Here is a 71,479-nt window from a genome sequence, read left to right on the forward strand (position 1 = left end):
TTACATCAAGAGTGTATTATAGTCTAGAGCTGTATTCATAATTCTGCAGCCTTTTGAATTGGTGAATTTACAGTAGACAAGAATCGGTAGACAGCGGGAGTCAGATGCCGAGATTTCTAGTTTGTATGAACCAGAAATCCGGCAGGTTCGCTCATCTCTAATAACTATGCAGCTACCTTACAGCTGATATGGATAGCTGATCATAGTGTGGATCAGCTGATCATGCTGCGTAGCTCAGGGCTCTTTGGGAATAGAAGTTTCTGCCAATTAGTCTCACTTTCGCTATCCCTGACTATTCCCGTGTGGAGTGTAGAGATGATTGCAACTCGGGCATTTCAACATTTGAATACCGGTGGCTAAAGAAGTTAAATGCAGCCATAGGGAGCCTATGGCTGTCTCTATGTTTTTCCAGGGCTGCATTCAACTTCTTCAGCCACTGGTATTTAAATGCTGAATAATCGGACTCGAGCATGCTTGGGCTGCGCTAGTGATGTGGATTATAGTGTATACAGACAAGGATAAAAAGGAGCTGCTGCACCTCACACCTATGGCTGACACTAATGCCACTCAGCTACATTTAAAAACCAACGCCAGGATGTTGGTATATAATTTGCTCAATTTTATAATTTGAGTCAGTTTCACTTTATACCATGTTTGATAATTCTCCCCCTTTATAACTCTATTACACATATTGTCCTCCTACTTTTGGACCACCCTTTATATAAAAATTTATTTGAATGAATACTATTTATTACACACACCAATTAGCCAACAACATACATGGAATGAAAGCAATTTATTTTATTTAGTAAAACCATCAAAAATTCCATAAAAAAAAAAAAAAAAAATCACAAAGACTGGGGAAAAAACAGAACAAAACAAAAAACGCTTAGCAGAAAACTTGACAACAAAAAGCAGATACAAGTTGGGGTAAAATGATGTATTGTTCTCAATATGAAGATGAAAGGTCACACACAGAGAACAGAATGCAGACCTATCATCATATAAACAGGTCAGGTATGGTTCCCTATAAACCAATCATCACTCAACCAGTATGCACTACCTGACATGTCAATTCTTTAAGCGGAGTCCACTAGAGGTTCCGCTCGGAATTTCCACCTGTTTTTACTCAGTGTGAACATACCCTAAGGAGGCATTACTTCATGTCCTAGACACCCCAAGCTTGCATACCAAGCCCACACTTGGGGCACAAACCAAGGGAAAAGCAGCAGCAAATAATGCAGCTACATTCCCTAGTTTATCGCAGTCAGATGCAGCTTCATTTTATTTGGTTATTAATCCTGTCTTTGATAATTTTATAAGCACTGCTACTAGCAACATGTAAATACTCAGCACTACATGCGGATTTACACTTTTATTTTGTAATCTTGAGAACCTTAAATGGTGCAAAGTTTTATAAGAGTTATAAAAGTTTTATAAGTGCCACCGAGGCTGTCAGACCATTTTTGCTATCCTATGAAGGTATCCAGGAATGGAACACAGACCACGTGTTGACTAACGTCACAACAGCGATATCATATTCTTAGTAGGTGGAGGAAACCAGTGACTTGGTGCTTTAGCTCCTGCTGTATTTCACTCTATACAACATTTTCTGCTTTCTACTATCTATAAGGTGCAATCAGGCATCAGATCAAATAACTACTGCATTACTACAGTCTGAGTGGTAAAGTCAGTGACTTCTTTCAGTATCTGGTTAATAGTAGATGCATCTAACCCTGTGAAAAGGAACTCCCTTTATTGCATCCCGATAATCCCGGGCATAATCCCACAGAAAGTGATCAATTAAGACAGGATTAATTTCTGTGCTCATTTTCTCTCCTTTCTTCTCAAACAACTCTCGCAGGTGGTCACAGACCAGTTCGACAGCCCAAATTGAACATCCACGGATCTCCATCTCTTCACGATCACCATTTTGGAAAAGCCAATCTAGAAATAAATTAGAACATAGGTGTAACTAAGTACAACTACTTGTCCAAGTTATAGTCACCTGCTAGATATAAATACTACAGTTTATTTGCCTATATAGAATATATTGTTACTGGAAGTTGGCAGCCTATGTTAGGGTGCCTTTACACAGAGAGATTCATCTGACAGATTTTCAATGCCAAAGCCAGGAAAGGATTTAAAATCTCAATCTTTCCTTTATGATCTGTTCCCTGTTTATAATCTGTCCCTGGCTTTGGCTTCAAAAATCTGTCAGATAAATTTCTATGTGTAAAGAAACCCTTAGAATCGTTGACACGGAGGAGCATGTGACCTTGCCCCACTTCCAGTGTCCACCATCAGTTGCGGATTATAATGTGGGCGGTTTGGGCGGCCGCCCAGGGCCCATGCCACGCCACCCACATTATAATCCGCCATATGTCCCCCGGCTGATGCACGGCTGCCGGGGTTGTCCCGTCCTATCCCCGGTAGCGCACGCATCAGAGAGCTCCCCGTGGCGCCTGTGGCTGTGACTTCCAGCGCACGGGGAGCTCTATGATGCGCGTGCTGCTGGGGATAGGACAAGACACCCCTGGCAGCCGCGCATCAGCCGGGGACAGACCAGGAGGCGAGAGGCTCGATGGGGGAACGGATGGCAGGTGAGTTGTGTTGTGTTTTTTGTGTTATCTGCTGACTGCTGTGCACAAAGGGGGAAGAGGGGGGGAGAGGGGGGACCATCTACTATAGGATTAGCACCCTCCTCCCCTGACATCCTCTGTGCTGCTGTGACCACCCCTATAGATTAGCCCCCTTCTCTCCTGACATCCTCTGTGCTGCTCGGACCTCTCCTATAGATCAGCACCCTCCTCTCCTGACATGCTCTGTGCTGCTGTGACCTCCCCTATAAGATCAGCACCCTCCTCTCCTGACAACCTCTGTGCTGCTGGGACGCTGTGACCTCCCCTATAAGATCAGCCCCCTCCTCTCCTGACATCCTCTGTGCAGCAAGGGATCAAACTTTATGTTTATTTGGGCCAGCAGGGAGGGGAGGCAGGCAGTGTTAATTAGGGACAGAATGGGGGGGGGGCGGCAGTAGTGGATTATAATAGAAGCGGATTGGCTGGGGGGGACAGGTTGGGTGGACACCCCGGGGCCCAGGGTACATTTAATCTGCCACTGTCCACCATAGGCATATACAGGCTCAGTGGTGGACACGGGGGGGCGGGACATGCTTCTCCATGTTGGCCATCTTATGCATAGACTTACTACAAAGCAGGACAGCACAGCCTGAAGGAGGGAAGTCTAATTTTAACTCTATGAGGTACACAGGGAGCTACTGTCAGTATATACAATGAGGAGACAGAAAGAATATATAATTATTATTATTATATATATATATATATATATATATATATATATATACACACACATATACACATTAAACAGGTGGAGGTCACAGATCATAGGCAGCACTCCTACTGGCATCCAGAAGCTCTGAAACATCTGGTCTCCCATTCAGACCAGAACCCTGACATGTTATGCTTAGTGTCATTTGTCCTCACATATATTTATTTCTATTTGTACTATAGTAACAGGACAGCATTTTCCTGTGACGTGAGTAGGAGTGCTTTACGCATTGCAACCTCTGTAGAGCGAGCAGTGATTACTAAAGACATACAAACCTTCCTTCAGCTTTTTCAGTAGGCCTTCTGAATATCTCATAGCACCAAAATGAACGAGGGCTTGGGGAATCCTGTAGTCAGCAAACATGGTTATTTTATCAATATCATGGAAGCAGCCATCATTTTGTCCTTCTAGTACTCCCCAGGTGTCTCCTACAAGAATCTGGGCACGCTTGTAGAAGGCCACCTTCTGGCCCTAGAATCGGAGAGGGAAAAAAAAAAAATAAACCTTGTTAATGTGATTTATATGCAGCTCCGTATAGAATAGTATAAAAAGTATAGATTAACTTTTATAGACATACCTATACTTCCTAAAGCCTATATACCTAAAGTCACCTTTGTAAGCTTTTAGATCAAGAAGAAAAAAAAAAAATCATCAGAACATGCAAAATTGCCAATGCCGATAAGGTTTTCAGCAACAGTACAATATTTGTAGTTCGTATTGAAGTGTGGCACCTAACCGGTAAGATAAAGCCATACAAATAGCTTCAATTAACAAAGTAACAGGATAATTAGAGATTATTGATTTATACCAGAGGCCAATTACACTAGTGTAGCAATACCTTTAACCCATTGATGAGATAAATATTTCACAACTTAGAAGACAGAGACATTTTGATCCGCAGCAGATTTCATTTAAAGGGGTTGTCCGGTGATAAAAAATTATTCACAGAATAACACACATTACAAAGTTATACAACTTTGTAATGTATTTTATGTCTGTGAATGGCCCCCTTCCCCGTGTTTCCCCCCACCCACGCTAGACCCGGAAGTGTGGTGCATTATACTCACCGCATCTCGTGTCGTCCACGGTCTCCGATCGTCAGCAGTGACGTCTTCTTCGGGAGGCCGGCGGATCTTCCCGAGTGCCGGCCACCCTCTGCAGCGTCATCCGAAGCTCAGCCGCGATTGGCTGAGCATAACTGTGCTCAGCCAATCGCGGCTGAGCTTCGGATGACGCTGCAGAGGGCGGCCGGCACTCGGGAAGATCCGCCGGCCTCCCGAAGAAGACGTCACTGCTGAGGATCGGAGACCGTGGTCGGCACGTGACAGGTAATGTATAGCGCACCACACTTCCGGGTACACGGGTGGGGGTGGTGGGACACGGGGAAGGGGGCCATTCACAGACATAACATACATTACAAAGTTGTATAACTTTGTAATGTGTGTTATTCTGTGAATAATTTTTTATCGCCGGACAACCCCTTTAAATAACTGAACACAGCATCAAATCTGCACCATCAAATCTGCTGCGGATCCTGTAGGTGTGAACGTACCCTAAGGGTGCCTTCACACACGCCGGATCCGCAGCAGATATGATGGTGCAGATTTAATACTGTGTTGTTATTTAGATAAAATCCGCTGCGATATGGTGTGTGTGTGTGTGTGTAGCTACCCTAAGGGTATGTTCACACTGAGCAAATGTGGCGGAATTCCCGCGCAATCCCGCCTGTGACATTTCAATTCTTTGAGCGGAGAGCAGCAGGAGTGGAGGCACGCAAGCCCTCCCATAGAGAAACAGTGCCATACTGAGGCAGGAATTCTGCCACATTTGCTCAGTGTGACTGATGCTGTGGGCGCGCTCACCAGAGATGAGTCTGAGGCCCATAGAGAATGACTGCTCTTGTCGGGTCAGGGTCCGTGACTTCGAGAGCGGGCTCCACCGGGGGTGGGGGCGGCGGTCGGGCGGGCTTCACACCTGGTGGGGAGGACTGCTTATGTAAGGGTTTCAGAGGCATTCCGCAGAGCACTATACCGCTTCATTTATGATCAGCTTTCTTTAGAAACAAGTGTTCAGTGCATGGACTGAAATCTCAGACTGACTACAGGGTATGCTTTTCCATAGTACATCTTCTGTGCACAGACAGTAATCACGGAACACGTTAATGCCCCAAACACTTTAGACTTCCTACAATGAGGTTATCTATATCTGCTGTGATGTCTCTAAAATAATCTACAGTGGCCTAGCCATGGCACAGAAAATGTGTGATGGACCTAAAGGATCACAAAGCCTAGAAAAGTAGAATAAAGGCAAACAGAAATAGATTATAAGCCCTCCATTTAGCAGTCAGCCATTTGCCTTCATGTAATGTGTTTTGATCTTGTATTGTTCCTGTTTGTACTCCCATCGCTTGTATAGCACTCTGGAATTAAGGGCGCTTTTATAAATAATAATAATAATAATAATCAACAGAAAGTATGCAGACTACATTGCTTTTACTTCATTTTCACTTTTTGGCTTAAAAGCAGGGTTTTAATACAGGGGTGGGGTTTAAAGGGGCTGCCCAATGATGAAACATTTTACATTGTCTAATAAATAAACAAACTTTGTATATAAAATTAATTTACTTTGGTCTGTTTTTTTATATGCTTTCCTTCTGCTTTTCATCCAAACTGTCTGCTCTGTTGTCTTCATTAACCCAGTCCAGTCTTGACATCCTGTAGCAGAAGTCACAATACTGCTGTACCCCCCCCCCCCCCCCCTCTCATAATCAAGAAGGTGTAGTTGGAAGGAGTTGGCTTAACTCTTGGTTACAATGTAAACAGGAACAGATTTTTTTTTTTTTTACAGGATATATAGGCACTAGAGATGAGCGCAACTTGATTCTATGGCTGTATCCATGTTTTACCAGACTCTCTAGGGCCGCATCCAACTACCAGTATTCAAATGCCAACCGACTGGCATAATGGAGTTGCGCTCCTCTCTAATGGTCTCCGTTGATCTTCACCTCCTGGTCCTATTTTGACACACAGAAAATTACTGCTCAGCCAATCAATGGCCTAGGTGGGTCACTGCTGTGGCCAGTGATTGGCTGAGCAGGTACTTCCTCTGTGTTAAGACAGGATCAGGAATTGAAGATCAGCTGTTAACTGGGAAACCTGAGAATGGCAGCATCGGGCAATGTGTGATCAGTATGCTTTGTTTATTTGGGCCACACAGTCTATTAAAACAATTTTTATCCCAATGGTGGACCCTTGTAAATGGAGCTACATATTATTATTATAGACTGTTTTATAACCTGGAAGACTCCTTCATCCTTATAAGATGGGAAATTCTCCACCACCAGCTGCATCAGTTTCACTGCACTTCTCTCGCTCTTTTTCACACAGTTTAGAAAAGATCCGCCAAATTTCTCCAAGAGAATCTTTCCAGTCTGGTGAAGAATCTCCAGACGTTCCTCAGCCATTGGGATAGGAAAGTCAGAGTCACTACGCAGCACATGCTTCAGCTGCTCCATGGTTATGTGGGAATAGTAAGAGGCAGAGGTGAGCGGTATTCCTGAAAAGGAACAGAACAGTAAAAAAATAAATTATGTGTTATGTCAGTCTGGACATCTACAAGATGGCCATCTATAGCCAAAACTGATAATAAGACTGTTCTAACCAAGTTATGAGATAAAGTAGTGAACATGTGTATATCTGTTCTGTAAAACTACTAGAGACCTTATTACATGGACCAATCTGGAGGAGCAAGAAAGTGCCGACCTGTCACATTAGTGCTCACTTGCTCCTCATTCCCCGCTCGCTGCTAGCGTTATTGCATGCGCCAACAGCAAGCGAGTAAGAGCAGGGGGGCCGAAGGGAGCTGTCTGGACGATCTTTAGATTGTCCAGGGAGCCCATAGGAGAGAGCGGCAGTCTGTCGACGCTGCTGCTATTGCACAGAGCGATGGCCAGCAGACCGGCCAACTACAGCCAATAATGGCTTGGTGTAATAGGGCCTGGGGATTTGGATTCACTATAGCTTTGCTAAGGTAGGTTTTGCATTTCGTTACGAGTTTGAAGCTCGGAAACACCCCAAAAATATACAGCAGAAAACACTGTACACGTGAATGCATCCTAAAAACATGATGAAAACCCAGCAGGTCTCAGGACACAACCGCTTGGCACACGGTCACTAACATTTCTCTTGCACCTGGTGAAGACAAATAGTTGTTACAATATAATTGCCCACAATTACTCCTCTTATCACACCAACCTCCGCCCCAATCACATCATTACTGAAGATGAAAGCCTCCGGGTCGGTGCCCGTACAGTACACGTAACAGACATTTTTTATTACAGCTCAATCCCTTTCATTAGAATTGGGCTGAGCTGTAAAACCAGATATGGCCCATAGAAAGGAGTGGTGCAATTTTTTGTTACAAGCAAAATGTGGAAAGCCCCAACACAAATGTAAATGTAACCATGCACATAAAACAGCAGCTAAAGTAATTTCTCCTGATCCCCCATACATATGAATGCTTGACCAAGTATACAGCTATTATACAGGGACGTCTCTGACAAGAGGTTCTCAGAAAACAACCAGATCGGCCATTGAAAATCCAACATGTCTGATCCTTTTCTCCCTGACACCTGCTGGCGGGGGACACTCACAAGGCTTCCATACACTATATTAGATGATCATACAAAAATTAACGGGGTGTAACTCAATAAGTCAACCCCTCACTAGCGCTGCACAAAAATTGCTGCTAAGAACGTCCACAGTTCAGGTTCACTTGAATGGAATGATAAAAGATAAAAAAGGTAACGTTCAGCGCAAAAGAGATTCCCCTATATTTCTACTAGCAATAATATTATGTTACTGTGAGTGTGCCGTACGTCGTTGAATAATGCTATAAATGACTGTTCCTTTTACATGGCATATATGTAGTGCATGTGAAGAATAATGAACAACCAGTGATAAATAAATTCCTATTACCTGTTAGTAGCCGCTGATTTCCTATTAGTCGTCGCTGGTTATTTTTTGTAGTACTGTCCGTGATGCCGCTGTTGCTCCAGGATTCACTTCTTTCAAAATTTTTTTTTTTTTCTGCAATGTGGATTCTGAATACAGGTGAAATGCGGGTGATATGCAGATCCCACTAGAGGCGCCCTGGCCGGTGGCGCTACTCCGCAGTGATCTGTGCTATCAGTTCAAATTTCAAGGGAGTTTCAGTGACGTCACTATTGCTATGGGTGCTTGGTGAAGACAAAAAGATTATCAACGCATTTCAGCAACAATTCCGGTTGCCCTCGTCAGGATTATGGCGCAGCCCCGTATTCCTCCCTTATTTATGGGTTGTCTGAACCGATGGCTTGTCAGGTGCAGGTTGATCGATAAATTTCTTATGACTCATATAAATTGCATTACACAATTAGGACTATTCTTATTCCATATAGGTCCTGTTAGTGCCGAATAATTCTACTAAATTTAAAACCATCATAATGGATTCATCCAAGTACGGTAGTACTCATTGACATATTAGTCATGATTTACTATTCATGTTTAAGTGCAACAGCGGAGTGTTCGGAGCAATGTATCAGTACAGCAGCAGGGTGTATGGAACAGTGTGTCCATTGCAAAGAATAGCAACAATGTGTTTAGTACAATGTTCGGAGCAGTGAATTCCAGTGCAACAGTACAACAATTCCAGAACAATGTGTCAGTGAGTTCCACCTATTCATATACTGAGCATCTCTATAGCTATAGCGGAAAAAACTGATTGACAAGTAATGTTAAAACTGATTGACAAGTACATTATCTGCTTTAGTATGTTTTGCTTTTGATTTTTTACTTAATAGTTTTAGTGGTTTTAATTGTTTGGTAGTGTTGTATGTATTTGTTTCATATGTATATTGTTTTGTGTTTTTGTTTCTTTATATACATTAATCTGTCTGCTGACCTGATTTTATTACTTTGATTTAGGTTGTTAATGTTTTATGTTCTTATGCAAAATAATTTCATACATGATTCACAGGAAGGCAAACAATTCCAAGTCAGCATTTAAGCCGTTCGGGATCAGTGTATTTAGGTGAAAAATCCATTTTGTTTCTGCCCTTGATAATAGTTCAATATAGTCCCCCCCTCTCCAGTGGGGTCTGATGTTTTCAATACCAGCGAATTTGGATCCTTCAAATTTACCTTGATGCCTCTCTATGTAATGTCTTGACAATGGGTGTCCGTCATATTTCCTATTAACGTTATATATATGTTCTTGTATTCGCGTGGTAAGTTGTCTTTTTGTTCTTCCTACATATAATTTATTGCAGGGACATTTGATATAATATATGACTCCAGTAGTTTTACATGTAATGTGTGTTTTTATGATATACTTTTCTTTTTCTCCACTTTCTATTTCAAGGATTTTTTGCGGGTTTTGCACTTTACTGCAGCTTCAGCAATGCATGTAGGGGTGAAAGCCTTTTTCCAAAGGAGTTAGTACAGTTTGACTATTTTCTGTCTTTTGATGTTGTTTGATGGTGGGGGCCACTAGTAAGCCTAAATTACTTGCCTTTTTAAAGATGAAATGTGGTTGAGGGGGTAATAATTCCCCGATTATTTTGTCCTGTCTTAGTATTTCCCAGTGTTTCCTTATTATACTCTTAAGGCGTTTGCGGTTTTTATTGTAGGTGGTAACAATAGGGATGTTAAGATCCACCTCATCCGGGTTGGCAGTATCCCCATCTTTATTTTTATTTTGCAGTAATGTCTCTCTTGGGATATGTTTCACCTTCAGACAGGTGTCCATCATTTGTGTTGCATTATATCCCTTTGCACCAAACTGTTTTTGTAATTGTTGTGCTTCTCTTTCATATTCCTCTATTTCTGTACAATTTCTTCTGAGTCGAATGAATTGGCTTTTAGGTACATTGGTCAGCCAGGTAGGTAAATGACAGCTATTTATGTTTATATAGCTGTTACTGTCTGTTTCTTTTTGATATGTTTTAGTGTAATTTGTTGATTTTTAATATATACAGTTAGGTCCAGAAAATGTATTTCAGTCGTACTATATGTAGGGGTAAAATTTAAATAAAATTCATTTTTATTGATATATTCTAAAAACTCCTTTAGGCTTTCTGGACCCCCTTTCCAAATAAAAATAATATCATCGATAAAACGGTGCCATACTAGTATACCCAGTGATATGAAATGAGCAGGGTTATGGCACCCTCCTCCCTGCCAGCCAGCTAATCGCAGAGGCCACGGCACTTGCGCAAGCCTCTTAAATGTTTACTGCTGCTTATTCTGCAAGTGGTGTACTTTTAGTAAAAGTGGTGCAAGGAACAATACAGCAGTTCCTTGCACTACTGCCACAAAAACACAACAGCCTCCTAACACTATTTTGCTTAGTTTCTCTTCTACAGTTTTCTATCTATACTTTCACACAGCCTATGGGAGGCCCCTCTGCAATCTGCCTTGTAGCTACTTTCCTCTCTATTTACAGCCTGTGTGAACTGCCTTCCAGGGATTTTATCCCTCTGTCCACAATCTGAGGTGGTGTGTAACCTTCTGCAGCTATCTCTGTCACACAATGTTGTTTGATCCAGGTTTCCTATGGATTAGAGATGAGCGAGCATTCTCCAGTCAGATTGTTCGGCATTTGAGTACTGGTGGATGAACAAGTTGTATGCAGCCATAGACTGTATCCATGTTTTCCAGGACTCCAGGTTCAAACAAACTCAAGCATGCTCCAGTTGCGCTCATCTCTACTATGGACACAAGTGTTGGGGAACAGCCAGGTGTCAAATACATAAAATTGGGGAGAATACTCCAAAAATCTGAATGAACCACCAATCAAGTAGCATGTAAATCATTAATGGTGAAAGGAGGATGAAATATTAATTGGAAAAAACAGCCACATACATTCAGTGTGTACTAACCTTCATCCAAGGCTCTATTCAAGGCGGCACAGAGGGACCAGTAACCACTGTACTCCTTCCCTTTATAGTTCACCACAAACTTTTTATCTTCATGTTCAGACCAGAAGGAGAAATTTAATGTATCTACGAAAAACACCCAATTGACATCATCTTCCCCTGAGCCCTGAGGATTCAGTTCATGAAGAGATTTCCATCCTTTCAGGGTGATCTCCTTCCGCCCAATCTTCTCAAATAGTTTTCCAGCGAGGGAGCGCACACCGTCCATGTCCACAAACACATCGGTGCTGTTCTCTGTAATGAACTTGCCGGCATCTCTGGGTGGAAGAGGAGCTGCCATCCTGCACCACGACTGGTTATAAAGAGAAAGTAATAGTGTTTCTTTATAGGTTTTTTTACTACACAATCAAGATGGGAAAAGAATACACAAACCTATATAACAAGGGAGGAAGAAACCAGTAGGCTATAGATCTGTATTAATATTTAGACTATGAAATATTTAGACTATGAGATATGGTCTCCTACATGGAAACAGTCACCGCTGTACGGGTGAGCTCACCGTGCTGCTGCTCTATGTAAACAAAACCATGGCTACATGGCAGGGCAAAAGACTGCAACATTCAACACTTTGCAGACATATTGGAAACATTGTGGGACGTTTCTGAAGCATTCTTCCTGCAAGACCCTTTCAAATGAGTGGAGTAGTTGCAGAAATTTCCGCAACAACTCTGCTGCATGTGAACAGATCCTTAAAGGGGTTGTCCAGCGAAAATCTTTTTCTTTCAGATCAACTGGTGTCAGAAATTTATATAGATTTGTATTTTACTTCTATTAAAAAATCTCAAGTCTTCCAGTACTTATCAGCTTCTATATGTCCTGTGGGAAATGTTTTATTTTCAGTCTGACACAGTGCTCTCTGTTGACATCTCTGGCCAAGACAGGAACTGTCCAGAACAAGAGGGGTTTTCTATGGGGATCAGACTGGAAAGAAAACATTATTTCCTGCAGGACATACAGCAGCTGACAAGTATGGGGAAGACTTGAGTTTTTTTAAATAGAAGTAAATTACAAATATATATAACTTTCTGACACGAGTTGATCTGAAAGAAAAAGATTTTCACTGGACAACCCCTTTAAGGATCTGTTCACATGCACTGGGATAACCCCTTTAAGATGCTGGGGTAAATCAGGGAGAGTCTGGATTTGTTGCACTGCAGGGGGTCTTTTGACTTTTATATACTCTGCTAATCACTACCTTCAGGCCACTTTCTGCATACATACACAGATTTAGTGGTAATAAATAGCAGATCATATTATTGATGAGATGTCAGTACAAAACCCAGCCTTACATTAACACGTTTACTAGTGTGACTATTATACAGCATAGAAACATGTCTTTCAATGTCAAAGATCACCCGGATCCCTTACATATCACTGCGCATGTGCAGCGTCAGATCAGTACCATAATCACACACGCTGCCTCCTTTCACGTTCGAAACCAAATATCTTAAAATCCCATTTCTACTAAAGTGTCAAGAACCGCACGACACCATAACAAACACCACAGCAGCGCTCACCTACGTAACTTCACAATATGGCGCCGCCCACAAGCTACACGTGTCTCCAAGCCACGCCCTCTTGCGTGAGCACGCATCGTCCTTGGATAACGTATTCCCTGATTGGTTCTTACGGTTTGATGAAGGGTTCTTTTTTATTGGCTTAAATGTTTTGACTGTTTGATGATTGGCTTCTGTAATGTCATCTGTTATCTGATTGGTCCAAAGTGTGTGCCTGTGACAGCTAGCTGGCGGGAAATTGGGGACAGCGCGACCGGTAACGGAGGTTAGATTCATACGCGTCACTTTTATACTGTACTGACTGTTTCATGTTCTAATGCTTAGTAAAGAGGAGCGCTGCAGCTGCTAATCTATGGATACAATGCTTGTGCCTACACAGATGTAGCAGAGCTGTATGGGTCAGAGTAGAGCTAGTTACTCTATTTCCTGGGCGGGCTATGGAAACCACTGATAAATACATTATTACAAGCGGTGTGCCATGATACAACTCAGCTCTGCTATATGACTGTACTGCAGAGCCCACACTAGAGGTCATAGGTCATTTTCTTATACACTAGTCACCCTGCCCACAGTACACACCTCTCTGATGCTGACAGGGAGAGTTGCACATGCTCACTATAGTAAACGGCAAGATAATTCTTCTCTATCTTATGATGCATCCACGGTGACGTCACATCCCAAAATCTGACAGAAACGAACGCCACGTTGTGCGTCAGATACTGGACATCGCCATCATGTGACTTTGTTACGGATGAAATGTCGCCATTGTGACGTGAAACAGCAGGAGAACAAAGGGAGTGTTATTATAAAGGGAAAGTAGAAAAGTCAGGTTTGACTTAAAGAGAATGTATCGCCCAGATAATATTTTACTGATTGGAGCAAGATACTGGAACATGTTTTTTTTTTTCAACAAACTTTTCGGGGTACTACTGATAGGATCAAGTCAGATGATTCTAATATCGTGAGCCATTCATGTCTTTTCATGGACACGACAAGAAGTCTCTCGACTCCTTATCAGATTTGAAGGACATTCTCAGAACAAAGCTGACTGTCTGTTACATTGGGTTCTGGGAATCATGTGAAAGTATCATTGCAAAGAATGTTCTGACTGCCCAGAACAGGATGCAGCTGACCATTTATGGATTTGACCTATCAGAGGGTGACATGTATGTGTCTTGTGATTTAAGACCCCTCCTGCGTTGAGAGTTTACGTATTTTAATTGAATATACTGCGCATGGGAAGTACCGCCCCATATTCTGTCTATAAAAGTTAACACAAGTTAATAAAGGGGGCGCTTCCCAAACTTGCATTACTGATGCGGACATCAGATGTCTGTGATTTTAAGGTGTAAGCAGAACTGCAGCTGCTAACTTCAATCTGAAACCATCCTATACCTGGGTAGTGACTTGTCTCCATAGAGTCAGGTCAACATCAAAATTTAACCTTATCATTTACAGAGGTAAGCTCCCGGGGTCCCGATCGGTAAGAGACACGAGCTGCTCCTGTCACTTACACTTAAACGCGCAAACAGTGTTTAAGGGGTTAATGGCGGGCTGCCTCACAATCGCATCATTGACAGTGAGGACTCGACTGCTCATAGCAGTCAGTCTTCACCCGCTATACAGCGAGCTTAGCTCGCTAGCTTCATAGTGCAGTAGTTGTTTACATCAGCTGTCTGGAAGGGAGGGGGGAGGAGGGGTTGAGAGCAGTGTCAGACTGAATAGGTCAGGGAGATATTTCTATGTCTTTAGCAGAAATTAGAAGATGGATAAGGTAATGACATGTATGGAATGAATTATTAGTCTCCAGGAGGGGGGGATGATTCAGCATATATTTTACCTAACGAGATAACCCCTTTAACAACACCAGCATGACCAAAGATCTGACTGCACAGAGGAAGGTAAGAGACCCTCGGCAGTCAGGCCATGCGATCGGGACCCCCGCAGACATGTCACTTACACTTGAACGTCGTGGCGTTTAAGGGGTTAATGGCGAGCGATCGTGGCGGCCCGCCACTGATAGCAGCTGGTCTTTACCCGATCCGAAGTGAGCTCAGCGCCTGAGCTCGCTCCAGAGCGCGCCGCCCCCCCCCCCCCGGCAGGGCGTACATGTAAGCCCTGATGGGCAAGTCCCAGGCGGCGCGGACGTACTTGTACGCTGTTCTTAAGGGGTTATCCAGAGTAAAAAAATATTGTAAATTAACTGGTTTCAGAAAGCTAAATAGATTTGTAATTTACTTCTATTTAAAAATCTGAAGTCTTCTCATATTTATGATCTGCTGTATGTCCTGCAGGAAATGTTTTCTTTTCAGTCTAACACAGTGCTCTCTGCTGACATCTTTGTCTGAGACAGGAACTCTCCAGAGTAGCAGCAAATCCCCATAGAAAACCTCAAACCTCTCCTGCTCTGTAGAGTTCCTGTCTTGGACAGAGGTGGCAGCAGAGAGCACTGTGTCTGACTGAAAAGAAAACATTTCCTGCAGGACATATAGCAGATCATAAATATGGGAAGACTTTAGATTTCTAATTTACTTCTATTTAAAAATCTGTATAACTTTGTGAAACCAGTGGATTTGAAATAAAAATGATTTTCGCTGGATAACCCCATTAAGGTAGGGCCACAGTGTAAGGCAGATTACCTGATCATGACAACCACCTTACTACACAATGGGGCAGAGCCTTATAAATGTCTGATGTTGCTTAATCTGGATGCAATAAATAGTAATTTATCTGCTTGTATATCCTATATCTGCTTGTATATCTTATTTTGTCTTTTTAGCTGTTATTGTTTTTAATTCTATCTTTTCTGTAAATGTTATGATTGAGTTCAATCTGTCTCTGTTACAGAGCCAGCAATGAGCTATGACAAAGAAAAGGGGAGCAAGAACCTTCAGGTGCAGTTTGTGCCGGATGAAGATGTCCTGCAACATATCATTGATAAGGAAGAAGGTGGGTGACTTATTCCTGGCAGAGTCTGAGGATAGAACAATGTGCGGCCAGGCAGGTAGCCCCGAGGTGGAGGAAAGTCTTAAGATGCTGTATGTCACTATCTATAATATAAACACAAATATCAGGTTATTACATGTCTTCTGATAACTACCGATAACTATTGGATTGGTGGGGATTCAGCAGATGGAAGGACAAGAATTTTGGTTCTGCTCTTCAGAATTGGGGTCCTTGCTCAGATGAAATACATTCTTCTCTCTCCTTACCATCCCCCCTATTCCTGCTCAGTTGGCGGGGATTCCGGCTGACTGGCAATAAAACAAGGTCGATGATTGGAAGTGAGGCAGTATTCCAGCTTGCAGCAGATCAGGGGCTCAATAAAGCCTCTGTCACTGCTCTAGAGCAGTGTTTCTCAATGTGCGGTACGTGTACCACAGGGGGGTACTCAGCACAGGTTGAGGAGGTACGTACAGAGCTGTATCTGCCACAGGTGTCGGGCACACTTGTTCAGTTATACTCACAGCAGACAGACTGACAGCCGTGCGTATACCATATCTAGCCTAAGGGTGCCTTTACACAGGCAGATTATCTGACAGATTTTTGAAGCCAAAGTTGGAAACAAACTTAGCAGAGAACAGGTCATAAAAGAAAGACTGAGATAGCTCCTCTTTTCAAATCCATTCCTGGCTTTGGCTTCAAAAATCTGTATTTAAATCTGTCTGTGTAAAGGCACCCTTATTGCTCCGGCCTCCACTCTGCTAGGGGACAGCAAATTAGTCATGTCTTCCTGTTTAGGAACCTGTTCTGTGTGTGAGGCCTCTAATCCCTGTGCTGCCAAAACGGGACTTCAGCAGTCTGCAAATACAACAAATCTACAGACTGCCGAACTCCTTGTATGACAGTGTGGTGAGAAGGAGAACACAGGCTGCTCAGGTACACAACGTCCTCCAGCATCCTCACCAACACCTCCCATCCCCCCTCCTGTCCTGCTCTGTTCTGTCAGATACTCTGGATTGTTGGCTGTAGATAAGATGGAGGTCGGGGCAGAGAGAAGGGGGAAGGGGGTCTGCAGAGCTGGGAGGGGAGGGCTGACTGCAGGACACATACAGGGGGCTTTCATTGTTGCTGTGTCCCCCCACCTGTTGCTGTGACTGCTGTACTGCCTCTCCCTCCACACACCCTTCCAGCAGCTGTGTTCCCTCACCACATCTAGCTGCTATGTACCCCCCAAACCTGCTGTGCTTTTCTCCTCAGGCAGTTGTGGGGACCGGGCTGCTGTGTCCCTAGAGATTTAGTGTTCATCTTTGTACTGGAACAAATCCAGCTGTACTGTGAGAATGTGACTGTATATATGACTGTAATATGTATGTGTCTGTAACATATGTATGTGTACATGTATTGTATGTTTAATATATATGTGTGTCGTTGTAATGTAGCATATACGTGCGTCTGTGTGTAATGTTTCTGTGTAATGTATGCATATACTGTATGTAGGTATATAAGTAATTTTATATGTGTAATGCATGTGCATAGATGTGAAGTGTTTATATGTATAAGGCTTGGTTCAAATTTGTGTTGGTTTTTTGTATGTTTGCTCCAGATCATTGGAGCAGAAGAATGGTAAAATGAAGATGCTGTTAACCATACAAACCATAGACGGTAACAATATGGTGATAAAACGGTTTTGCCTCAGGCAGCACAAATGCCAGAATCAGCCCTGGGTATGCGTTAAAAAAAATAAATCTGGGTACAAGGGGCATACATGAGCACAGGAAGCATATCTGGCTGCAGGGGCAATATGGCTCATATCTGGCTACAAGGGGAGTTTCTAGTTACAAGGGGCATACTTGATCACGGGGGGTTATATCCGGCTGCTAGGGGAGCATACCTGACTACAAGGGACGTATCTGGCTGCATGGGCACACCTGGTTGTATGGGTCATACCTAGCTACAGGGAACATACCTAACTACAAAGGGTATGCCTTTTTCTATGGGACATACTAGGCTACAGGGGCTTATATTGCTACACGGTGCATACCTGACTATATAGGGCATTTCTGTCTTAAGGCTACCGGGAGCATTGCATCTAGCTGCGGGGGCATCGTATCTGACTATGTGGGTATTATTACTGGCCACAGGCGACATTATTATTGGGGGAAAGGGGCATTATTAATGGTTATAAGGGCAATTTTCAGGCTGCAGGGAGAATTATTAATTTCTATGGGTCATTATTTTTTCAGATTACTACTGGGACATACAGGTCAGTCACATTGTTATGAGGGGATTTATTTAGTTATTTTTTATAACCAATCACCTCCTTGGGGGTACTCGGCTGGAGCATCTAGTCACATGGGGGTACTTGGCTTGAAAAGGTTGAGAAATACTGCTCCAGAGAATAAAAGTGTTTTTCTTTTATGGAAGCACGGATTGATATAAGAAAGGCATGGTGTGTATCCTTGACCTAACAGCTATATAACATTGTCAGCAGGTTGGGATGTAAATTGCAGCTGACAGATATAGAGAAAATATTTTGCTTGTATGTATCACCAAAGAAAAAACTTTTAGGACTGGTCCTATTGAACCCAAGAATGAATCAGTATGTTCTAAGCTACGCCTAGTTATAAAATTCAATCTATATGCAAAAAAGAAATTGTGTCACTCACCCCAAAAAAAGCAGTTTAAAAAGCCTTTATTGCAGAGCGGCTCTGTGAAGACGCTGACAAGTGACTGGGCTACAACTGTTTCACGCGCATGCGCAGCGCGCTTCCTCAAGGCCCTGAGGAAGCTCGCTGCGCATGCGCTTGAAACTTCAGGGTTTGGAGTAATTAAACAGGGAAATATATGCAATGGGCTGGCACAGAATTCTGGATTTAGTGCTAAAATAACTGAATAAATGAAATCTTAATATGCATCTTTTAGGGGGTGGGGAATAAGGAGGAGTAAAGTGCTGGCAAATCCAGTTACCTCTGGAGAAAGGACCCGGAATCTGCCTCCAGTGCCAACAGCTAATGTCTATGGCTAGTATGATTCATTCAAAGCAGAAATGTTGTGGCCCCAGGGCTGGTCTAGTGAAGTAGTGGATGGATAGATTGCTTACATCAGTAAGAAATCATATTCTTCTATTAAAGGAGAGAAATCTCCAGTCATCTAGATGCCCTGTAGTACAGATCATCAGTCTGTCTAACACACATCATCTCAATGATCATCCCATGCAATACACTTGTCACAGTGCCACATAGAGTGATATGGCTGGAGAACCATTCATACATTACCGTAAATATGTCAGAACAGTCTCTTAATTTGTGGCCGTCATTTTAGGTGTCAGGCTTAGGAACAGCACCACTGCCCAGCGTATATATAATGTGAAGAACCTGGCTAAGAATCTTAATGGACACTGTGCAGATGATGAAATGTTGGAGGTCTGGAAGGAAAAGGATTATGTGGATGTATTGGGAACAGATTCTGGAGGTACGTTGTATATCTGTAAATCTTTCACCGTTCATGCCCAATGTTATTGAGATATATGATATTGTTCTTACTTTTTTCTTATTTCTGACTACAGACGTTTTGCAGGATGGACCTGGAACAGGAGGCGGTGATGTGTATTCGTTCCAGACAATAAAGCGCTCCAACAAGATGGCAATGCTTGGTAACTTTACATTAAATGTCTTTTCCTATAGAAAGTGATAAAGCCTCTGGGTTGAACACCTTGGAGATTTATTAAACCTAGAGAAATGGAAAATTTGGATCACTTGTGTCCTTTGTTTAGAATTGGTTGGCTTGTGCACCACTACTCTCTTTATTCTCTATGAGAGCTGTCAAAGGTAGCTGAGCACTTTACTTTACTATCACATCTAGCAATGTGCAGCAAGTGGGTAATAATTTTAAAATTTTTAAATGATGTTTAAAAGAGAACGATCAGCTGATGATCGACTGTTCGGGTGATTGTTCCCTTTAAAACACTCAGTGGTAATCTGCCAAATCTGCCTAATTCAGCAGATTATCACTCTATAATAATGCTCAAAGAGAGTTTTTACACAGGCTGTGTGTGGCTGCAAACAAGTGCTGATTAGTGAGATTGGCGCTCATTTGCAGTGCCTTTACACTGCACAATCAACTAGGCTGCATGAACGATCGCTGCATTATCATCTGCACATCTCCATATAACATAATCAATGATCGTTCCTAGCAATGCTCATCAATGATAATGGGCCTGAGACTGATAAAAATCTGAGACTCTTTTTTTTTTTTTTAATGTATTCATTTTATAACTATTCAAGAAGCAAGAGTCTAATACTCAGTGAAGCTGTAGAATGGAGTTCTTAATACCTTAATACTCTCCTTCATGAAATAGTTTAGTAATTCTAAACGTAATAATAATTATTCTTTCACATTCTTTCAGCTTCTGAAATGGCCCGAACACCTGGTAAGACTGTGACGTTTTCCACTAGTGATGGACCGGAGGAAGCCATTAGTCCGCCTGCAAGCATAAAGAGTATGTTTCTGTAATAAATTGTTGTATGAGAGAAAATGGCTTGTAGACCTGTCCGCACAGCTCATGTTTCTGTTTGATTTCACAGAACAATCCGCCAATAAAACCCCCTCTAAGGTAAGAGATATGCTGCCATATCCAAAGTATGAAACACCAGCGGTTATCTACTTTTTAGAGTGCAGCTTCACTTACACCACACTTTCCTGCTTAGGTATCAGAAATTCAGTTTCTCCTTAGTAAAATACTACAACAGTAAACGCATAATGTTTAATATTGAAAGTGATTGGAGCGTCCAACATCTTTACTGATCCTCATAATGTGTGTGTTGTAGAAATATATTCCATAGAGACACTGATCTTGACTACTTCTGTGTATTGTATATGCTGACCGTTGCTCCTATAAGTATAAGCAATATATGGACTGATGCAAAGATTCTTTATGCTTTTTATAAAATGTCAACTATTTGCACATCTTATATGAGGACAGATGATTTATATAGCTCAGCTCTTGCGAACTGCCTATGAGCAATGTTTAGTGCCTAATGGTGCGTTTACACAGAGAGATTTATCTGACAGATCTTTGAAGCCAAAGTCAGGAACAGACTATAAACATGGAACAGGTCATAAAGGAAAGACTGGGATGTATCTTTTATTCAAATCCATTCCTGGCTTTGGCTTAAAAAATCTGTCAGATAAATCTGTCTGTGTGACTGCACCATAAGTGTGCTGTCCTTGTCCATTGGCATTTTTTTTTGTATATACAGACTGCCTTGATGATGTCCAGTGAGTAGGGTCAGGGGCATACATAAATCGTGTATATTGCTGTACATCTACACCTGGAAGATGTGCTACCTTGTGCTATTTGCAAGATTTAAAGGGGTACTCCAGGCGCAAAATGTATTTTTAATTGTTATTACATAATGAAAGTTAGACAAGTTCCTAATGTACACTAATTATGGGAATTGCACACATACTGCTATTTTCCTCAATTTAGTAGATCAGGCAGGCTCCCAAGCAACTTCCTGTCGCAGCTGCTTGGGGGAAGGTGCAGGAGTGCTCAATTTGCCGGGACAGGGCCGCAGGTGAGCGCTGAGGCGCAGGGGGAAGACTGTCTGAAAGGATGAGCGGCTAGTTGGGGGGAGGTGCAAGAGGGCTCACCCCGCCAGGACTGGGTGGGGGGAAGACAGGCTGAGAAAACGGGCAGCTAGTTAGGGGAGAGGCCTCCACAGCGGTGTGCGCATCAGATAAGGAGCGCTCACCCCACTGCCTGGAACCGGGCAGCTGGTGTAATAGGACCAGGGAGGGAGACAGGCAGTGGGATGGGACAGAGGGAGGGGGGGACATTACAAGCACAGGGAGGGAGGGAGAATAGACGTCTATTCTAATTCTATACTTATATATGCGCCCCCTGCTGGAACATACACGTTTTTTTTTGTTTGTTTTTTTTTGAGGAATTGAGCCTGCCTGATCTACTAAATTGAGAAAAATAGCAGTATATGTGCATTTCCCACAATTAGTGTAATTTTGTCTAACTTTCAACATGTAATAACATATTTAAAAATACATTTTGCCCGGAGTACCCCTTTTAAAGTATCCCTGTCATAAAATACAAAACCTTTTGATATGTCACAGAGAGATGTCAAAAGTTTTTATTGGTCAGGGTCTCGGGTCTGGGACTCTCACTGATAAGTAGAACCAGAAGGGAGAAGCGAACACTTAAAGGGGTTATTCTGGATCAGAAAATCATAGCTGATTTGTTCCAGAAACAGCACCACTCTTTTCCTTAGTTTGTGTGTGGTATTCCAGCTCTGTTCCATTGAAGTAATTGGAGCTGAGTTGTATATCACAACCTGAGGAGAGTGTTTTTTTTTTTTTAATCCTGAGTGCTTTTGCAGTGGTAGCACAGGACACATCTTTACACCTGATATCAGAGAGAAGCTATGGCAGGATTTTGGTAATAAGCCATGTGTCATGTTGGCATTTTTTTTCTTTAGGGAAAGAAACCCCAATTTATTTCCACTACTCCCCATAGACTGAGAAAGAGACTGTCAGGTAAAGTTTGTTAGTTTTTTCCTATTATTATTTTCTTCCTCTTTTAAATTCTCATTAAAGTTTTTCAAATATAACAAAAACAAACACCAGATAAGGAGCGGGCAAGGTGATAGCCATCAAGCTGACATGTGATAGACAGAGAAACAACCCATAATGGGTACAACAGGTAACATCATAAGGTGCAGTACCCAGAAAGGGCCAAGGCCCACACATAAGAGGAAAAAAAACAGAGAACAGAAGAGATATAAGCAAAAAAAAAGAGTGAGGAGGGAGGGGAAGAACAACCACGTCTGGAAGAAGCTGGCCATAGAGCTGTGCCATGAGATCCTCCAAATATTTTACCTTACACAACCACATAGAAATATAGGGTGGTCTGGGCAGCGCCTTATTGTCTTTTTCTTTGTAAAATTCAATTTGTTCCTAACCATTGAAGTTGCAACTAAAGTGCAGATGGCTAGCTGAAGTCATCCTCTACTTTTATGCAAAAGAACACTGCAGAGACACCATCACATGTCTCACCGTCAGTGAACTAGACAAACCTTCCGCCGGGAAGGAACAGCCAAGCCAAGGAATGTCTCCAATCAAGGAAACCATCCAAGCAAGGTATTTGCCCCTCATCAATGTGGAGTAGGATTCTGGCTAGTGGGAACAATGCCTAGTAAGTGCATGCAAAAAGACGCTGGTTGACTTCAGGGAGATCAACCAAAACACCGCAGAGACACCATCTACTTTTAGGCAGCTTTTGTCTAAAATCTGGATAAATATAAAATTTGGTTACAGTAATATTAGACTATGAAGCTGAGAGCACAGAATTTAAAGTGTTACTGTGACTTTTGATTGGTTGCGTGTGATTCCCTACTTTATTCGACTCATTGCAGGAGGTGGGTTTTATAGTAAATCTATGGAACCTGTCTTCTGCAGTCGGGGAGGGAAGCACTCAGCTATGCACTTCTCTCTGCTTTATCTAGCAATCAAGGGGAGTCCAACTGATCAAAACTATTAGCATGTCCGTCTGATATGTTAAAAGTTAACAAAATGAGAGTTATACTTTGAGGTACGTTTTTACAATGAACAGAGAGGAATGTTGTATTAGCTTTTCAGGGACAGGATGCAGTGGGACTTAGTTTAGGATCAGGGAGATACAGTAAGTCTATCTGAACATGGTATTTCCTGCTGTTGCATACATTTATACGCACCCAAAGCTTTATTGTGTTTGTCGTGTGCCCACAAATATATGTACATGGAAATGTCAAACTTTTGACAATGCATCTAGTAAAAGTATCCTTATATTATATCTTTAGAGCCAGATCTAAGATCGGACAGTGAGAGTGACTACTCTGCCTCCAACTCGGATGAAGATATGGATGACAGGCCGGCTACAACCAAAACGCCAAATAAAGTGTCACAGATACCAAGCGAAGCCTCTCAGACCCCTGGTAAAACACCTTCCAAAAAGGGGAGGAAAAAAGAAGTAAGCATTTTTTTTGCTTAGATTTAACACATAGTAAGAACCCAGGATTGCTGTGGCTTGAATTTCTACTTTGTAATTTACAGAGCAACCTGGTAGAAGAATACTTTGAAGCCCACAGCAGTTCTAAGGTCCTGACCTCAGACAGAACATTACAGAAGTTACAGACTCCCATGTTAGATCAGGTATGATGATGGTGGCATTCAAGTAGCATTTATGAGAAATGGATGGTCAGAAATGACAGAATGCCCGGGTACATGTCGCCTGGGTACACTTCAAGAGTCCTGTGACTACTGCAGATTCTTTACAGTCATCCCCTGGCTCTGGGGTATTAGGTTTAGTGAATGGTAGTCCTATTGTAGGCCATGCTAATAGAGGCTTTGTGATCTTTTAGAATGATCTATTTATCCATCATAAAGTTGGCTGCTGTCAGTGAGACACCAATTTCATCTCCTTGCTGCCATTTTTGATGCCCCTTGACCACTTCCCTATATTGACTACTGAGGTTGTTACACAAGGGCCCTCTTTTTTTCTGTGTGACAGAGATCTGTGGATAAAGGCTGTACACTCAATATACTCACTATGAAGTACAGTAAGATTTGTGTCCAGATGACGACTGCTTGGCTCAGTAAAAAAAATTGCTGCTCCGTGGTGTGAATTAATACTGTAGGTTTTTGCTGTAACCTTTGCACCAGTATTTTAGGGTATTGCTGCATTCATTGTATCACATGTGTAGGAAACATTACGGAAGCTGCTGGACCAGTCCCCCTCTGCATTTGCTGCTGATCTTCAAAATCTGATTGATAAACATGAGGCCCTCTTCTATAAGTGGATGCTGCAGCTTCAGTAAGTGTGAAATTGTGTGGATTTAAAGGGACTCTTTCACTTACTACCCCCCCCCCCCCAAACTACAGAAGTCTGTGAAAAGCTTAAAGTGACACTGTCACCCCCTTTTTGCATTTTGTCTGCTCTCCACAGGTGTTGGAAGGGTATATTTTACAGCTTTCATTACTTATTTTATACATCATTGTGCTTGCTCTGGTAAAAAGTGGTTTTATTATCTGTGGATCGGGATATGTGGGCGGGGCTTCGTGGCATAAGCGCCACATCACCCCGCCCCCTAGCTCCACTTAGCCCCGCCCCCATCTGTGACGTCATCGCTGCATAGGCCCCCTCCCTTAGTGGCCGTTAGTGTGGGTAAATCTAGGGGGATGGGGCCTAGATCTTTAGGCTGGCCCTTCCAATGGCTGTTGAGGGGGCGGTTCCTATGCGGCGATGACATCACGGATGGGGGGTGGCTAACCCCCGCCCACATATCCCAATCCACAGATAATAAAAAAACACTTTTTACCAGAACAAGAACCATGACGTATAATATAAAATAAGGAATAAAAGCTGTAAAATTTACCCTTTACACCTGTGGAGAGCAGTCAAAATGCAAAAAGGGGGTGACAGTGTCACTTTAAGGCCTGATTCACATGTACAGGATTTGCAGTGGATTTCACGCTGCAAGTTCCACAGCGATTCTGTGTCCTGTTCCGCTCAGGCAGTCAGTAGCTGCCGTGGGGCAGCGCACCGATTGGCTGAGCAGGATGCCAGGGAGCCAGAGAAGCAAGGAAGAGTGCTGGTAGGTAATGTATTAGCCCAGCAGCTACCGGGTTAAGTGGGATGAGGCTTTACATACTCGCAGCAGACTGAAACATCCACCCCAAGTATGTAAAGCCTTAGAAAATGGCAGGACACAGGTTTGCAGTGGATTTCGCTGCAGTGTGAAATCTGCTTTTATACTGAATGTGTGATACTGGCCTTAAAGTCTCTGATTTAAGAACTCCACTCTAGCATACACAAGTCCTAATAGTCCCCTCCATTATATTGTTGGTTGAGTCTAGTAGTCCTCCTGTGTATTAGCATGCTCACTTTGTAGGTATACAACAAGGAAAAGGTGAGTGAAAAGATAAGTAACAGATGCTGAATCGGCTTCTTTTCTGTGATCAAATGCACCAGATGCCTATGTACGTGCTAAGTATGGGATATTTATGAGAGATCTCTCCCTTGCTATGCATAGAAGGGAAACAAGGCTCTGTTCACATTGTATCATTGTGATTGCAGTGCAAGTATATAATGTATTTATTTATATTCTCTCATATACAAAGTATATGACACTGTATATATTTTATCCAGGCCATCTGTATACTTAAAAGAGACATGGTTAGGGTGTTCAATGCAAAAACCAGGATGCTGGTTTGTAGTGCCTAAACGCATGAAAAAAAGGACACTTCTGGCATTTGTTAAAGAGTTGTTTCTAACTTTGAAAGTTACCGCTATGCAAAGGATATGGGATAACTATGTGATTGCAGGGGTCTGACTCCTGGGACCCCCCTTGATCTTGATAACAGGTGCCTAGATACACCTCTCCATTCAGTGTCTGTGGGAGACAGTTGAACGCTGTACTCAGCTATCACTGGCAGCTCCCACAGGGTCATGGCTTTCACTTCTTGAGAGTGCAGGGTCCCCAGCAGTTCAACCTTACAGGAGTCAGGTAGTTATCCACATCCTGTTAATAATTTTCCTAATTGGGAAACCCATCTAAGGCTATGTTCACACGCTGTGAACATCTGGCCGTTCCGTGACCCCGGCTGGGTCACGGAACGCCCGGTCTTAGCCCGGATCATCCCGGCCGGTACTTAAGTACCGGCATCAGCGCGCGCCCGCATCAGAGCTTCCCATAGCCCACAGTGAAGCAAGCGGCCGGAGCCGCTTGCTTTACTGTGTGAACTGACAGGACTTTCTGCGGCCGAAATTCACTGAATTCCAGCCGCAGAAAACTGACATGTCAGTTTTTTCCGGCGCCGCATGGGATCCGATACGATGTGTGTACGCTCCGGCTGGGATGCCGTTGAAAATAAGGCTATGTTACACACCGCAAAACTACGGCCGTAGTTCTGCGCCGAGAACTATGGCCGTAGTTTTACGTAGTGTGAACATAGCCTAAGTCTGTAGTAGTATATGGATGTAGATATTAGAGCATATGCTTGAATACAATGTGAACATAGCCTTACGCATTATTTTATTTCCTATACAATTGCTCTCCTTACTTGTAAACCCTGAATATATTACCTAGGATTCCACCATATAGAATAATGTTTTGGATTTTTCAGCCTAGGCTTTAATATCGTCCTTTTTGGTCTGGGCTCCAAACGGAACCTCATTGAAAATTTCCGGACCACACTACTGCAGGACTCGCTCCACATTGTCATCAATGGGTTTTTCCCAAGTATCACAATCAAATCTGTAAGTTGGTTTGTTTGTACTGTGCTGTTAAGAACATTCAGGCAACTACACCTAATATATTGTTTTGTAATAAGGAAGGGAGTCAACATGTTTGAAGTGTACCTCTGTAGGTCATTGAACCATCCAGTCCTGACAGAAATGTAAATGTTACAGCAGAAAGTGCAGCCAAGAATCCTGAGTAATAAGCAGTATTTTAGCTATAGTAGCTGAAGGGTGTGTTTTACTATATATATATATATATATATATATATATATATATATATATATATAATCTGTAGAGAGACTGTATTAGCAACCATTGATGGTACCATAAGCACTTTGAAACCAATTGTTTTATACATTTTTTTTTTGTGCATCTAAAAAAGAATTTCTAGCAACACTACAAATCGTCCTAGTCACAAATATTCTGCTTTGTAGCAGGTAACCCACCCATTATACCTACATGCAGGTCTTAGAGTATGTTCACACACTGCAGGTTGCTACAGATGAGTTGTTGAATATGACATTGTTTCTGCACAAAACAAATGATTGTATTTAAAATCACTTGCAGATCTGCAACTCTATGATTGTAGGGTGCCTCCTTAATGACTTATGCATCCCCCTCCTCCCTAACCTACCTACACTCACTTAGTTGCCCCAACTTATGGTGCTTTTACGCACAAAGATCTTTGGTCGTCCACAAACAAGCACCAATCAGCTTGTTTGCCTTGCATTTACAAGGCATGATTAATCACATGGCCAGGCCACACAAATGATCAATGTATCGTTTGTGGGGTTATTAATATTCACTGTTCTTGGACCCAAGTCCCCGGTTTACACAGAGAGATGTGAGGCTAATAAAATTTTTTACCATCGAACAAAAGATGCGATCAGCAGACAAGTGGTCGTTTTCCTGACACTTTTACATGGGCCAGTTGTCTGCCAAATTATCATTTCTAGAAATGCTCATCAATGATAATTGGTCTGTGTACAAGGGACCCAATACATGGCCATATTTCGAGAGCACTAACCCAATAAGTCCAGGCCATCCTGTCAGCCTTTTCTTAAAAGCTGTAGTTGGGTATGATGTAAACATATTCCCTGTGTTTCTATCCAGATCTTAAACGCCATCACAGAAGAGGCACTTGGTCACCCTGGAACGTTTCGTAGTCCTTTGGATCAAATAAACTTCATAGTGGAGAAGTTTAAAGAAGGTAAATTAAATAAGACTAAATTACGTTGCCTGCATTAGACGTCTGCACAGAACCAGTCATTTAAATGGACTTTAATCCTGAAAATGGTAACATTCTACATATTCCCAAGACCAACATGGTGCTTAGAATTGTTTTTCAATTATAAATATTAATTGCCTATTCTCAGGATAAGCTATCAATATCTAATTGTTGGGATTCCGACACCCAGCACCTACACTGATCAGCTCTTTATCGAGGCTGCCACAGCTTGAACTGTGCTGTGTACCGGCTGAATGCAGTTGCCCTTTGTTAATTGACTGCAATAACCAGTTACAACCACTAAACAGTGAGGGGAGCTATCTGCTTCTAGCCCCATTCACACCATAGATCTGTCTGTGGCAGCCCTGCAGAACAGCCACTTTGCAGGGGTGCCAGGAAACAAACTTTTTTTAACGGTTCTTAAAGGGGTTATCCAGCGCTACAAAAACATGGCCACAATTGGTGCAGCACGAGAGAAGTCTTGGAGGTGGGAATGAGATGTTGTGATTATGGAAGATGTTCAGGTTAGATCATTTGCAGATCGCAGAGCACGGGAAGGATGATAGGTGGAGATGAGGGAGGAGATGGAGGGGCAGAGTTGTGGAGGGCTTTATGGGTGAGAGTGAGGAGTTTGAAGTGGATTCTGGATTTAATGGGTAACCAGTGCAGTGACTGTCACAGAGGGGAAACGTTGGTATAGCGGCTGGAGAGGAAGATTAGTCTGGCTGCTGCGTTCAGGATAGACTGGAGAGGGGAGAGCTTAGAGAAAGGAAGACCAATTAGTAGGGAGTTACAGTCAAGACGGGAATAGATCAGGGCGAAAGTCAGAGTCTGAGCGGTGTCAGTGGTGAGAAATGGGCGGATTCTGGAGATGTTTTTGAGATGAAGATGACAGGAGCGTGCAAGAGCTTGGATGTAGGGAATGAAGGATAGATCAGAGTCTAGCATAACCCCCAGATATCAAGCCTGATGCACAGGAGTTATGCTAGTACCACAGACTGAGAGTGAGATGTCGGGTTTAGGTTTGTTAGAGGGAGGAAATACCAGAATTTCACTTTTGGAGAGATTAAGTTTGAGAAACAGAGAGGTCATAGTGTTAGAGAGAGCGGATAGACAGTCACTGGTATTTTGCAGGAAGGCAGGGGAGATGTCACAGGAAGAAGTGTATAACTGGGTGTCATCGGCATAAAGGTGGTATTGGAAACAAAACCTGCTGATGGTCTGTCCGATGGGGGCTGTATAGAGGGAGAAGAAGAGGGGACCCAGGACTGACCCCTGGGGAACTCCGACATTAAGAGGTAGGGGACCGGAAGTAGAGCCAGAGAAGGATACGCTGAAGGAGCGGTCAGAGAGGTAGGAAGAGAACCAAGAGAGAACAGAGTCCTTGAGGCCAAGAGAGCTGAGCATGGAGAGGAGAAGCTGGTGGTCCACAGTGTCAAACGCTGCTGATAGATCCAGGAGAATCAGCAAGGAGTAGTTTCCTTGTGACTTGGCCTTCAGGAGGTCGTTTGACACCTTGGAAGAGAAGTTTCAGTGGAGTGAAGGGGTCGGAAACCAGACTGTAGAGGGTCAAGAAGAGAGTTATCGGAGAGATAGCAGGTTAGGCGAGAGTAGACAAGACGTTCCAGGAGTTTAGAGATGAAAGGCAGATTAGAAACAGGCCGATAGTTGGCTGCAATGGGTCTAAAGAAGGTTTTTTTCAGCAGTGGGGTTATAATAGAGTGTTTGAATGAGGAGGGAAAGATACCAGAGGAGAGGGAGAGGTTGAATATTTTAGTGAGGCGAGTAGTGACAGCGGGAGAGAGGGACTGGAGGAGGTGTGAGGGAATAGGGTCAGTAGGGCAGGTAGTGGGACGAGAGGAGGAGAGGAGCTTGGCAATTTCTTCCTCTGTCACTGGGTTAAAGGCTGAGAGCGAAGAGGGAGAGGGAAGGGTATCTATGGGAGAAGTAATAGGAGCTATGGGACTTTGGGGCTGGGAGGTGATATCGGAGCGGAGAGTGTCAATTTTGGTTTTAAAGAAGGAGGCCAGGTCTTCAGCGCAGAGGTCGGTGATGGGGTTCTGAACTTTGGGCTTCAGAAGAGAGTTAAAGGTGTTGAAGAGGCATTTTGGATTATTTGAGAGTGATTATTTGTAGTGCTGGATAACCTTTAAGCCATCAATACTTTGAGCCCCCCCTTAGTGCCCCTTGAAAAGGTTTTCAGAAACATCACATCAACACTTTATGTGGATTATAGTTGGTGGTCTGCGTTATATCAGAGGGTAACTTTGAATAGTCTGAAATTCATATAAAATAATCTGGTTATGGCAGCAGGAAACTCCCTGACATGTCCCCTTTAAGTGTTGATGTAAGAGCACTCAATACAGCTGGGCAACATCAAGCCATAGCATAAGTACAAAAAACAATGCTACAGTCTTGTGCCAGGTATGCCAGCCTAATGTATGGCATGTGTTGCTGTGCACAATAGTAATGCTGTGGGTTAAATCTTTTTTTTGCACCCCCAGAAACCAGTGACCTGGCACATTTAGTATCTTGGTGATCACCTCCAGGGAGGAGCTTCCCTTTATTCTGATAGGGGCAGAGTGGGATGTTCTACATTTCATAGCAATTCGGACACCATCATTCCTTGATTTTATGAGCACTAGTGTATATCATGAATTTAATCTGAATTTTCTATTCGATGGCACAGTTAGTACAAGAGGTGATTTACCCTAATTATGATCCAGTACATTTTAGAGCATTTAGTCAGATACGTAACCTGGGCAGTTTCCCATCTGATGAATGGCGTTTCCATAATGAGTGTTCCTCTATTAGAGGTGTATACAGCGAATTGGTGCTCAATGACCTGTTGATGTGGGAGGCAGCTGCACTTCCTGCCTCCGCTCTGCTATCATTGTCAGCTCTCAAGTCAGACATATTTATATTTCTTCCAATATAAATGTTATATATTTTTATTTGTATTTAGGAGGGGTTGTATTTCATAAGCATGACCTACATTTATTAAGCCAGGGGACCATTGGCTTAATAAATGTGCCCTCCATATACTAATAATGCCACCTGCTGTGTACCCCCATGGATTAATAATGCCTCCTGTTGTGTCTCCCATATAGTAATAATTCCTCCTGTTGTGCCTCCCATATAGTAATAATGCCTCCTGTTGTGCCCCCCATATAGTAATAATGTCTCCTTCTGTGCCCTGATATAGTAATAATGTCTCATGCTGTGCCCTCCATAAAGTAATAATGCCTCCTGCTGTGCCCTCCATAAAGTAATGCCTCCTGTTGTGCCCCCATACAGTAATGCCTCCTACTCTGCCCTCCATTTAGTAATACCTCTTGCTGTGCTCTCCATATAGTAATAATGCATCCTGCTGTGCCCTCATAGGCAATAATGTTAGGACGGGGACTGGGAAGACCAATAGACAGTGCAGTCCCTGTCGCTGACACCCGCCCCAGCTGTCCCTACCTGCTTTCCACACTCTGCCCTAGACGGCAGCGGACAACTCACCTGCGGTAAGGTGTAACACACAAAACAAGACAAGACGAATACACACAATAAAAGTGTAGTCAGCAGTCCAAGTCGGCAACGTTCAGTATACTCTGGTACAAAATCAGGGTGCAAAAAGAATAGTTGAGGTGCAAATGCCAGAGGTCAGGAAAACAGGATAAACAGGTCTGAGGAATGCTAGCTCAAGATACACTAGGGTTACTAGGCTCTATCACAGGCAAGGAACATGAGAAGAGTGAAGGTACTTATGGAACTAGAAGGCCCAGCCCAGATACCGACAGCTGTGAATCAAAATCACAAACACCTAATGCTAATCGGCCGGGGGAGTGAAACCCCGGCCACTGCTAGATCAAGGTATAGCAGAGCAGAAAAGCAGTCTGGCTGCTATGGACGCCGTCGGCGCACCCATAGCAACCGGTCTGAGCAGTTGTTACGTACAGAAGTTCTAACAAATAATGCATTCTGCTGTGCCCTAATACAGTAATAATTCCTCCAGCTGCACACTCCATACAGTAATAATTCCTCCTGCTGTGCCTCCATATAGTAATAATGCATCCTGCTTGTGCTCCCATATAATAATAATGTCTCCTGCTGTGCCCTTATATAGTAATACTGCATCCTGCTGTGCCCGCCATATAGTAATAATGTCTCCTGCTGTGCCCGCATATAATAATAATGCATCCTGCTGTTCCCCCATATAGTAATATTGCCCCCTGCTGTGCCCCCATACAGTTATAATGCCTCCTGCTGTGCCCGTCATACAGTAATCATGCCTCCTGCTATGCCCCCATACATTAATGCCTCCTGCTGTGCCCTCATATAGTAATAATACATCTTGCTGTGCCCTCCATATAGTTATAATGCCCCAATATACCCTCTGTGTGTTAATAATGCCCCCTGATGTCCCCCCCATAGTGATAATGCCCTGCTGTGTCCTCCATAGTAACAATGCCCCCTGATGTCCCCTCCATATAGTAACAATGCCCCTGTAGTGCACCTTATAATAAAAATGCCAACTGTTGTGCTCTCTATAGTACTAGTGCCCTCCATAGTAATTATGTACCCCCTACTGTGCCCTTCATAGTAATAATGCCCCGATGTGCCACTGATAATACTAAGCCTCCCCATCCACTGTGCACTAAAAAAAAAAACCAAAAAACCCCATCATACTTGCCTAATCAGGGATGGATCCTCCGGCAGGCGTGATGACGTCACATCATCACTTCTGCTGCAGAGATCACGCCCCTGCGTCCCATAGGCTGCAGGCATGAAGTGCTGAATGTAGGAGCAGGACGCTAACAGTTTCTGCTCCTACATTCTGTTCACTTCAATGTTTATCTTGCTCACCATGCATTACAGTGAGCGAGCAGAATATCAAAGTGAACGGTATATCCCTAGAAGCTGCTTGAAGAGAACCTATCACCTAAAACTTACTGTCCCTATTATGAAAGTTCATGTCTCCCTAAGTCTATCTATGAAGATACAGACTGCCTTTGCAGTCCGTATCTTATACTTTACCCAATCCTGTTTTTCGGTGTAGCAAGGAAGAGCGCCACCATCTTGATGACGTCACTTGCGTTCCACAGCTGCACCGCAGGATTGGGTAAAGTATAAGATACAGACTGCAAAGGCAGTCTGTATCTTCATTTTGTCTATTTATGAAGATACAGACTGCCTTTGCAGTCTGTATCTTATACTTTACCTGATCCTCTTGTTTGCTGCAGCAAGGTCGGTGCCGCCATCTTGATTACATTACTTGCGTTCCAGCGGTGGAACGCAAGTGACGTAATCAAGATGGCGCCGGCCTTGCTGCAGAGGAAAAGAGGATCAGGTAAAGTATAAGATACAGACTGCAAAGGCAGTCTGTACCTTCATAAATAGACAAAATGAAGATACAGACTGCCTTGGCACCGCTGGAACACAAATGACATAATCAAGATGGCGGCGCCCGGCCGTGCTGCCGCTGTGGATGACGGGCGCTTCCTGTCAAGAGGCCGCGCGAGACAGTGAATTAAAAAGTGAATAAAATAAAAACGCGGACGAAAAAATAAATAAATATTTACAAATGTTAATTATAGTGCTTGAAAAAGCACTATATTGTAATTCTTTCTCCTTGTAATTTTTCTGCGATTAATACAGCCTGAACCGCTTTGCGCACGGACTCCGTTCAAACTGCGTTTTGAAGCCCTTGGCGGTGTGTGGTGTGCTATCTATTTTTCGTTTCGATCGGATTTGTCGTTTTTAAGAAATTTACGTTTAAAGACCCCTAATTTCCCATAGAAAATAATGGCCCATTGGAAATAATGGCCACACTCTAAACGCTAACAGCCAATCACAGCACATATGCAAATAGCTGAAATATAACAGCCAATAGAAATTTTAAGGTCTTGTCAGTCAGTGTATCACAACATCCACACAGTCACGTGTCCACTATTGGCCAATAGAAGATGTAATATATGGAAGGTCCTTAAAGAGGACCTGTCACCCCCCGTGTCGGGGTGACAGACTCCCGACCCCGTTATATCCCCCTATACTTACGTGATCCGGCCGGGTCCCGGAGATATCAGCGCCCGAAGCCCGGCGCGCGCGCTGACAGCAGAGTCAGACGCCTTATAGAGAATGAATGGGGAGTCCGATGCTCCGTCATTCTCTATGGGCATCAGACTGATCTCTCATCGCGCGCGTCGGGCTTCGGGCGCTGATATCTCCGGGACCCGGCCGGCTCAGGGAGCGGGATCACGTAAGTATAGGGGGTTTTAACTGGGGGTCGGGAGCCTGTCACCCCAGCACGGGGGGTGACAGGTGTCCTTTAACGATTTTGTCCCACTGACATGAGTAAAATTGTCCTGGTAACCAAGCAATGATCTTTACCAGTACCCATGTCGCTCTTAAAGGGACCCATGTCGCTTTTAATGGGACCCAAGTCCCTCTTAAAGGGACGGGATGCATGTTGCTCTTAAAGGCCCAAGTCGCTCCAAAAGGTACGGGACTCATGTCGCTCTTAAAGGGACGGGACTCATGTCGCTCTTAAAGGGACGGGACTCATGTCGCTCTTAAAGGGACAGGGACGCATGTTGCTCTTAAAGGGACCCATGTCGCTATTAAAATGACCCAAGTCGCTCCAAAAGGTACAGGACCCATGTCGCTCTTAAAGGGATCCATGTCGCTCTTAAAGGGACGGGACCCATGTCGCTCTTAACGGGACCCAAGTCGCTCCAAAAGGTACGGGACCCAGGTCCCTCTTTAACGGATGGCACCTAGGGTTAAAGTTTCTCTTAAAAGGAAGTCACTGTTAAAGGGGCGCTCTTTTCAAGCACTATGTATTTCTCTGGAAATGCAAATCTAGTTAAATAAATAATTACATTGAATTAGGGAATACATTTTTTTTTTTATTTTGTCCGTGATTGGTTCTCTTTAACGTGACAGTGTCACAATTCCCACGAGGATCTCGCGGCACCCTGGTTGGGAACCCCTGCTGTAGACATTTATGGAAAGTTCTCTTCCAATTTTTTTCAGAGTCAACTCTAGAACTTTATCTTCTTATCCATAACCTGGACAGTCATATGTTAAGAGGAGATAAAAGTCAACAGATACTTGGACAACTGGCATCTATCCCCAATATCCATCTTCTGGCTTCCATTGATCACATAAATGCTCCTTTAAGTAAGTGTTAAGGGTACAATGTTTAACAGGTTACTGTCAGTATTTTATATAGTTCTCTGTGTATTGTAATACGTTTTTTGATCTATTGTATGTAACTTGACCTATGTGTGAGCACAAATGACAACCGTATAAGAAGACTGTTTTTTAAAAAAATTTTTTTACCCATGTCAATTCTTTCTGTGGAATGCAGAATCCGCCCGTGCATAGAATAGTGTTTATGGCACGGGTGGAGATACGCGCCGCCGCGTGTGGATACGAGCGATGGAATCTGCCGCGGGTCATACGCACGGATTCCGTAGTGTGCACCCACCCTCAATGAATACTGTGAAGTAGCTGGGATACATTGTATACTGAATTATAAATCCTAATCGGCAATAGTTATGACAGTCTAGTAGCTATAAAATAATTATATATAATTTTTTTTTCTTCAGTGTGGGACCAGTCAAAGCAAAGCCTGTATAACTGGCTGTGGTATGAGACGACTACTTATAGTTCCTATATAGAAGAGACATCCTATGAAAATTCATTGCTGGTGAAGCGCTCTGGAGCACTGGCCCTCAGCTCTCTCACACATGTACTCCGCAGTCTCACACCCAATGCCAGGTACATAGTAAGGACTCTGTGTGCAGCAGCTGTCTCTGTGACTCCTTGTCCTGAGTGTTCACTAGGTTGCGGTGACGCTCCATTCATAATGGGGCCACCTGTGGCGGTCATGTCATTACTGTACTGTATGCTATGATAATAGTAATATAGCTATGATGAACAGCAGAGATAAAAGAACATATCATAAATTCTGGTGGATTGACCTCATTTTTGTGTACGTTTAAAAGTATCCATTTAAAAATGGATCCATTAAACAAACTGCAAAAATGCAGTGTGAACCAACCCTTACATGAAACAGAAAAAAAAGAAATACACATTATATTAACCAGCACATAATAACACAATACATATTATGTCACGGGAGTTAGTTTCTATTTTCAATATGTGAGTGCAGGTAAAGACCATGACTTCCAGTTTTCGTCTGGTGTAAGATACATTAGAACATAGTTGAGCAGCCCCTGTCCTCTCCATAGTGAAAAGTCAGCCAACCACAGTGATTTTAGCAGGACCAGCTGACTCTCTAATGTGATCACAGATGATGTCGGAGGAAAGAAGGACTGGGGATGCCAACTTCATGCCCCTTTTTATCTTAAATAAGTAGCCATCACGGCTTTCTGGCAGAGGTACACCTCCCCCCATTCACGACATCTAAAACATTGATGCTTATGGGGTGAACAGGAGAAATAACTGATGGCTAAGGTGCCCAACCCACTTATTTAGCGGATATATCTTGTATACAAACACAAATGAATAGAACATTACTGCTTGTAGCTGATTTTGAAAACAAATGTAAGATATAGATATTATATAGTTGTAATGGACATGAGTATTCTTAGTGGAGAAAGACTTTTATACCAGTAGCAACCATTCTTATAGAAGAAACCGTAAGGTAACTATAAAATATCTTGCTCTTTAGGGGCATTTTCCGCCTGCTTGCAGAGTATCAGATGGCCAACAAAGATAACCCTTCATATACAGGTATATATATATTTGTTATCCTATATATTCTTCCTTTGTTAAATGCATTATCTCTTTTCTTTGCTCTCCCTTATTATACTATTCTCAGCCTGGATAACCCCTTATCTGCCCTGGTGTTTCAAGATATTTTTTTCCCATTCATATAGGCAAACTTGTGCCTGATTATTTGCTTGTTTTAAAGGTGTTATCCAGGATTGGGGAAAAAATGCAGATTTTCTTCCAGAAACAGTGCCACCCTTGTCCTTAGTTTCCATGTGGCATTGTAGGCTACTTCTATTTAAAGTGAAGAGAGCCTGTAATACCATGCACAACCTGACGATAGGTGTGGTGCTGTTTTTAGAACATGTTAGAGCTATGTTTTTCTATTCTTGGGTAACCCCCTTTAGTGACTCTTTTATAAAAACCATTACTGTGAGGTCCTGGCTGCATGAAAGATTGGAGAACCATTCATGTTACCCTTCACTAACATTATCACCTGCTTGCACAAGGAAATATGTGCTTAACCAAAATTAATTTTTAGAGTAGCAGAATTCTAGCAATCAGCCTGATAAATTCACTACCAACTAGTGAATGCTTGTTTGTCAGCTGGTTGCTTTTATATATAATATATAGAAATATTTGTCTTGTTTAACCGATAATTGCTCTGCACAAAAGGCCCTTAAAGGGAATCTGTCACTAGGTTTACACTGCCGTAAATGAGGGCAGCGTAAACTAGTGACAGAATTGCTAAACAGATTGCAGTATTACTTGTATAATTCTGGCCATCTGTTCTCCTGGTATGCAGGATAATAGAATTCTTGCCACACCCCTCCCCCTGCCCTCCGGCTGGTGAATGACAGTTGACTGTCTATACACAGCATAGATAGATAGATAACCGCCAATTAGCAGCTGGTGGGTGGAGTTTTCTGCTTCTCATGAATATCCAGGACTACTGGACTCATGCACATAATGAAGAGGACTACTTATTGTCCAGGTTATTCAGGATATCTCTGGATCAGCTGCAAAGAACAATGTAAGTGATACATCATTCTGTAGGACAACATAAACCTACTGACAGAGTCTCTTTAAGTCTAAATGGTGAAAGTGACCAGGAGGCCAGTGTTGTCAGACATGGCAAAATTATCATTTATGGGTCCATGCTGAAAATCCTATCATCCTAAATCTACTTGTTTGGATCTGGTCTTCCTTTTATACTTCAGTTATGTTTTCATAATTGTTCTTTAGGTCTATCATTTCAAGATTTTTATCAGCAATGCCGTGAAGCGTTTCTTGTCAACAGCGACTTAACGCTAAGAGCTCAGCTGACTGAGTTTAGAGACCACAAGCTGATACGAACTAAAAAGGTATGTATTGTGAAAGTACTCTGGAGAAGTGGCTTTTATAATACAAAATAGAGATTAACGAATTTACAGTGCTGCCGAATCAGTTGGCGCTATACAAGTAAAAGCATTAGAAGTGAACTTCCAGTAATAGCAAAGCGCTTCGTTATCTCTGCAATCTGCTCATCAGCCTGCTTCCATTTAAGTGACTGCCGCTCCCCTTCCCCGGGTGCTGGGAAAAGCTGGATCCAGTCCTGGGAAACTTCTCCCTGTTTCCCAGGACTGGATCCAGCACCTGAGGAGGAGCGTCAGTAAGTTAAAAGGCAGCAGGCTGATCTCGCTCATCTTTAATACAAAATATTGTCCATCAGAATTTAAGGGGTACTCCGGCACTTAAAAACGTTTTATATAGCGCTGCCTTTTTACAATAAACATCTTATTCTTATCTCATCTGGCTTGTCCTGTGTCTTCCTGCGGTGTCTCCTGTCCCCTGCTGACCACTGCCATTTCAGAGATTATGCCACGATATTGAGACTGAAGCAAGCGCCAACCTGTAATAGGGCTTTAACTTTTCTTAGCAGTGACAGTCCTCTCAGCCAATCACTGACGGAGACAGGACAGCGATGTGGCCAGCAGTTGGTCGAGCAGGCTGTCACTGCAGAGACGAGTTTGCTTCGAAAGTGGCAGCAGCAACCTGGGAGAGGGGGGGGTTAACCTGGAGGAGTGCGGTAAGGTAAGAATAAGATGTTCCTTTAAACACTTTTTTATATATGCTACCCTTATATATTAAAAAAAAACATAAGTGTCTGAGTTCCCCTTTAAAGAATAAATGTAAAAAAATATGTTTTACCTTGTGGGATTTAAGGAAGGGGGCTATAAAACACCCCCACTATCTTTTGATGGCAGATTGTGCTGGTCTTGTGATTTAGGCCGCATTAAAGTAATGACAGATTCCCTTTTAAGGAGAAGTTTGGCGGAAATTTTTATTAAAGTATTGTATTGCTCCCCAAAAGTTATACAAATCACCAGTGTACATTTATTACGGGAAATGCTTATAAAGTGTTTTTTTTCCCCTGCACTTACTACTGCGTCAAGGCTTCACTTCCTGGATAAAATGGTGATGTCACGACCCGACTCCCAGAGCTGTGCGGGCTGTGGCTGCTGGAGAGGATAATGGCAGAGGGACACTGAGCATCCCTCTGCCATCATCCTCTCCAGCAGCCACAGCCCGCACAGCTCAGGAAGTCGGGTCGTGACATCACCATTTTATCCAGGAAGTGAAGCCTTGACGCAGTAGTAAGTGCAGGAAAAAAACACTTTATATGCATTTCCCATAAGTGTATATTGTTGATTTGTATAACTTTTGGGGGGCAATACAATACTTGAATAAAATTTTTTGCCGGACTTCTCCTTTAAGCAGCTACTGAAAACCACTCCACACTAGTCTGCAGTAATACTGTGTGTCCTCCAAGTGTTTGTATTGTTGTATAAAGGTCCTAATAAATCATATAGCTATAATTGTAGTAAAGCAATGGTAGAAATTTACAAAAGTATGTTGCTTTGTCATTGGCAGGGCCCCGATGGTGTGGAATATTTGATCATTCCTCTAGACTTAGGAACCTTGACAGATTTTCTGGAAATGGAAGATAAAGAAGGATAAGGACTGAGCCATCAATACAAGAGCAGCAACTGTGGACTTTGCTTGATCTCAAGGATCCCTAGCTCAGAAGCTGGCGACACAACAGCAGAACTTGCCTTGCAGATATATCCTCATTGGGTATAACTGGCTGGCACAGTATTCAGCATTCCTCATTTTTAATTTTTTTTTTTTTGTATCTCAAGAGATGTCCTCACGTCACATGATCATGTTGTAATGCAGCTGGCCACAAGATTGGTGTCCGAAAAGCCAAATCATTGAAAACTGCTACAGACATCAGTCATCTGGGAAATGAAGTAAAATCTGATTGTTGTTATGCGTATCATGAACTGACAATATTAACTTGATAATTGTCCCCTGTGTACTATAAATGCATTTGTATTATTATTCTGTATTACATGGTGTAATAAAATTCATATTTTTTTGTACTTTCTAGTTTTATGGAACACAGAACTAAGACCCCCCAAAATAAATTTACTACCTTAGTTTTCTATGTGGACATTCACACATGAAAACTTTCAAAACTGATCCATGTGTGGCCGGTGATCCATTCAGCAAAAAGTAGGACCTACACTTATACAGTCCATTTTTGCAGAACGAAGGCTCCCATAGAAGTCTATGGCTCAATTTTTTAAAAGATGACATATGGTTGCACCATCTGTGGGTTGTCTGTATTGATTGATGCATTGCCTGGTAACCCCTAGGTAGGCTCCTTCCAGTGGCCATTTATTATCCTCCTATGCATTTTTTGCAGATCCACAAAAAGGATACATCACTGATCCTGCTTTCTGAGTGGATGAGGCCTAAAGGTCACTGGGTATGGCCATGTTGTTAAACGGCAAGATGGCAGACCCCATAATGATTAATCAAAACAAAGGGGTACTGGGGCCAAGCTTACTTTGTATGCACTCTGCCGCCGGAAGTGTGATGTCATGGTGTTGCGTTCAAGCGCCGCCATTTTGTGCCATGATGCCAGCTGCAGTGGGCTTCTCTGGTTCCAGGTGGTGCCGCCCTCGTCTTTAGACAAAATGCTTGTGTGCCGTACTCTCACGATAAGCAAGAGTACAGCTGACGGAGCAGAGCCGTACTCTCTTATAGTGAGAGTACGGCACTGCGCTGTGTCTGAAGAGGAGGGCAGCATAGCCTGGAACAAGAGACGCCCACTGCAGCTGACATCACGCTGCCGTGACATCACACTTCTGGTGACAGAGCTGCACACAAAGTAAGCCAGAGTACCCTTTTAATATGGGCTGTACTCACACACTGCAGTTCCTTTACTGTACTCCCATCATTTTATTGCAGTACTGTGTCACAGTGCCACAACAGTACTGCAATGAATTTTTGACAGGTTGCAGGGGAGAAAATAACAAGCTAGCAATGCTTACCTCTCCTGGTTCCTGTGATGCTCTGCTTGACCAGCCCTGGGACCCCCACCAGAAGGCATATTTCACGACTTGGGGGAGAATGTCTGTCCCGGCTGATGGACAGCCCACTCAGCCAATCAATGGCTGAGCCGCCATTCCATCAGCCGGGTCGTGACGTCTGTTCTGGTGGAGATTCAGAAGCCCGGTGGGGGCCCTGGAATGGTGATCTGATGCTGGAGAGGCAGAGGAAGAGGTTTAAAAAAAAAAATCCTATAGCCGGACTTCTTTAAAGTTGCACAATCAATAAAAATGTTAAAATGTCTATAGTGAAAATCTGCAAAAAGAGATACAGTTGTACGTTGGTTTAAGAGTTACTTGGATTAAAAGCATTTTGGTTTAAGAGCTCACAATTTTTCAAAATTGTAACTTGGTTTAGGAGCATTGCTTTGGTTTAAGAGCTCCCTGTACTGGGTGGGAGCGGGAGTGAGGGAGGGGCATGACCTGCATAGCATGGTCTACAGCCTTGTACTCTGACCCAGGAAGTCTCCCTCACCTTCCAAATTATGGAAGATTCACTTCAGGCTGGGGCTTGCATCAGGGGACAGGACTGTGGAGGTAATCTCTTCATAGCTGTAACCTTCTCTCCCCGTAGAAAGAGTGCTGCTATACTGTGCTCACCCTATACCCTGCTAATTCCTCCCTGCAGTCTCTGTTAGCCCTTGTATTTCCCATCCTTGCCATTATGGAGATCTGCAGTTCCATCCTGTGTCTACAAACTGCTGCTGTTTTTCAGGTTTATGCACTTATTATATTCCACATGCTGATGGCTATACTGTACAGTAACTTATAATTTGACATTGAGCTGTTTCTAAATCTTTGTTTCATTTGTTCTATATGTTATTCAGAATGAAAAAAAATCATTTTTGGGGTGTGGAACCAATTGTCTGCATTTCAGTGATTTCTTATGGGAAGTTTTGCTTTGGTATAAGAGTAGATTTGGATTACAAGCACGGTCCCAGAATGAATTATGCTCGTAATCCAAGGAACCACTGTATATACTATTAGCGTGCGTTCACATGTACAAGATCTGAAACAGATTTGATGCTGTGTTCAGTTAGTTACATTGATATCTGCAAATCTGCTGTGGATCCTGTACATGTGAATGCAACCTAAAGGTCCATTTGGTCTTGAAGGAAAAACCTGTAGTTTAGAAGTCATTATAATCTGCAGTGAACCACCATTTGGTCTCCCTGGACAGATTTCACCAACATACCGATCAGCTTTTATCCTTTGGTCTATGGGGCTGGTTGAGGCGCCCAGATCTGGCGAGACAATACCATGACAGCTGCATCTAAACTGCTCATTAGCGGGCGCGGCAATCGTTTTCTTTACTTCCTGGATTTCAATCAGCTACCAATGTGGCAGAACCGTACAGATATGGTAAAACCTTATATAGAAACATCCATATTCCCTCTTAGGGTACAAACCCACACGACGTATACGCAGCAGATCTGCTGGTGCAGATTTGATGCTGTGTTCAGTTATTTAGATCTAATCTGCTGCGTATCGCAGCAGAAAATACGCTGCGTATACGGTGTGTGGGTTTGTAACCTTAATGTACTTTTATTAGAAAAACAGTTTTCCTTATGTGGAGTTCCCCTTTTAATACGGTTGAACAAAGACGTGTCCCTCAAGGAGGGGATTGATGAAGGGATGGGGGATGGATAAATTCTACATTCTGCACATATACAGGTTCTTAGACCAAAGTAACAAATGCATAAGCCTGTTGTGAAGCCCTTCGCTGTTTTTGCTGTGACCAGATCCTGGGGTAGGCTGTGCCACACATTCCCCGTTGTTACCTTATTGCACATCTGAAGGCTATCATAACCTCTTGTTAAACCAGCAACCTTTACAACTCTCCCCTACATACACCACCTTTACAACTGCAAGAGCTTAAAGCATATATCCTAACCATCCCAGATCTGGCTAGACATTACAGATTTTGGGGCAATGTTCTGATCCCCTTGTGCCGGCGTTAGCTGGGTGCTGCGAGTGGCCCTTTAACTGTGAGCACACGTTAAATGCAGCACTAACACTGACAGTGCTCCCCTCTCTGCCAAGTACTCAAGCATTCTGCCTCCAGCCACAAGAGGCCGCTCCTCCCCCAGCACTCTGGTGTACAGTGTCCATATTAGGACTTAGAAATTAGAGTGAAAAATCATTTATACACAAGTCTGACACCTGACCCCTGATTAGGACATAGTCGGAAGTCAAAGTCAAGAATCATTGAGTATTGACAACTAACTTCTGATAACTGACTTATTACTTTGACTACTGACTTTTGATTACTGACTACTAATACCTGACTTCTGATCAAATAATGTGTGATATCTGATCTCTAAAATGTCAGCAGTTAAGTATTACAAGTACCTATTCAGTTTGAGGTTCAGGGAAGAAACAGAGTGCTGCACCTCACACCTATGGCTGATACTAGTGCCGCTAGGCTAAATAAAAAACACATCAGAATTTTGTGTATGAATTGATCAAGCCATACTGCCCCATGTACCTCGTGCCAGTATCTGATACACATGGGTCCCTACACCGTGCCAGTCAGTGGCCACCAACCCCGCAGGCGTGCACAGTCAGGGAACGGGGGCCATGGGACGGCCCTGCGACCCCCATGCCACAGGACCAGACCCAAAAACACCACACCAGAACCCGGCCAGCACCGCCGGCGGAGAAGGTCACCCCCAAACAGCACAAGTCTAGATGAGGTATTACACTCACCATAGCTGCAGCACTCTCTGAACAGCTAGCACTCCTTTATAAGACCCACATGACCAAAATTAGCAGGATATGCCTGTGCTCACATGTCTGGACCCTATGTCTTCCCCATTCTGTGAGAGCAGCAATGGTAAGTGTAATACCATATCCATACTTGTGTCGTTTGGGGGCAGCCTCCCCCGCCGGTGGTGCTGGCTGGGTTTTGGTGGGGCTTTTTGGGTCTGGTCCTGTGACATTGGGGTTGCAGGGCCGTTCCATGGCCTCCCTTCCCTGCACGTGCACGCTTTGCGGGGTTGGCGGTCGCTGACCGACACGGTGGTACACGGGGCAATATGGCTTGATCAATTCATATACAGACACTCTGGTGTTGATTTTTAATATAGGCCTAGCGGCATTAGTATCAGCCATAGATGGGATGTGCAGCGGTTCCATTCTCTCCAGTTCCTATTCAGTTTGAGTTTCACTTTCACTTCAATTGCTAGGTAGTCCCTAGCTTGCAGTATTTAGGTAACAAAATGGCCCTCCACAGACACTTATTTTTCATGCAAGCTTCAGGGCTCCACACATTAAGTGTCTGTGGAGGGCCGTTTTTACAGCCATGGGAGACTGGGGACTGCACAGGGTGCCGGTCGCATTGATTCACCTTAAAACAAAGTGATGAGCAAATTTTCTACCTCCGGCCAGCAGAACCTAGCTGTAGAGCAGCAGGTCCAGCCGCACACATGCCATCTCTGGCAGCGTCATCCGCGCAGCTGCAGACAGAGCATTGGTGTCCGTATGCAATCACCACAACCCTCACCCGTGAGGTCCCCAGTCCCTGGAAAAAACAGCCCTGCACAGACTCTTAGGCCTTATTCACACGTCAGTATATTTTCCTGAATGAAAATCTGGGTCCTCTATTTTTCATCTGCAATCCGCAAAAAACTCACCTGTTTTGCATCCGTTTTTTGCGGATCCGCAAAAAAAGGTGTAGTGAAGAAAAAAGACGGGATGGCAAAAATGATGTCATTTGCTGTCCCAACCCCCAAAAAAAGGTGACCTGGGGGTCATTCTACAGTCATTTCTATCAGGCAGGCTATTTCTGGCAGGAGGAGCTTGGTGATGTCACAAAAAAACAGATCCGTGATACGGATGGTTTTGTGGATTGCAATGTGCTCTCCATAGACTTCTATTGGGGTGTCTATTCCGTAATTATGGACCGTATTACAACATGTCCGTTTTTTTGTCACGGATTGTGGATTAGCACCATTGAAAATAATGGGTTGTAATAGATTCCGTTTTTCCTGGTCCGGGAAAACGGATGAAAAATACTGACGTGTGAATTAGGCCTTATTTTTCATGCAGGGAAGCTTTAGGGCTCCACACATTGAGTCAGTGCTTCTGCTCCAGGTCAGCTATTTGCAAAACTGAAACAAATGCAATGTTTCAAAACTCAGATCTGTATCACTTCATTTTGTTACCTAAATACTACAAGCTAGGGGCTGCCTAGCAATCGAAGTGAAACTCGAACTGAATAGGGACTTGTAATACTTAACTACTGACATTTCAGAGATCAGATATCACACATTATTTGATCATAAGTTGTCAATGATCAATGGTCAGAAGTCTTATCAATACTCAAGTGTCACACTTGTGTCAAAATGATTCTTCACACGGACTATGCCTAACATGGTGATCCTATTCTACTGGGAGGGATAACTAAGAGGAGCATTACCTAAAGTGGGATGCTTACAGCATTGGGGATTATTACTAGGTGGGGTGACTAACTTCCAGAGGAATTACTTACAGGTAGATGCCAAAGGCGGCACAAAGTGGACAGTGTTACAGTGTGGACCAATACGGATGGGGCCTTTGTATAGAGGTGAGGATAGTGCTGGAGTGAAAAGCAAAAATGTTTGTCTGCAGATTCTGTTGAGATGAGGCATCACCAGGAAAAGTCTTCATGATGGCTGGTCCAGATAAAGAAATGGTGGCCAACTATGACCTATGAATCACTGGATGTAACTGCACTATAATCACTTATACGGTGTGCAGAGCCTATGTACCATGCGTCAGTGTATGTGGAGAGAATTGTCTTTGCATAGCGGATGTCATTTAGTAATGGTATGGTGGTATTAGTCACTGGTGGTCACAGTATGGCAATATATATTTTTTTAATATATACTGGCATTAATACTGGATTTTAGTAATTACACAGTAGTATTAGTCATGTGGTAAAGATGGTGATTTTTTTTATATATTGGTATTCTGCATTTGGTCAATAAGTGTGACAGTCCAGTATGAATCCTTGTTTTTTTTGCCACACTTTCTTTTGCAAAAATACGCAGTATATTGCACTGCTTTATGATTGTGTGGAACACAGTGGAAAAGCGTATGGGCATGGCACATTTTGTTGAATGTCCCTTTTGCTTTCAGGGGATATGCTTGAAGAGGTACTCCCGCTCACATATGCTGCGGTTAGAGAGAATAAGAGCCTTTGTTTACCTCTCCACACTCCCCCACTGACTACCACCGCCACTTCCGAGAGACTCATCCCTCGGCAGAAACAGCCCCCTCAGCCAAGCAGTGACTGAGACAGAACAGCACCACAGCCAGTGATTGTCTGAGTAAGCAGTCATTGCAGAGAGAAGTCCGCCTCAGCAGAAACACCAAAGAAAGCATAACATCTTATGTTCTCTAATCCTATAATTACTAGGACTCAGGTAGACTACCATGAATACCTCATATGACCTCAATATAATCTTTGTTCTCCAAATTGAAAACCCAAGATGTGAAATACTCTTTCTTGCATTTACTTTCAGTATCCGATATACTCTTATTAGCTTTCCTACCTCCCCACCCCCATTTTCATTTCTGTACTCCCCATTATATTTGTAATTCAGTAAAAAAAATAAAAATAAAATAAAAAAAAAATTCTGCAGTGAAAGTTCATTCCGCGTCAATTCTCTGCATGCAATACCCTTAAGGGTGTGTTTACATGTACAGGATCTGCAGCAGATTTTAAGTTGCAGATTCAAAGCAAATCTCCAGCTTAAATCTGCTGCAAATCCTGTACATGTGAACGCAACCTAAAGCCATTTTTAGTGCTGGGACTATAATACACTATTTTCTGCACTCAGTTACGTCAATGTGACTTTAAGGATTTAGTCTAGGCTGCTAAACAGCCTATTCAGAAATAAGCAATAGTAACTGCAGTGAGGGCTCTGAGCATCAGTCTCGAGTAAGTCTCATACCACCTAATACTGAACTACCAGCGGGATGAAATCTGTGTTCTGGTATTTTTTGTGCAAGTTTCATGTGGTCCCATAGTAAATAAAAGGCTTTAAAAACATTCCCTTTTTTTTTTTTAAACTGTTTATTTTTCAAAAATTTTACCATTTTACAACCATATAACGTACAGGCAAGGAGTATCCACAGAAAATCAACGCAAACAGGAGCCATATAGCAGTCAGTGCAGAAAATGCATTATAAAACACACGCTCCTAGAAAAGAGGGGACTCCAGCATGCTACTTGTCTGTAACTGATCCATAACACGAACATCAGAAGCATAGTAACAGGGATTCTTAACTTGAGTCAAGAGCTCAATCTGAACAGTACAGACCAACAACATATAAACCAAACAGGACAGGGGGAGGACACACAAGAAGGGGGAAAGGGAATAGGAAGAGCTCACTCCTCACCAAACTATACAGGTAGAGGAAAGGCACCATCCCAGGGGTCCCATATCTTCTTAAACTTCTCCATTCTAGACTCGTTAAGAGCAGTCAGGTATTCCATGCAGCGAACATCCGCAATTTTAGCCAACAGTCGCTCTCGGGTCGGGGGGACCGTTGATTTCCAGCAACTTGCTATTAAACATTTGGCAGCTGTAAGAATATGCAGCAGTAGCTTAGCCGCAAGTTTGCTTAAGTGCTTAGGAGGAACATTAAGAATATAATGAAACGGGTCAAGCGTCAAATCTATGGATAGGACTGATTGAACAACCTCCTTGACTGACCTTCAGTAGGTCTGTAAGATCGCACAGTCCCAGAATATATGGGGTAGGGTCCCCCGGTCCCGAGAGCAACGCCAGCACACCATGGATACCTGAGGGAAAATGCGATGTAGTAAATCGGGGGTATGGTACCAGTACATTAAGATTTTGAACTGATTTTCTTTATAGGACACACAGGAGGACGATTTGGCTGCTCTAGACCAAATAATACTCCAGATCTCAGGGGACAGCTCCCTCCCCAGATAGGATTCCCACCTGGTCATATATGTATGTTTAGAAGAAGGAGCTTCCACAGAGGGTGCAAGGAGGTTGTATATGTCTGAGATCAAACCCCTAGTAGACCTCGTACATTTACATAACCACTCAAACGGGGTAGGCTTGGAGACCGGCTCTGTCCCATGGAGATCCCCCAGCCACCGAGCCAGTACGGCATAGTAGGGGTACGCCCGTGGGGGGAGAGAGTATCTATCACACAACTTATCAAAAGGCAACAATTTCCTTTGAAATATGTCCACGACATCCGCCAGGTGGAAAAGTTTGGCCGCTTGCCAGGGCCCAATCATGTCCCCCCGCATACTATCAGGGATGTCAGGGTTATAGAGGATAGGGACCAGTGGTGTCCTGGAGGATCTCAAAGGGAAAAGCCACCCAGCTGCAACCCATACATCTCTAGTGAGCTTCATAGGGCCTAAAAGAGTAGGTCCAGAACCACCTGCTAGGGGAGACCAAAGTAAAGCACATGGGTGGGTTGGAGCTATCCAAAGTTTTTCTATCTCAAACCACCTCGAGAAGGCCTGGAGGGTCGTCCAGGAGGGGATTCTACGCAAATGAGTAGCCAAATAATAACGGTATAGGTCAGGGACCCCCAAACCCCCTCTAGTGGTTTTAAAGAGCATAACCGAGTTAGGGATCCTATGGCGGCCCTTATTCCATATGAACCTGAACAGGGTGGACTGAACACTCTTAAGGGCAGATCTAGCAACAGGGATCGGGAGGGTCTCCATGAGATACAGTATCTTAGGTAAAATGGACATTTTCACCGCCGTAATCCTACCAAAGGAGAGAGGTAAGAATGCCCATTTAGTAACAAGGCCCGTGACTTCCTTGAAAAGAGGAAGGAAATTAACCTTGAATAAAGTACAAAAGGAAGGTGTGATGTTTGTCCCTAAGTATCTAATCGACTTATCTCGCCATGTGAATGGGTACGTTTGTTTAAGAGTCTCTACAACTGCGGTAGGTAGGTTAATAGGGAGGGCTTCAGTCTTTGTCTGGTTGACCTTATATCCCGACAATTTCCCATAGCAGTCGAGAATCCTATGGAGGTTGGGGAGAGAGACATGGGGATTACGCAGGGTCAGGAGTATATCGCCAGCGAACAGGGATAACTTAAATTTCCTATCTTGTACTAGGACACCCTGTACATCCGCGCATAACCTAATCTGAGCTGCTAATGGCTCTATGCATAGATCAAAAAGGAGGGGAGAGAGGGGCACCCCTGCAGAGTCCCATTTCTGAAGGGTAATCTAGTAGAAACTGCATGTGGGAGACACACCATCGTCTCAGGGTCAGAGTACAATGCAGTAATGGCCGTAAAAAACGACCCTGATATACCAAAGGCTGTCAAGGTAGGTCGCAGAAAAGGCCAACTCAGCCTGTCGAAGGCCTTTTCTGCATCGAGACCCAAAAGAAGGCCCGATGATCTAGATTTGTGAAGGACCTTTATAAGGTCGATGGTGCGCCTAGTATTATCTCCCGCTTGCCTTGAGGACCCAAAGCCCACTTGGTCCTTATGAATGAGAGTCGGCAGGAGGGCCCCCAGTCTGTTTGCCAATAATTTAGTAAAAATCTTCAGATCCGCATTAAGCAAGGAGATGGGTCTATAGCTACTACACTCTGCCGGGTCTTTCCCTGGTTTTGGCACTACCGTCAGAAAAGATTCCAACATTGTACGGGGGATAGGAGAACCAGACAAAAAGGAATTGTATAAGGGCAGCATATGGGGGGACAGTTCAGTCACCAGTGTCTTGTAATACGTGTATGGTAAGCCATCCGGCCCAGCAAGACGTTGCTGCCCAGCTTCAGGATCTGACGGCAGTTCAGAGGGTAGGGAATATAATTTCGTGTAGTAGTCAGCGAATAGAGTCGCTATCCGATCAGGGGCATAATGCAAACCCCCGGTAGGATCCTTCACCGCCTGGGGAGAGGCTTGAACTTTAGCGTCTCGTAATTGAGAGGCAAGTAAGTTGTGGGCCTTGTTAGCTCTGTCATAATATTTATGTCTGGTATATACCAGCAATTTGTCCACGTGAAGTACCATCATATCCTTCAGCTGGGAGCGCACTTCCACTAGTTTACGCAATACAGAAACCGAGGGTGAGGATGCCAGGGCACGCTCGAGCTCCCGCATCCGGGCTAACAGCTCCTGTTTTCTAAGACGAGCATCTCTCTTCAGTTTAGAGGATAGAGATATACAATGCCCTCTAATCACCGAATTCTGGGCTTCCCAGAGAGTGGAAAGGGATGAAACACTCCCCTCATTTTCTGTGAAGTAATTACGGATACACTGTTTTAGAGAGTCTAAGTGGGCCGGATTTTTTACTAGGAATTCATTAAGTCTCCAATGACACACTCTACAAGGGGTACTTAAGGTTTTAAAAGTAAGAGTTACCGGTGAATGATCCGACCAGGTAATCCCCAAGATCTCGGAGCAGTCCAACAACCTCAGGCCCAGGATATTGCTAAAAAGATAGTCAATACGTGTATGTGTAGAATGGACCGGTGAGTAAAACGTATACGTTTTGTCTAAGGGGTTGGAGATCCTCCAGAGATCATAAAGATGGTACTTGCGGATGAGTTGCCGGAATCTCTGAGAGTTGGACCAAGGATGAGGAAGGGGACCCATCACAGACTGAGAGCCTATCCATTCCCGGGGAAAATGGTACATTAAAGTCTCCTCCGACTAAGAGTATTGGAGAGGACACAGATTGCTGGACTCTAGAGACTTCAGCCAATACACGGGTAAGGAAGGGGATCTGACCCGTATTAGGGCAATATAAATTACATACCACCACAGGAGAGTCTCTAAGGGCACCCACTAAGATCACATACCTCCCTTGGGGATCTAGATATGACTGAGAGACAGTGAATGGGCAGTCCTTAGCTATCAGGATAGCAACCCCCCCTTTTTGTCTTCTCTAAAGGCCAAATAAGTTGTGGGAAAGAGGTGCTTGATAAATTTAAAAAAGCCTGAGCCATCATAGTGCGTCTCCTGAACATACACAATATCCGCTCGGGACGCCTTCAACTCTTTCAGTAGAAGTCGACGCTTACGGTTTGAATTCAAACCCTTAACGTTGAGTGTTAGGAAGCGCACCATGACTGCCCATGAGGGTAGAGGATACCAGTGTAATACTGCAGACTAAAGGGGAAAGGCCGAAGATCAAACCGTAAGGCCTCCAGACCCACTCGAGGCGAGAGTACCCATTTGAAGATTCGCTCTGAAGCAGTACGATACCCCTGGTCTGGTCTGGAAAATAAAATGCAACAGGAGAGGGAGAAACACTCAGGAAAAAACATTAGGGTAACACACAATGACAACAAATACCAACAGGAAACAATAACCACAGAAAATCTTTCTATATAGCTGCAGGGATGGATAGATGCATCCACCAACACGGCACCCACAGCTCCCGCTAGGGTAAGAACAACATAAGGGCAGAATGTAAACCTAAGGAAGTGAGAAAAATAGCACAAGAGGAACCAGAGAGTAAGAGAAGGGAAGGGAGAAGGAGCAGGGATTCCACTCCACAGAGAGAAACTAGCAGAGAGAAGCAGAGATAGAGTACAGCAATCCTCCCCAAGGCCTGTAAACAAACCTCGAAGAGACATAGCAATTCCTAGCAGTAGGGGGAAAAGACGGGTCAGGGTCAACAGTGACATCATAACAATCATCAAAAACAGCAGCGCCGGGGGAACGCCCAGAAAGAAGCATTATTAACTAAAGATTATAACTGAGGAAGACATTGTAAAACATTGTGCAAATACTCAGTAATAGACCATAAGGAGGAAGGAGAAACAGTGTGGTATGTCCCAACAGGAAGCACTACTTAGAACCAGTTCAACGTGGGCCCGAGAGTCAAGACTTCTGGCGTCCGGGAGACTTAGAGACATGCTGGTTTGGATCTTTAGGTTGGGTCCTCTTGCGTCGCGATCTAACCTGGGACCAGACTGGGGTCGGTGGAGGAGGGAGGGGAACCATTTCCAAGTGGGGTAATTAAGGAACTGCCAGCTCCAGGGTATCACAAAAACTCTGAAGGTCCACACCATAACGGAGAGTAGCAGAGCGACCATTTTTGCGAGCTATGAGACTAAACGGAAATCCCCAACGATAAGGGATGTTAGTCTCTGAGCAATTGCAGGAGTGGCCGCAACAATCTTCTCTTCTGTAGGGTGACCCACGACAAGTCAGGCATCAATTGAACCACTGCATCTGCATATTCAATTCGATCTAGTCCTCTTGCTTTCGCCATTATGGCCTCCTTCAGGGCGTAATCGGTAATGCAACAGATAATATCTTGCGGTTGCATTGATCTGTCTTTGGGTCTCAAAGCTCTGTGAGCATGGTCCATCTTTATCACATGGTCTGCAGGGGTCGCAAGGATGCTATTAAAAACAGTCGTAAGGGTGGCCTGCACGTCCTCTTCCCCCTCCACCTCAGGCACCCCCCGCACTCGAATGTTATATCTGCGGTCCCGATTATCCAGATCTCCTAGATGGCGCTGGTAATCACATAAGGCCTCATGTTGAGCCACAACAGTAGTATGCAAGTCAGCTACATGGGCCCTAGTAGCATCGTGCTCCTCCTCAATATTATCCACTCTGAGCCATATGCTGTAAGTCCTTATGGACGCAGTTATTTCAGACCTGCAGGCACACATTTCTTGGATAAGGGACTTAAAGTAGTCTTTAGTAGGGATATTTCGTAGGTATTGACGCCAGGCAGGCTCTGCAGGAGGAATAGGCAAGGTGGATTCCTCAAAGTCTAAGGCAGATGATCTATTAGACCACCACGAGTCAGTCTGGGCCCTGGAGACTTTGGCATGTTTAGACATATGTGGGCCATCCCCTGTGTCCTGTAGAAACCAATGTGGCAAAGGGGAGAGGGGTCTGCCTGGGTGGACCACTGGGGCCCCCTTACTGGGCCCTTGCTGTCGCTGGGGGAGAGGGGGTCTCTCCATACCTGTAGGTGCCCCTGCGCGAGTCAGGGTGGATAAGCAGGGAGGCTCTGCTGTCCGCTCAGTCTCTTGTGAGGCTATATGCTCGTCAGCGGCTAGGCCCGACCGGACCGCCACTGAATATGTCTGCCGCTCCGGTGCACAGGGCGACTGCGCCGAGGGGCCCTCCTGATCTCCCCGTCTGACCATCTGACCTGCGGGAATCTCGACTGCTGGTGGAGTGTGCAGGAGATTAAGAGGGAGAGCCATCAGGCTGCTGTGAGGTGCGCCATGCTGCCGGCGCCATCTTGGATTTCCTGGGGCCTCCGTCTCCGGCCAGAAGAGCATCCAGGGGACCGGCGGAAACTGGACCGGGACCTCTGTGACCCGCTCCTGGACATCTTTGGGGCCAAAAGGAATGCGGATGGCTGCGGTATTCCCGGGATGGCGGCGTTCCCCCGGCATCTGGTCTCGCCCCTCAAACATTCCCATTTTTGCTGTAGTATTATTTACAGCTGCTGTGTTTTTCAGGGGTAACTGAAAGGCTGCAATACCCTGCACAACCACTGGGAATTAGAACAATGCTGTGTAATATAAAGCAGTCTCTCCTTGCACAAACTGACCCAAATATCTGTACAGCGGTGGTACCACATCTCCTAAGGAAGAACCATCAGTTTTTAAATAAAGCTTTAACTTTCTGTATTACAGTTGCAGTACAAAACCACTACTAGAATATAGGGTGTGATTAGTAGGCCAACAAGGCAGGATTTGTTGCATGTACAGAAGTAACCCATTTTCCAGTGTTGTGCAAATAATCACACAGAGCTACCATCGTCGAATATGGCATTTAATTTGCAAATAGTTTCCATAACAAATATACCAAATCAGAGCAATTTTAAACTTTATTTCTTTAATAGAAAACCAGGGGATAAAACGAATTGTTAAGTTGTGAAACGTCTTAAATTACATATTACAGTAGAAAATACAGGAGGTAGAGGGTAACAAAAATTTGAAACATGGATCTAGACATAGCAATGCTATTTAAAACATGGTTATTAAAACTAAAGAGTAGGTTGACCGAAATAAAAGGGGAGAAAATAATTATGAGTGATGAAAGCCCTTATATCATGCTTGATACAGGAGGTAGGATGGAAGAATAACCAGAAAGACACATAATTGAAGATGAGAAGTTTTTATCTACAGCTCCTGTGTTTGCTCACTGACAACTCAGTCACCCTCCTCTGTCTCAGACTCAGATTCTGCAAAACACAAGAGATAAACGTTACATATTACAAAATCTGTTCAGGAGAAGTGGGCATTAAGCAGACTGACACCCAAAGCTTTACTATGTGACCACAAGTCTAGTAATGGAAGTCTATGGCACTCTGCATTACCATTGCGAGAGTAGCCCAATCACTCAGGGTCAAATCAAACCTTGGCAAACAAAGTTTTTTTTTTTTTTTACATGTCTCTAGGACATGTCATTGCCCATTGCCATGTTCAATCTGTGAAACTCTGTAAGCTGCCTGCATTTCTTGGCTGAAACGTGCTGCATTCATAGTTCTCCCAAATGGGTAGTGCCAACTTTAGTGAGCAGACACTAAGGGGGTATTCCAATGAGTGATTAGCCACAGGACAGGCTATCTATAGCTGAACACTGGTGTGCTACCAGCCAGCACCCCAATATGTGTTTTTTGTTTCTAGAAACCCCTTAAGTGGTGGTTTGCTTAAGTTTCAGATAATGAAGTGTTACCTTCTTCTGCGTTCTTGAGCCACTCAACAAATTTTTTCATCTGTTCCAGAAAGACACTCTTTCCTTTTGCAACATGTGCATCTTTGTACCACTTCAGAATGGGCTCTTCACTTAGAACTTCAGCTGAAAGACAGAATAATGGATGAGTGTAAGCAGGTCACATTAAGAGAAACTGCTGAGGAGACTTGCTTCCTCCTGGCAGCACTGCAAGTTAGTACAGAAATATAACTGGACAAAAATCAAAGCAAACCAGTCAGGATATGCAATGTTTTTTTCCTTTACCATCTTTATGTAATTTCTCATCTCCTGTCAAAGCTCTCAAGGCAAATATGTGGTGTAATGCATAGGAAAGCAGTCTCCTATCATTATGATATAGTCTCATCCGCAACCAATCAAAACTTTCGGAGCAAGTCTGCAGAAATCATGCACTTTGTACCATGGAGAAGTTACATTGTGTACCTTACAATAATCATGTTTGTCAAATAGCCTTTGCCCTGTAGGCCAAACTAAGTGTGTATAGCGCTCTGTGGTTGCCCTGATGAGATGACTAGCTTACAGAAGTGAGCTAGAGTATATCAGGTAACTATAGAAGATGCATGCAGTTTACAATTGAGCACCGCCAAAGCCCAGGTCTGCTCCAGCACATATGTGCTAGTAACCCCCCCTTCCTTTATAAGTCATAAAGTTTCTTTGCCCTGCACAAAACCTTTGTAAGAAACAGCTATGTAAACACCTACCTTTGTAAAAAAGCACCACGATTTTCTGGAAGGATTTCATGAAGTGAATGTTGTCATAACAATACTCCTGAATTTTCAGCAGCAAAGTCAGTTCTGACTGACCTTGTGTAGAAAAGGCAGCAAGGAGAGGGCTGTATTGCTAAGGAAAGAAATGGGAACATTATACATATGGACTTTACAGCAACACCATCCCACAACTATCTGCCCGGAGTTCTCCCTGAGCCACTTAGTCTATGGTTCAATGACCCCACCAGCTTTATAGTTATCAGCTTGTACAGATGTGCAATTGGTCATTCATTCTAATCTGTGTCCTACCATAAGCAATTTAGGAACCCAGCTTCTTTAACTCCACTGTCCATCCCACTAACAGTTTCTTCCTCCCTATTTTACCCAGGAAGGGAAAAGTCTGATCTCAACACAGATAGCTATATGGCATCTAAAAAAGAAAATTTAGAAACTGCACTCATCTCTATGGTCACTATTCCTGTAACTTACAGCAGCATTGCAACATTTCATTCATCCAGGTGATGCCAATGGCCTCCAGAAGAAACCTGGTGAGCTACCTAGCAAACCAAAGTATTTGGAGGGGGAGAGAGGTGGTGAGCAACTCATTGGAATGGTTGGATTATGAATACCAGTGGTTGTCAAAGCTGAAGACTCCACAGAATCACATTTTCTATAGCTTATGTGCACATTCCCTACAATAGGGCAAGCTCTGTACTATGTCACCTTCTGCACAAATTTACTGGGAACAGGTGCGGTGCTTTTTTGCACAAAAACAGCTGTGCTTTTTCTAATCCAAGACAACCCCTTTAAGCAAAACCAGTCAGGAGATTGTCACCTTCAAGTGTTTGATGGCTTGCTCTGTAACCAGCTCCTCCTTTTTATTCCATTCCACACAGCTCATAACACTTGACCACAGGATACCAATAACAGTTTGCTCTGAGATGTTGCTTTTCTTCATTTCTTCTTTTACATATATACTAATCTGGAAAGCAAGAAGGGCCACATTTAATGCTATATATTGGAGACACATTCTAAATAACCAGAACACGCAAAAATTCTCGATTACCTCTTTGAGCGGCTCTCCTCGGGACATCATCTCCTGCAGTTCTTTTTGAAGTTCCTTGCGGGCACCGATTGTTTGTTGATTCCTGACATATTCAGAAAGCTCTTTCAATCCCGCATCGGTGAAATATTTTGTGAAGTGTTCTAAACTCTGCTTGTTTGCAGGGAAAAGTTCCTGAAAAGTAGTGTAGAAATTATATCAGTAGGACAGGCACATAAAGTCACCCACCCTCCATGCTGTATCATGGACTGTATGCTCAGCAGCAAGGTAGGGAAACCTAATTTACAGGCGATGTGTCTGGCCACTGAGCCGGGCAACCTATCCTTCTTACAGGGTCACTAAAGCAGTAGCGAGTCACAGTTAAAGACTAAATGTAAGGTATATGCATAATGCTCAAGGGCTTATCAAGTGTTTCCCCGTGAGGTGATAATTACCATAAGCCTGTTGTCCATGTTAACCTTGCGAAGACTAGCAGCCACTGCATTGATATCCTTTTCATTGATCCAGGACTTAAATAATTTTACTGCAAACGCAGCTGACACACCTGTGGAAAAGGGAACATTATTTGCTATAGTATGGATGCTGCACACCATGGACAGATTATGGGTGGCTAATAGTCTATATCACACATGTCAAACTCAGGCCCTCCAGGTTTTACAAAGCTCCAATTCCCATCATGCCTGGACAGCTGAAGCTTTGGCTTCCCAGGCATGCTGGGATTTGTAGTTTTGCAACAGCTGATGGCCTGAGTTTGACACTCCTGGTCTATATCATGAAACAAGTTAGTCTCGCATTACAGGAGAGATGCCAAACAACAACTTAAAGGGAATCTGACATCTGTAATTCATGTAGCAAACTGCAGACACTGTTACACAGCTGTTAGGACATGGAGACAGATGGTATCTTTTATATATCCAGCCAACCCTCCAGGATGTAGAGAAATACTTTTATTCTTTGGCTCAAAGAGGCTTTCCCAAGCCCCTGATCTGCTGCAAACTCCTCTCCTACCCCCTACCTGCTTGACAGACACCTGGAGTCCCAAGCAGGGTAAGGTATGGGAGGGGAGTGTAAGGAGGTCCTACAGCTTAACTGCACTTAAGGAAATACGAGAGATACCAGGTGTATGACATAACCACTAATAAAAATGTCAGCAGTCGAATGTGCATGTTAGCTGACAGATTCCCTTTAATACAAAAATACATAAAACATGTTTTGACCTACAAACAGGAACCTCATATTTACCCTTCTGAGAACATTAGTGACAGATGCACAGCACCTGAATCAGTATCACTATTTTTTACAGTTTTACAAAGCATGAATCAGGTTCTCATCACTTTCTATAGTTTAGTGGCTGCTTTTAAGTTGTAAAAAACAAAATAAAAAAAAACACCCCCATTAACACGTGTGAGGGTGAGTGCTCAGACACCCATGAACTCTAAAACGAACCAAGAAAAGCAGGATGTTATGCACTTCACAAGACTAGCGCCATTAAAAATCTATGAAGCTTGTCTTTGGCAGAGATGTAAAAAGGCAGAAAAAGAGTGAATAGCTTAGCCACATGTTTCTCCTGGCTAGCTTTATAGATCAGACCCTGATCAATCACTTTGTGCCGCTGCATCATGACAAATGTTCTTCTAATGACAGCGACACTAAGCTTTCTCTCTGCTGGCAACATTTATATTAGAGGCTCCAGGGAAAGCCGATAATTGTACTAAAATATATTGTTTACCAATCTCAACCAAGAAATTTAGGAACATTCTGGATAATTCCTACCTTCTTTAACCAAGTTCTCATTGTAGAGACTGTTGAGAATTGACGCAGAAAGATGCCCATTGGCCAGAAGTATACCAGTCAGCATGGCCAATTTATTCCTCTCAGACTCTGAAAAACCTTTCAGAAACAGCAACAGCTACAAAACAAGATTAAGACATTGTGGGTGACAATACAAGAATAGCAGGTCTTTCACATCAATAAGCAGGGCTACTGCAAGAAACAAATGTGTGCATGCTTTTCAGCAACAAATGTGGTGTGAACCCAGCCTAACGTGCACTGGAAAGTATATGACACCATAGATGTGTCCCTACTGGGGATTTTCCCCAATACTTGTTTCTTGAGGCCCATTATCTTTATATAAGGAAAGTGTATAATACCTTCTTGACCTCGTCTTCAAAGCCTTTTTCCAGGTATTTATAACGTCTGATAAGCTTGTTAAAAACCTAAACAGAAAGAAAAAAAAATAAAAAATAAAAAAAAATGAACTTTTTAAAACGTTACAAGGCTTTATCCACGTCCTGGTCAAAGCTTGTCAGATTTCTCCAAAATCCAAATTGTGTGTGGTGAAATGCTGCTCACCACAACAAAAAAGGGGGACAGATCCCCATTATACACAAGGTGGTCTGACACTTAGTTTCCTTAATGTTACAGAGTGGACACTGCTGTCAGTTGAAAAAAACTCCCTACTTACCTGAGCAAATGCTTGCATGGTCTCTAGATCCTCCTGTGCAGAAAACACACAGACGTTGGTACGGATCACGTCGTCGGCCAAAGTACCGCCTGGTGCTAAAACAAAAAAAAACATTAACGCTTAATTATTGTGGAAAGGCAGTAATACAGACGTATCAGGTACAGAGTGAAGAGAAATGCTGCAGGACTGTATGAGCAGCTCACTTACCCAGCATCCCACCGGCAACCAGGATGTCAAAGAGTGTTTCTGCATAGCGACGGTAGTCAAGCTTCGCTCCTGAAGCATCAAGAAACTTTGCTACTGCTTCCAAATCGTTGCCAGTTTCGTTTAAGCCTTGAATAATGCAGTCTTGGAACTGTGTAGGGTCAAACCTCTCCTTTTCATCTAGAGAGGAAGAAGACAAACATGAAACCAAGAATGAACAGTCATTCCGAAGCTATCCCAAGAATATTCTATCCCAAAAATCAGTTGTGGATAAAAGATGTCTGTCAGCCAAAAGTGTCAAACATGGCCGACTTCTCTGCAGATGAAAGTCATGTGGGCTTGGTGTCACAGTTTCACAATTGTTCTGGTTGCCACTTATAGTTTAAAGGGGTTATCCAGTGCTACAAAAACATGGCCACTTTCTTTCAGAGACAACACGACTCTTGTCTCCAGTTCAGGTGCGGTTTGCAATTAAGCTTCATTCACTTCAATGGAACTGAGCAGCAAACCCCCGCCCAAGCTGGAGACAAGAGAGGGGCTGTCTCTGGAAGAAAGTGGCCATGTTTTTGTAGCGATGGATAACCTTTACTACTTCTGGTTTCTGTTTGTTGGAGGTAAAATGACAAGCGCCAGAAAAGTGAACGGAGAGGGATCTATTCATCTAGAGCAGGGATGGGGAACCTCAATCCTTCCAGTTGTTCCAAAACTACAATTCCCATAATGCCTGACAGCCAAAGCTTTAGCTGTCCAGGCATGATGGAAACTGTAGTTTTGCAACAGCTGGAGGGCTGAAGGTTCCCCGTCCCTGGTCTAGAGGATCTATTCATGGTGGTTGGTGCTCAACCATACAGGATAAAACACATTACCTCTTTTTCGGGTCTTAAAACGCTGGCCAGATAGCGTTGGCTTTTGTTGCTTTTGATTATTCATAAAAAAGTTGCCCTGTAAGAATGAACATTTTTATTAGCAAATGTCAATGAAAAATTGAAGTCTAGCAGTAAGAATTAGACTACATTCACACATCGCAGACTACACTAAAAAAAACTAAAAAACAAAAACGATCTTCAATAGTGCTCCATGCTACACAGAGCACTACGCTGAAGATAGCGATCCATGCCACAAATGTGGTCCACACACACTACCGCCTGTGCGGTTTTTCACGCCATGGATTGCGTCCCTATATGGACGTGTGAATGGGGCCGTTGCTATACATTTGTGTGCCGTCTGCAATTTGGTGTCAACAACTGTGGAAGTGTGGATAAGGCCTTAGGTCTGAATAGGTTTTTAGGCTTCTATTTTTAAACAGAAAGTGGAACGTCACAGACAAGCAGAGATGTGTCAGTGCATGATTACATGTTGGTGCCATGGACAGAACTAGCGTTCATCAGAAAGGGCACACTCAGGACTCAAAGTATTACCAGCTTAAAGGGCATGCATCACCTAGATTTTATTAAACTGATTAGAGTTAGATACTAAAACTTTTAATATTCATTTAAAAAAAAAAAATACTCTGTATAGTTTGCCATCTTGCCAGAGTTGTTTTTAACAGCATTTAGTCACATGCTTTACAGCAAGGCATAGACAATAGTCTGTCCCCTTGAGATGAATATAAAACATTACTGATCGTGCTCTGTGACCTTTGAAGAGGTCATTCCACAGGGAGCTGTTATCTCTATCTACTGGTGTCACATGTCACTATAATGCTTTACAGCAGCCTCCTCTTATCGCTAGAGACACCACAGGAAGTCTCAGCTTAGTTTTAGACCTAGTGGTGAACATGAAAACTGCAAGACTTCAGAATTATATTATAATATGGCTAGTAAAATGGAAAGCTAGAAAACATCACCAATAATTTGTTCAACATAAAAATAAATTTAAGCAAGTCATTTCCTGATGACACCTTTGTATTCAGACTGCAGACTAAACCAGGAATACTGTGGCCACCAAATCACAACTTTCCTCTCCTATAGAAGTCGATGGAGAGGGAATACATTTTTTATCAAACCCAGAGTCTCTTCAGTGGGGCACAAACCTAGAGATTTCCTCCTCTACTTTTTCGATTATAACTTCTAGGTCACACGTACATAAGTGTTGATGGCAGATCACCACAGTTAAAGCCAGAAATAAATAATGGATTTCTGAATCTACTAGTGGAATTGGTTTTAAGCGTGTTGCACTTAATCACCATTAAGACTTCTCCTATATGACTGCCTCTTTTGTGCGGCCATTTATATTATCGTACCAGACGCACGTGTCCTTGTGTAAACTAGTGATCTGTAGCTGACAATTTAAAGGGCCACACAAATGACCCAGCAGTTGCCAGGGCAGCGTGGCTGCACAACTGATCAGGCCAGCAAACAAGATCAGCACTTATTATCTGCAGTCAGACAACCCATCTAAAAGGCGGCTTTAGGTACTGCCCTGGGCAAAAATACAGATTTTGTAAGGGGGGGGGGCTTTGTATTTCACAACTACCAGACAGATGAGTGGGTGACCATATATCAGGACACTCAAGTCAATTTAAAGCTAAAATGACTGGAGTATGGGAACCCTTGTGCTATTAGTTACTGTATTCAAGGCCTACCATAGCCTTTGCATAGCACGTACATGTCCTCTATATGCATGATCCTTAAAGAGGTACTCCACTTAAGAAAAAGTAACTGTTGAATTCCTACCCGTAATCTAAACCTGTTTGTAATAGGTTTCTATTACATGAATTGGACCCTTTGTCTGCTCTACATCCTAACTTACACCCTGTAGCTGCAGAAAATCCTCACTTCCTGGTCTCCAATCCTCTGCCCTCCCCTTCTGAGACCAACATTACCTGATCTGTCTCCTGTTGCCAGGCAATCCGTAACACCACCCACCAGTGAGCCCCTGGCCAAGGAGGGGGATCAAGAAAACAGTTACAGCCTGCTGAGCAGTGTAGGGAAAAGGAAACACGTTTGTTTATTCTCTTTCTAATCTATGTAGATAGATACAGGCAGGATAAATATTTTGTTTATAGTGGAAAGCAGAAGACTACTGAGCTAGCTAGGGGCAGATACTACAAGAGGAGGTGGATACTTGGCAGCTTGCTCTGCTTGGAGATGTGATTTCCTGGACGGCGCCATCTTGGCTCTAGTTTTTTTTAGAAAAACTTGGAACTCAGGAACGGCAGCAGCCAAGAAGACAGTGAATGGCTCAAAATACTCAGGGAAACTTGATGAGTAAGACCAGCTAGGTTTGGGAGCATTTTTTTTTTTTATCTCTTGGGTGGAATACTCCTTTGATCAACCTCTGAGAGGAGAGTGAAGAAAACTCACAGGTACATAAAATGGCTGGCTGGCCCTACCTGACCTCTATATGTTTATGGCTACAACCGGGTAAATAGAGGATGTGTAGAGGCCTTTACCCTGTTGAAAGAACTCACGACAGTGGATGTTCCAGCATGAAATAGACATGGAGCCTCAGAAGAGCTGAATAGGTGAGGCACGTCACCTTACCCTTCACATTCAGTCTGATTGCATTACAGTATATCTGTTTCATCAGATCTGATGACAAGTATGGCCAATAGGCAGCGCTACTGGTGCCCACCATGGACCCATGCAGCGCTGCAACTTCTATTACTGGCACAATCCACCTAGGAGACTGTTCAGTCTGTTACAGGTGTATTTTTCTAAGGCAATAAAAACAAGTGGAGAACAAACCCGTAGGTTATAGGCGTGGACGAACCCAACAAGGACTGGTATGAAGACACACAAAGGTGCAAGGGAAGTTATTTCTCCCGCAAATATTAGGAAATCGCATTATAGCAACTGAGAATCGGTCCAGAGTTCCAGCAGCTGCAGGAATCTGACAACCTGCGCCAGGTGCTGTCATAAGACCATATTCACACAGCACGGATGTGCCACAGGTAAATCCACCATAGATTTTACCATGGTCTGGTCAGTGGATCTGCAAAAGTTACCTCAACTAACGCCTTTCCACATGGAACTGATGGAGATTTATGGTGCTATGGGCTTTCAGATGTGAAGCACATTCACCATGCCAGGTAAGTTGTTTTTCTGGTGCGTGTAAATGGGATACAGACTAATCAACATATTGACATATCATGGATAGGGCTGCAGCAGATCTGGTCATCCACATTGCAGCAGCCACTAACAGGCTAGATAGCCATAGGGGCTTGGGTTTCCTTTAGTCGCCGACTATTTATTAGTACCTAGTATTGATCTATTATAAGCTTAGTCCACTACTGATAAGCGAACCTCGAGCACAGGGCACAGATACTCCCGCTTGGCACGGGCTGCAAGTTTAAAAGTTGTTTTTTAGAACAATAACTGCATCACCTGCCCAACAGACCACAGGACAGATCTTGGATTAAAAGCAGCTATCCGAAGGTACAAGTGGTTTGGGGGGGGGGGGGGGGGGGTCAGATTGTGGGTACAGAGTCGCTTTAAGAGTCTGTCCACACAGCATAAATCTCACTGTGAGTCTGGCAGGTCCCTGTCACTACATACTCGCAGCGTGTATACATTACCTATCCTTGCTGCACAGGATCCCGGCGTACTGCTCTACCGCCCAGTCAATCAGTGGCTGCGGCTGGGCAACACACTGATTGGTTGGGTGGGAGAGCAGTATGCCGGAACCTCAGACCGCTGCGAGTATGTAGTGACAGGGAACTGCCAGACTTGTAGCGAGATTTAAGGTGCAAGTCTGTACATGTGGACAGACCATAAAGGGGAAAAAGTTTCTCTTTTTTTTTTTTAAAGTGACACCTGGCATCAGCACTTTCTGTTCTCCATCTGTAGACTTTCTGTAGGAAATGTCTGCTCAGCCAGTTAGTGGCCACTACTGTTACCCTCCTTTTCAACTGCAAAGTCCTTTTTCTACACATTAGGATGGAGAAGAGGAAGTGGGAACTGGCATGTCAGCTGATCAGAGGCAGGTGAGTACAAGTTTCTTTACTCCCCCATTCCTAAGCAGTATTAAAAGGGAAAGAATCAGCTAGAAGAATCTAACCTGACAATACCTCCCTGGGGATAAAGGTTAGTTTCTTATCTTCATCCTTGACCCGATTTCTGGGATACTTAGGGCGCTATTCCACCAGACGATTATCGTTCAGATTATCATTAAATCGTTCGAATCTAAACGATAATCGTTCGGTTGAAATGCAATTAATGACCGAACGAGAAATCATTGATCATTTAATAAGACCTGGACCTATTTATCGTTGCTCGTTCGCAAAACGTTCGCATTAAATAAGACGTCGTTCACAGTAGATAAGAAAAAACTATCGCAAATACGATCATAAGTAACGATTATCGTTCCATGGAAATGAGTGAACGTTTTCAAGTCTTTCACAAGAAGTCGTTTGAGATTGTTAATCATTAACAATTATGCGAGCGATAATCATCCGGTGGAATAGGGCGCTTAGAATTTAATCCATACGGAAATAGATTGTTTTGGTGCACTGATACTTCTAACCTGCTTCTCTTTATAGGGAGAAATATTTTTCCTGCTGGCAGAGATACGTCTAGTGGTTCTTGCTGTATAGTAGCAAGGATGACCTTTTTGAAGGTGTGTGCCATCAGGAATACAAGGCACCTCAGGGCTTGGCTTTGGCTGTCCAGGCATGATGGGAATTGTAGTTTTACAACAGCTGGAGGGCTGAAGGTTCCCCATCCCTGATCTAGCTGGTCGGCACTATGACCACATCACACTTGCCCACTGAAGTCACAGCCAGCAGGCACCTGGCAATTGATCTGCATGGGGCACAGGATCAGAGCTCTATAATGCAGCCCTATCCTACAGGGGGCGGCTGGACGTCTGCCATCGGCGCTCCCTATCCTACAGGGGGGCGGCTGCCATCGGCGCTCCCTATCCTACAGGGGGGCGGCTGGACGGCTGCCTTCGGCGCTCCCTATCCTACATGGGGGCGGCTGGAATCGGCGCTCCCTATCCTCCAGGGGGGCGGCTGGACGGCTGCCATCGGCGCTCCCTATCCTCCAGGGGGGCGGCTGGACGGCTGCCATCGGCGCTCCCTATCCTCCAGGGGGGCGGCTGGACGGCTGCCATCGGCGCTCCCTATCCTCCAGGGGGGCGGCTGGACGGCTGCCATCGGCGCTCCCTATCCTCCAGGGGGGCGGCTGGACGGCTGCCATCGGCGCTCCCTATCCTCCAGGGGGGCGGCTGGACGGCTGCCATCGGCGCTCCCTATCCTCCAGGGGGGCGGCTGGACGGCTGCCATCGGCGCTCCCTATCCTCCAGGGGGGCGGCTGGACGGCTGCCATCGGCGCTCCCTATCCTCCAGGGGGGCGGCTGGACGGCTGCCATCGGCGCTCCCTATCCTCCAGGGGGGCGGCTGGACGGCTGCCATCGGCGCTCCCTATCCTACAGGGGGGCGGCTGGACGGCTGCCATCGGCGCTCCCTATTCTACAGGGGGGCGGCTGGACGGCTGCCATCGGCGGTCCCTATCCTACAGGGGGGCGGCTGGACGGCTGCCATCGGCGGTCCCTATCATACAGGGGGGCGGCTGGACGGCTGCCATCGGCGCTCCCTATCCTCCAGGGGGGGCGGCTGGACGGCTGCCATCGGCGCTCCCTATCCTACAGGGGGGCGGCTGGACGGCTGCCATCAGTGCTCCCTGTCTGTGGCTGGGAGGCTATTGCACAACCACAAGTCCCAGCCTCAGAACACAATGGGAATTGTAGTTTGGCAATAGCTGCACAGCCAGAGATTAGGTAACGGTGATAGAGAGGCCGGTCCTGGAGGAACAGACCAACGTGAGCAGGCAGGGAGGAGCCGAGGTCACCGAGCACACTATCGATCCCCCCAGAAAGAGGCCTACGTGGATCCGCCCGCCCTCTTCTTACTAGGAAAATATATACAAGACAGATAGAAATAAAGCACCGTCCATAGAGTAACACGGGGAGGGAAGCAGAGGCTGCTCCGGCACACAGGCCGGGCCTACACCAGCACGCATCCACACCGGCACACACACGCCGCCCACCCGCTACCGTGTACACAGCTCACCGAATGTAAGGCAGGCAGGAAACGGGCCAAAGACGGGGCGGGTGGGTACGGAAAACAAACAACGGAGGCCTCTTCCGAGAAATTCCCCTGTACTGTTCGACGACCAGGAGAAAGAGAGGCCGGAGCACGTCATGGTTACGTCACTAGAGGGCGGGAAAAGTGGACGATTGTACCATTGTGGCTGAACAGGCGGGGGAGCATAACGTTTAATATTAAACTGGAATGAACATTTTTGCGTCTCAGGGGAAATATAAAACGTATATACATGTTTTATAGAGGAATCCTCGTTATTACAGCCTGTAATGACAATAGCTAGGACGGGCGGAGAAATTAGAGATGTTTGATCAGGAAAGAGCCCCCTGTCTGCAAGGCATTTACAGTCGCCGCTAGGTGATTGGTGCCGAGGGTGGAGGAGGCGGGGCCAAGGCGGGGCTATAGAACCGGGGCAGCGAGTATTGTACTTGATGGGACTGGGTCCAGGAGTGCGGGTTCACATTGTCTGCCACCATTTTGATGCATTGTTGTTATGTGTTAGGTCCTGTTCACACAGCGTGATTGGTCAGTCTTTTGTATCAGTATTTAACCCTTAGGGGACACAGCCAGTTTTCATTTTTGCGTTTTCGTTTTTCCCTCCTCGTGTATATAAGGCCATAGCGCCTGCATTTTTCCACCTTGAGACCCAAATGAGCCCTTATTTTTTGCGCAACTAATTGTACTTTGCTATGGCAGATGTAATTTTTGCCTAAAATGTGTCGGGAAACCAGAAAAAAATTATATGTGTGGTGAAATTGAAAAAAAAAATGTTTTTTTTTTATTTGGGGGGGGTTGTTTTTACTATGTTCGCCCTGGGGTAAAACTGACTCGTTATATATGTTCCTTAAGTTGTTACGATTACAACGATATGTAACATGTATAACTTTTATTTGATTTGATGGCTTGTAAAAAATTAAAACCTTTTAAAGAAAATATATGTTCCTTAAAATCGCTCCATTCCCAGGCTTATAGCGCTTTTATCCTTTGGTCTATGGGTCTGTGTGAGGTGTCATTTTTTGCGCCATGATGTGATCTTTCTATCGGTACCTTGATTGCGCATATATGACTTTTTGATCGCTTTTTATTACAATTATTCTGGATTTGATGCGACCAAAAATGCGCAATTTTGCACTTTGGGATTTTTTTGCGCTGACGCCGTTTACCGTGTGAGATCAGGAATGTGATTAATTAATAGTTTGGGCGATTACGCACGCGGCGATAGCAAACATGTTTGTTTATTAATTTATTTATTTATTTTTATTTATAAAATGGGGAAAGGGGGGTGATTCAGACTTTTATTAGGGGAGGGGGTTTTGTGTTATTAAAAATACATTTTTCTTTTACTTTACACATATACTAGAAGCCCCCCTGGGGGACTTCTAGTATATGCACTCTGATCTCTCATAGAGATCCATGCAGTATAGTTATACTGCATGAATCCATGAGATCGGTGTTCTATTACTTTTGGCTGCTGCAGCCAAAAGCAATAGAATGCCGAGCCGGGATCAGCGCCATTACGGAGCAGACCCCGGCCCGGGATGGATGCGGGGATCGCCCCCCCGCAATCGCGCCGCAGGGGGGCGATCCCCCCACTAGACCACCAGGTATGCATTTGAGCAAGTATTTAGAAGCAGCTGTCAACTTTGGACACGCGCCTTTCCACCGACTCCATAGACATCATTCTATGGGACAGCTGATTCCGCATTCTGCTGAAAGAATTGACATGTCAGTTCTTTCGGCGGAATGCGTAATCATCCGGCCCATAGAATGGTGTCTATGGAGCCGGCGGAAAGGCACAGAAGTAATCCGTGATAATTCCTCAGTGTGAACCCACCCTAATACAGTGTTTCTCAACCTTTTCAAGCCAAGTACCCTCATGCGACAAGATGCTCAAGCCAAGTACCCCCAAGGATGTGTTCGATTATAAACAATGCCTTAGGGTTGATTCACACGTACGTTTCACAGCGAAATCTGCTGCTATGCTCTGTACTGTTATGGCCTATGGCTCTGCGCTGTGAGAATGTAGCCACTGCCTATTACACTCATTAGCTGCTGAATAGATGATACTTACCTTCCCACGCTCCCACCTGCTTCTCAGTCTTGCAGGTCCCTAACGGCTGCTAAGCCAATCAGTGGCTGCAACAGGACAGTGCACTGACTGGCTGAGCGATCATCAAGGAGCCACAGAAGTAGGCTGGAGCACAGACAGGTAATATGTCCCTTTCAGCTAGGTACGCCCCTGGAGCCAGATATATTCCCTGGAGCCAGATATATTCCCTGCAGCCAAATACATCCCCTGCAGCCACATATATCCCTTTCGGGTAAGTATGGACAGATGTGCCCCTAGCCACATATGCCCCCTGAAGCCGGATATGCCACTAGCCAGATATATCCCTTTTAGCCAGTTATGCCCCCTGCAGTCAGATATGTTTCTTGATGCCAGGTATGTCCACTGTAGCCAGATATGTCTTTTCCAGCCAGATTTGTCTGCTGAAGCTGGATATGCCTCTTACTGCCAGATCTATCCCATGGAGCTGAATATGTCCCCCTGCAGCCAGATACCTCCTCTTATCATAGGCAGATACCTTCCCCTATCATAGCCAGATACCTGCCCCATGGAGCCAGAAATCTGCCCCATGTAGTTAGATACCTCCCCATGTAGTCAGATACCTCCCCCATGTAGACAGATACCTCCCCCATGTAGTCAGACACCTCCCCCATGTAGACAGATACCTCCCCCATGTAGACAGATACCTACCCCATGTAGTCAGATACCTCCTTAGACCTCCCCATGAAGCCAGATATCTGCCAAAGTAGCCAGATACCCCCTCATGTAGTCCGATACCTCCCCATGTAACCAGATACCCTCCCACATTGCCAGATACCTCACCATGTAGTCAGATAACTCCCCCATGTAGTGGTACAGTGTACAGTGGTACCTTGGTTTAAAAGTAACTTGGTATAAGAGCGTTTTGGTTTAAGAGCTCACAGTTTTTCAAAATTGTGACTTGGTTTAAGAGCATTGCTTTGGTTTAAGAGCTCCCTGTACTGGGTGGGAGGGCAAGTGAGGGAGGGGCATGGTCTGCATACCAGGGTCTACAGCAATGTACTATGACCCAGGTAGTCTCCTTACCTTCCAAATCATAGCAGATCCACTTCAGGCTGGAGCTTACATCAGGGGACCGGACTGTGGAGGTCATCTCCTCATAGCTGTAACCCGTCTCTCCCCGGACAGAGAGTGTTGCATGAATGCGCCCACCAGGGGCGTAGCTAATGTCTCTTGGGCCCTGGTGCAAGAGGTCAACTTGGCCCCCCCCCCCTTACCACATACTGACTAACACCACCGCTGCTACTGAATAAAATCCTCTGTACATAGACCAATATCACCTCATCCAGTCATATAGAGGTGGCCCCAGCTCTACACAGGCTCTATACACCATATACATTACAGTGCAAATATATCAGGTGACTCACAGGGGACGTCTTCTCTGATCGGAGTTCTTCCCTTTTCATCTTCTCCATCTGCCCAGGGCCGTTATGAGAACTTTTTGGAGCCACGAATCCACAGAATCTGCCAGACAAACATATTAGGCTCCTCACACTGACACCATCCTCATCTCTCTACAAACTGCACATCTGTATTGGCCCCTTTACACCCTCATTTAGTGGGTAGCCTGACTCTATGTGACTCCCTTATAGTACATATCCCCCTATTGTATACACCCCCTGTGTAGTCCACCTTATAGATGGCCCCCCAATGTTTTTCCCCCTTATAGATGGCCCCCTGTGTTGTCCCTATTATAGATGCCCCCTATGTTATCCCCCATATAGATTGCCCCCATGTTATCAACCATATAGATGCCCCCCATTTTATCCCCCTTACAGATGCCCCCCATGTTGTCCCCTCCTCCTGCCCCTCCATCATCATACTACTACCCCTTTCATCCTCCTGCCCCTCCATCATCATACTACAACCACCTCCACCATAATACTACTACCCCTTCATCCTCCTGCCCTTTCATCATCATACCACTTCACCCCTCATCATCCTCTTGTTCCATCATCATCATCATACCACTACATCCTCATCCTCCTCTTGTTCCATCATCATCATACCACTACATCCTCATCATCCTCTTGTTCCTTCATCATCATACCACTACACCCCTCATCATCCTCTTGTTCCATCATCATCATCATACCACTACACCCCATCATCCTCTTGTTCCTTCATCATCATCATCATCATACCACTACACCCCTCATCTTCCTCTTGTTCCATCATCATCATCATACCACTACACCCCATCATCCTCTTGTTCCTTCATCATCATCATACCACTACACCCCTCATCATCCTCTTGTTCCATCATCATCATCATACCACTACACCCCCATCATCCTCTTGTTCCATCATCATACCACTACACCCCTCATCATTCTCTTGTTCCATCATCATACCACTACACCCCCATCATCCTCTTGTTCCATCATCATACCACTACACCCCCATCATCCTCTTGTTCCATCATCATACCACTACACCCCCATCATCCCCTTGTTCCTTCATCATCATACCACTACACCCCCATCATCCTCTTGTTCCTTCATCATCATACCACTACACCCCATCATCCTCTTGTTCCATCATCATCATCATACCACTACACCCCCATCATCCTCTTGTTCCATCATCATACCACTACACCCCATCATCCTCTTGTTCCATCATCATCATCATACCACTACACCCCCATCATCCTCTTGTTCCTTCATCATCATCATACCACTACACCCCTCATCATCCTCTTGTTCCATC

At 44.1% G+C, this 71,479-nt stretch overlaps 3 protein-coding genes across 7 annotated transcripts; 1 reads left to right on the top strand and 2 right to left on the bottom strand.

Annotated features, from left to right (window-relative positions):
* Positions 1–777: 777 nt before the first annotated feature.
* LOC138801000 (queuosine 5'-phosphate N-glycosylase/hydrolase-like) lies at positions 778–12,921 on the bottom strand. 2 transcript variants are annotated; one of them, XM_069983347.1, is made up of 5 exons: positions 12,844–12,921; positions 11,270–11,618; positions 6,647–6,906; positions 3,627–3,822; positions 778–1,947 (listed from the first exon to the last, which is right to left on the bottom strand). In XM_069983347.1, the coding sequence occupies exons 2-5, from the start codon at positions 11,604–11,606 to the stop codon at positions 1,715–1,717; spliced, it is 1,026 nt and encodes a 341-aa protein (XP_069839448.1). In that variant the 5' UTR covers positions 11,607–11,618; positions 12,844–12,921; the 3' UTR covers positions 778–1,714. The 2 variants fall into 2 exon arrangements, with proteins under 2 accessions (XP_069839448.1, XP_069839447.1); XM_069983346.1 differs by lacking the exon at positions 12,844–12,921 and adding an exon at positions 12,729–12,746.
* On the top strand, positions 12,920–40,428 carry ORC2 (origin recognition complex subunit 2). Of its 3 annotated transcripts, none has more exons than XM_069983344.1 (17): positions 12,920–12,957; positions 15,691–15,792; positions 19,108–19,257; positions 19,352–19,438; positions 20,192–20,284; positions 20,370–20,398; positions 22,275–22,332; positions 23,634–23,803; positions 23,887–23,985; positions 24,537–24,646; positions 26,959–27,091; positions 28,188–28,284; positions 35,326–35,472; positions 35,904–36,075; positions 36,992–37,053; positions 38,278–38,396; positions 39,946–40,428. In XM_069983344.1, exons 2-17 carry the CDS (start codon positions 15,699–15,701, stop codon positions 40,030–40,032), a joined length of 1,707 nt encoding a protein of 568 aa, XP_069839445.1. In that variant the 5' UTR covers positions 12,920–12,957; positions 15,691–15,698; the 3' UTR covers positions 40,033–40,428. The 3 variants fall into 3 exon arrangements, with proteins under 3 accessions (XP_069839445.1, XP_069839444.1, XP_069839446.1); XM_069983343.1 differs by lacking the exon at positions 12,920–12,957 and adding an exon at positions 13,029–13,108; XM_069983345.1 differs by lacking the exon at positions 12,920–12,957 and adding an exon at positions 14,235–14,303.
* A 13,850-nt stretch (positions 40,429–54,278) lies between these two features.
* On the bottom strand, positions 54,279–66,753 carry BZW1 (basic leucine zipper and W2 domains 1). 2 transcript variants are annotated; one of them, XM_069983348.1, is made up of 12 exons: positions 66,628–66,753; positions 60,479–60,554; positions 59,616–59,792; positions 59,409–59,503; positions 59,095–59,160; positions 58,718–58,853; positions 57,379–57,488; positions 56,948–57,118; positions 56,717–56,863; positions 55,876–56,014; positions 55,139–55,261; positions 54,279–54,644 (listed from the first exon to the last, which is right to left on the bottom strand). In XM_069983348.1, the coding sequence occupies exons 2-12, from the start codon at positions 60,540–60,542 to the stop codon at positions 54,613–54,615; spliced, it is 1,260 nt and encodes a 419-aa protein (XP_069839449.1). In that variant the 5' UTR covers positions 60,543–60,554; positions 66,628–66,753; the 3' UTR covers positions 54,279–54,612. The 2 variants fall into 2 exon arrangements, with proteins under 2 accessions (XP_069839449.1, XP_069839451.1); XM_069983350.1 differs by lacking the exons at positions 59,409–59,503; positions 60,479–60,554; positions 66,628–66,753 and having other exon boundaries at positions 59,616–59,780.
* Positions 66,754–71,479: the final 4,726 nt, after the last annotated feature.

This window comes from Dendropsophus ebraccatus, chromosome 9 (assembly GCF_027789765.1).
Source record: "Dendropsophus ebraccatus isolate aDenEbr1 chromosome 9, aDenEbr1.pat, whole genome shotgun sequence".
Taxonomy (NCBI): Eukaryota; Metazoa; Chordata; class Amphibia; order Anura; family Hylidae; genus Dendropsophus; species Dendropsophus ebraccatus.

Bases quoted from the DNA above. Each gene is read 5' to 3' on its own strand.
- LOC138801000 (XM_069983346.1), bottom strand. The intron at 3,823-6,646 runs GTTATAAAACAG...CTCCGATTCTAG, and splicing joins AGGATGAAGGAGTCTTCCAG to GGCCAGAAGGTGGCCTTCTA. The intron at 1,948-3,626 runs GTTTGTATGTCT...ATTTATTTCTAG, and splicing joins ACTGAAAAAGCTGAAGGAAG to ATTGGCTTTTCCAAAATGGT.
- ORC2 (XM_069983344.1), top strand. From the start codon at position 15,699: ATGAGCTATGACAAAGAAAAGGGGAGCAAGAACCTTCAGGTGCAGTTT. The intron at 22,333-23,633 runs GTAAAGTTTGTT...TTATATCTTTAG, and splicing joins ACTGAGAAAGAGACTGTCAG to AGCCAGATCTAAGATCGGAC. The intron at 35,473-35,903 runs GTAAGTGTTAAG...TTTTTTCTTCAG, and splicing joins TCACATAAATGCTCCTTTAA to TGTGGGACCAGTCAAAGCAA.
- BZW1 (XM_069983348.1), bottom strand. From the start codon at position 60,542: ATGAATAATCAAAAGCAACAAAAGCCAACGCTATCTGGCCAGCGTTTT. The intron at 59,161-59,408 runs GTAAGTAGGGAG...CTTTCTGTTTAG, and splicing joins CCATGCAAGCATTTGCTCAG to GTTTTTAACAAGCTTATCAG. The intron at 55,262-55,875 runs GTAGGTGTTTAC...TCTGTCTTTCAG, and splicing joins CGTGGTGCTTTTTTACAAAG to CTGAAGTTCTAAGTGAAGAG.